Below are 60,948 nucleotides of genomic sequence, written 5' to 3' on the forward strand. Positions count from 1 at the left end.
CTGCCTTCCTAATTCTTTCTTACTACACGCATTGCTTTGCTCACACTGTCTCGCTCACTGTCTGTTCTGGCTCATATACCAACATAAACACACACACAAAGAGTACACAAAGTACACACACACACACAGGCACGCACATGCACAAACAGTACACAAAGTACACACACACACACACACACACACACACACACGCATGCACGCACACACACACACACACACACACACACACATTAGACAAAGAACACACACACACACACACACATACACGCACACACACACTTATACACACACACACACACACACACACATACACACACACACACCACTGATAACCCCGTCCTCGCCCGGCAGGCCCGTAGCCAGGTGGATGTGGGTTCTGTTCATGCGGCTGAGGCCCTGCCGCTGGATGGAGCTCCATGTGTTCAGATAGGTTCCATGGACCGCCTCGCCAGGACAGTCCACAGAACCAGCCAGGACCGGACGCAGCTCCAGATCCACCACCTGATGGCAACACACGCACATGCGCACACGCACACACGCAATGTAATGACAGCATCATCAGAGTTAATATACAGCGCTTTTAATATTCAATTGGGTTTTTGAGTTACAAAAACACTTAACATAAGCATCTTGTGAGCTGAGGGACTGGCAATCTGGCAAGTTATCTAGTTCACTTTCAAAGTGAAGTAGAAAAGGCAGTGTTAAAAAAACAGTTACTATTTTAAAATGCCTTTCTAAGGTTCTGTCGAGATAACTACTGTGACAGTGGCTGTCACACTTTAAAGAGATCCCAGGGCCACTATATGAGGACAATCACATCGGGCTTAGACACAAGTGCCTCTAGGGTCCTTCCACACACAAAGGAACGGCTGAGGACTCGTTACAGAAGACTCATTTGTGAAAAGGTTTATGGATGAGAAGCAGAAACAGGATGCATTGAGGACACGGAAAAAAACTACTTGAATTACTTGAAATGCTACCATGCATTTATTGTTGTTCATCTACAATCAAGCTAAAGCAAAAAGTATGTTCGCAAAGTGTTTTTGCATTTTGCTCCGGTTGGAGGTGAAATTGTACGACAAAGGTATTAACAGTGTGATTTTAATTCCAGATAAATGTACAACAGTCAATTATTTACAGTGATTTTAGCCCTAATGTTAAGACGGATCGCAAACTACTGTATTGAATGGTTGTAATGGGATTTTACTAAACTGGTTGCAGCTGCAACCCTGCACGCACAGGGATATTCCTCTAATAGGCACTGGGCTCGCTCAGGGACACAGTTGGCTTCCCCTGTACAACTTGCTCTCAGCAACTTGTGTATGTCACTACATAAATACACTGCACTACATCTGCATATAATCTTGCTGTATGCACTTCTCTCCTTGATCATTTAATAAAACAATCAAGTAAGACTTTGAGATCATCTCAGAGAATCGAGTATTTTACTCTACAATGGATTTTGTAAAGTAATGATGCGCTACCACTTCAAACTAGTTTATTGAGGAATTATCTGATCCCAATAACTTAAAAACAACTGACTCCGATACCTAATCAGTATTTTTGTCCTCATAAAGTTCATAGCATCAACTCACTGCTTTGCCTATGTTTTTTTTCCCATTGTGCTTTTAAAGGGATGTAATTCTTTTAACTCAATTATTTTATTTGAATACATTGAGGTTCTGTATATTTAACATTAACACATGGGTATGTGTAGGGCATAACTTCTGTAATTTTTCTAAATATACATGAATAACTCAGCAAGTGCGTTTCCAATGTACAGTACATGGGGAATAATACTCCACACCAGCCCCTCCACCTGCCTGTACTGTGTGGCCCTGATTGGCCCGAATTTGCAGACGACCATTCTCTGGGTGGGGCCGAAGCTTGAAACGCTGCTTGTCGTTGGTGGCCACAACCCTCTCTACATCTTCCAGCGAGTAGGAGCGGGACTGCGGGTGAGCCAGGAGGTCATCCACATACAGGAAGCCGTCTGAGACGTGTCACGTCGGATGAGACACAGGACGCAACAACATTTTAACTATTAGTAATCTGTTGGTCTCCCGGCATCTTGCGTGGGAACACGCATACATATGATAAGGCCAACATAAATACTTTCAGTTATCCACAAACAGGGTTCTTAATTGACTTAAAGTGTGTTTTTTTTAACCATCATTCAATTTGATGATGTCTTCATCATAAAATTGTTAAAGCAATTTTGTCTGAGTTCAATACCTGACACCAGTCTCAAAGTTGTGTCCAAATCAGTCACTTCACATCAAATAGGTGCATCTCACCTGTATTCATGTTGAAACCCATCTTGTCTGCTCCATGGCGTAAAGCGTAGGACATGAACTTTGAGAAGCAGACGTCTCTGTCCTGGAGGGGGGTGGAGGGGGATGGAGGGGGATGGTGGGAGGGGGGTTACATCTCTAGAGCCACGCAACCTGTTCTGACTTTACTGGACGTAAGTACGTGAAGTATTCAGTTTACTCCGAGACTTTAGACTTTTATTGTGTTGGTAGCATGCGGCAGCATCTCTACATTATTTCAGGGCTTTTTTTGTTGTTCTTGGTTTCTCATCATAGTTATTGACTTAATTTACTGTCTGGTATAGAATTGTTCAACAGTCACTCATTCCGACCACAGCCACATGGCTGTGACAGCCCCTATACTATTTTATTTTACATTTAAACCAGGCTATGGACGCTCATCTGCGGAAAAAAGGCACAGTGGGCACTTTATTGTATAGGCTGATAGAATAGCCCATATATACATTTAAGAGCTTAAACGTACGCGTACTTATGTACTCAATGTACTTGTTTTTTCCTTGGGTAGAAATGTCAGTGTGTCGCTCCCACTGCGACCAGAGCGGCTTCGCGGTCGTCGATGTTTATTTGCGCTTGTGCGAAAGTTAAATGTCTGAGAGAGTCCTGCGCCACCGCAGGTTACATCCCAGCCACCGCCGTGGAAACCGCAGTCATCCATTCCACTCAACGGTCTCCGAGACCCCTCACCCCTCCTTGGCCGCGGGGCCCCCTCCGCCCGCCGCTCCGCGCCGCTCCGTCGCCGTCCATGGCGAGCGCTCACTTTGTTTTGCTGACGTCACCTGCGACGCTCGACGCGGCGTAAACAGAGGGCACGTGACCCGCCGGTGCTCGCCTGTCAGCAGGTACCGCCGCGTTCCGCTCACACGGAGACTCGGACAGAGGGAAACCCCGAACTCCCGCCTGGGAAAAGTGCAAAGGAATGGCCGTTTAAGTTGAAGCGAATTTCGGGGCCGATCGCCCGGGCAGTAGTTTTACTAGATGTGCGGTTGCCCACATCGTTAACCGTGAATATTTGCCTTTGCATGGGTTTTTTTTTTGTTGTTGTTGTTTTATATTGTTTCATGAAAACCCGTCTAACTTCTATCAAAACCGCACTGTAGTTTTACCTCCCGTGTAGGTGCCTGTGGAATACACGGCAGAAGAAAACCCGAACAAATATGCTCCATGCTCGTTTTCCCGATCGGAGGCGACGGGACGCATATTCCGCTCGAAAGGAGCGCTAACCATGCGGGATGACCGACCCCCGACGCCCCCGGAACGCAGCACCCGCCTCACTTCACTTCCTGTGTTCGTGGTCTTCCCGCCACTGGGCGGCGCTGGGACGAGCTGCGCCGGGACGCCACCTAATCCAAAGGTGGAGGCATTTCTACCCCGCGAACCGTCGCAAACAAGCTGTAATAAATTGGAACAAAACACACGCCGTCGTACAATAGAGACTCAACATGTTAGTGAGGTAAGTGTCCTGGCTGGTTCATAAAGTAAAACCAAGCCAAACTAGCGTTACCTGAACGTGTGTGTGTGTGTGTGTGATGCAGCGAACCTAGCATCGCTCTGTCAGGCAGGCGTGTTGTGCTCTGAATGATGCGTCGTATCATATTCGGCTGTTCTCTGGCTGCCGGCCTCCACCGACCTCATGTCCGACCTCCCTTGTCAATGTTTAGGTCGCAGTTGTTGTAAGTAGCCGTGCTCGGTACGGTTCACCCTGTTCGACATGGACCCGCGGGTGACGACGGCATCCTGATAAGACGGAATCAGCTTCCAGTCCAGTCGGTCTTTGCACCAACCATCCTACTTCGTTTTGGTAAGTTAACGTTCTCCGTTCAGTTCACTAATCCCTGCGTTGTACTGTACGGTACGATGCGCTGGCTCATTCGTCGAATCTCTCGTTATCCCGCTCCCCCCCCCCCCCCCAGGTGATGGAGTTTCCCCTGCACTCCCAGCAGCTGCTGTCGGCGCTTTGCTCCCAGCGCCAGCGAGGCTTCCTGTGCGACTGCACCATCCACGTGGGCTCGTCCCGTTTCCTGGCTCACCGGGCCGTCCTGGCGTCCTGCTCGCCTTTCTTCCACATGTTCTACTCCGACTCCCCGGGCAGCGGCGGGGAGACAGGCCCCGGCAGCTCCGTCACCCTGGACAGCGACATCGTCACGGCCGCCGCCTTCGGCTTGCTGCTGGACTTTGTCTACGAGGGCATCCTGCGGCTGGAGTCGCCTCTGCCGGTGGAGGACATTCTGGCCGCGGCCAGTTTTCTGCATATGAATGAAGTGGTACGAGTGTGTAAGAGGTGTCTGCAGAGACGCGGCCCCATGGCAGAGGCGGACAGCACTCGTTCTGAGGAGAGCACCGGCAGCAGAAATGCGACGGACGCGAGAGAGAGTGGAGGCGACGGCAGTGTGGAGTCTGCACCTGGCACTGCAGCGGGTCACTCAAACGTGGCAAAGACTGAACCGGTGCCACTCCTTTCAGTCCCCATGTTAACTGAGAGGAGTCCGTTGGAAACAGTAAATACAGAGAAGAGGTTGGGTGCCGGGCCGTTGGAGGTGCGGGTACACTCTCCCCAACACTTAAGCCCCGACCTTGCTGATACCACCCAGCCAGGCATGGACACCCCTCCTGTACTCCCAGGGGGGGACGTGGTGCTGCGACTCGCCTCAGGACCACCTGCCTCCGGGGCTCATGCAAGGCTGGGTCCTGGGAGTCAGGGGCTCTGTAGCCCCTGTAGCACCACTGAGACATATAGGTACGCAATCACTGGGAGTTTCTGAATAATTTCTATTGATACGATCGATTATTCATTTAAATGCTGTCGTGAATAATGTTGAGTCTGTGAAAAGCGTATTCTGATTGGAGCAGGACAGTGATCTGAAGCTATGAGCCTAGTCCATCAAAACTGAATTCATGACTTTATTTGGATTTTAAAACCTTAACTTAAAACCTATTTTATTCAATATTCCATTACATTTCCTGCCTGAGTTGATGGTAAATTGTCTGTGTCCACTCTCTTCAGTGTTTCCCCACGTCCAGATCAGGACGAACCCCGACCGCGCCAGCCTGAGGACTCCTTTTCGTCACGGACTGACCACAGGTGTGCACCGGGAAGAGCACAGCAGACACGGACACTTGGACTAGCACCAGCCCTGCAGCCACACGGCCTCCAATCCCAGCAAGCCTCGACCTCCCAGGCGATGCTGGCGTGCCCCCCGCCCCAGCGTACGCACCCACAAATCCGAATCCAAAACCCTGTGTCACTTCAACATCACCGGATTCAAGACTCCGACCTCGCCCATCTGGCCAAAGTTGTAACACTGATGGGACCTGAGGAGGGGGGGGAGAAGGGGGTGTCCCCTGTGGAGGGGTATGAAATGGAGAGAGGGAGGACGGAGGTGGAGACAAGAGAGGATGGTCAGAGGCTGCAAGTAAAGGTAGAGGCCATCGTAATATCCGACGAAGATCTGGAAGAGGAGGAGGAGGAGGAGGAGGAGGAGGAGGAAGAAGAAGAGGTGAGAAAAAGTGCTTTAGTCATGGGGGTCGATGATGACAGCCAGCAAGAGGAGCTGGGCAGCGCACACTACCCCCGGGCGTCCCACCCACACAGCCTGCTTCAGATGGCACCCCGCCCCAACGAACACTTTTCCTTTCCCCTCTCCCTTTCCCCCTCATCCTCATCTTCCCCCGGCACCGGCCCTCCCTCCTTCTCGCTGCCCTCGGCGCCCAAACAGCTCTCCGACCACCCCGCCTTCTTCCGGGACTTCCATGACCCCGCGGAGAGCTTTGTGGAGGACGTGCCCACGTGTAATGTGTGTGGCAAGACGTTCTCGTGCACATACACGTTGAGGCGCCACGCCATCGTGCACACGCGGGAGCGCCCGTACGAGTGCCGCTACTGTTACCGCAGCTACACGCAGTCGGGCGACCTGTACCGACACATTCGCAAAGCTCACGACAGCAGCTTGCCTGCCAAACGCAGCAAGGGCGACCTGGACCTGTCCCTGCCCCTGCCACTCCATGCATCACAACTACAACCACCTCCACCACCTCCACCTCTCAGCTAACACACACAATCACAAACTGTTAGCTTAGCTGGTAGAGATTTTACATACAATGTGATTGAACATATTACCACCCTTGTATATTTATTTTTTTATCTCAAACTTTTCTCTAAAATCAGTTTATATCGACCAAAGTATTTGATTTCCACAATTCTTGAATTCACTCGAAATAATACGCAAGCTGTGTTTTTAATTGAGAGCTTAATATATCCTTTTAAATCATAAAAGAAGCAGAAATGGAATTTACATAATCATTGACAATGTAGATCGGAATGTGGACGTGGTAGCACAGCCATTGGCGAAAATCAAGCACTTCCTGTAGCCATTAATGAGATTCTGACACCCCTCCACTGGCAGTTACTGTAGGCCCGCTCTTTTTTTTTTTTTTTTTTTTTTTGCTAATTGTGCCAGTTCGTTCAGATTTGAGCGGTGCCTTCTCTCACCTATAATTGTCAGAGCTCTTCACAGGTGCTCAAAGGGATTCAGATCTGGACTCATTGCTTGCCACTTCGTAATAGTCCAGAATTTTGTTTCGAACCAATGCTGGGTGCTTTTGTACCCAGGAATACTTTTTCTGAAATACGTTTTGGGTCATTGTCCTGCCGGAAGATCCATAACCTTTAGGCTTTCTGTCATTGTCTTTCAAAATACCTAGGTAAGGGACACCCTGAGGAAGGCAGAATGCTTCACATGTTGGTGTGTATTTTTTTTATATATTAGCCTACTTATTAATGGCTTTTTAGTTTTTCAAACCTACTTGAGTGCCTGGATCTGGATTTGTGATTCTACCTTCACTCTTTGTGGTTATAGTGGTTCCTTTTTCTTTCTAAGTTATATTCCCCCCTCGAAGAGCACCAGAGGTTATGGGGAACACCAGAAGCGCTCCTGCTACCCTTTTCTCCTATACCTTGGTAATCTCCTAATTTCATGATGCCATGCACTGAGTCCAGGGACCCAGTGCCAGAGGCAGCAAAGCAACCCAAAAACATCGCTGAAACTCCTCCGTGTTTGGGACAGTGATATTCTGTTGGAAGGAAGGAGTTTGTCTTGCAAACTCCAGCCGGGCTTTCTCGTGTCTCCTACCATGGAGCCCCCTTTCATTTGTTCATCTGTTGGTGCGAGTTGCAACTGTTGTTCTTCTTTGCCTGAAGGTGGAATCTGTTTTCCAGGTTCTTTCTACACCATTTGAACAATCCTTTGCTGCAACCTTTAAACACCTTTTCTCTCGCGGCCACATCCATCCAGGTGGCTACAGTGCCATGGGCCTTAAACGCATTTGTGGCAGTTTTGCCTATCACGCGGCACCCAAGTGGCGTGTTCAGGGACCTCTGGCACAGAGACGACGGGGGTTGTAGAGAGTGGGCGAGTTGGAATTAGCCCAGGAGCAGATGGACATGTGTCATGACACGGGCTCCTCTCCTGTGTGTGTGTGTCTGTGTGTGTGTGTGTGTGTGTTTTTTTTTACCTGCTGCTTGTTAGACCAACCAACAGTTATGCAGCCGATCCTGGGCTCCAATTACCTAGACCCAGGTCAGGTGTGGCTGCTCAAACCACACCATCCCCACACCACAGTATTGGTAACATAGCACATGGTGGTCACAGTAACATGAACATGAACTTTAGCCTTCTCTGACTCACAAACTTGCCAATTTTTCATTATTCACTTTCTTTGTTCATCAGTGTTTGTATAAAAGAAAATCAATGAAAAAATAAAACAGCGATGAGGATTTTTTTAGTCTAGGAACAAGCTTCAAATGTAATCCTGGATATCTGTCTGTGTGGAGTTTGCATGTTATCCCCGTTTGGGTTTGTTTCCTCTCACCATCAAAGTGATTGGTGTGTATGAGTTAATGTGTAATGTACTGTTCCATTCGCGACACTTCCTTGTCTTACAGCTATAGTCACAGCTACAGGTTGAATGTCAAGGCCAAACAAAATAGTGCAGCAGAAGTTATTGTTCCTTTTATTTATAATACTAATTAACTTTTTCAGCTGTAAGGCCACGGTCATTTTATCATGTTAACTATTCAATTTGTCTCTTTGCTTTGTAGTGACAAGATGTTACTGACTGTAAACAGAGCTGGGTGATAAATATTACTTTGTTCTACAGTGGTATTGTGCCATCGTGAAAATAAATTCACATTATGATACACAGTTGGGTAAATTATCGATGAGATGATATGAGCTTAAAAAATTTTTTGCCATGTTTTGATAAAGAGAACACTAAGATTTACACAAAACTTCATTCTTCTCCGAAAGTAATGAAATTGCAATGATTGTTCTCCAGGTACAGAAAGAACTGAGTACTACAGTATGTAACCGTATAACACTTTATATTCTTACAGTTGAAAAATGACCTAAACAAGTCTGGCTGCCAACACAGTTATGAGTCCTTGAAACGACTATCTGCGCACCTGTCGAGCTGTTCAGCAGGTGCAGTGAAAAAAAAAAAAAAGTATGAAAAGCCTTGCAAAGCACTGCACTTTCTTTAACGTGTGTTAGTGTCTCACTCCCAAATGGGCCTTGTTGGTGAGAATACAAAGGCATCAGAGCAGCTCAGATTCAGAGGGACACCTGACACGAATACAGCATCGAATCATACGACTTTAACGGCAGCGGCGCTTGGAGTTCAGGGATGTCAGGTGACGAAAGTTGATGTGTGAATAAATGCAGGACCATGGGGGATTTAATGATTTTCATAAAACATTGAAAGTAAAACACTGTACAATACATACAAAAATGCAAAATGTTTGAGGTGCTGCAACAATAACAAGCAGAAGTCCATCATTAGAAACACTCCATGATGTCATGTGACCTTGGTTCAGGCCAATGACCAGCACACTTCACACTATTAACATACCAAGTTAAAATCAAGCTGCCTCTATTCTCATAACAAAAGGACAGGATGCAAGGGTTGCGTCTCCCCCCGCCCCAATCTCAATCTTCCACTGGCCCATGAATCTGTGAAGGACAATAACATCAGTGTCTACATCTACACTCTTAACTTAATCTCCCTACAGTTGGCATGTGGTCATTTCTCCCCCACTAACTACGTATTGAACCAATGGATTGCCATTTTTTATAAAGTATGAACTCCTTAATCACAGAAGTTGTCAATTAGATAGTGAGTGCTTGATTAGGAGAGGGGGGATGGTAGCTCAGGCGGTAGAGCTGGTGGTCTAGTGATCTAAAGGTTGCTGGTTGGATCCCAGGCTCCTCCTGCTAGCATGCTGTAGTGTCCTTGAGCAAGACACTTAACCCCTAATTGCTCCTGATGGCTGCGTCCGTCGGTGTTTGAACAATTGTAAGTCGCTTTGGATAAAAGCGTCTGCTAAATGTAATGTAATGTAATGAGAGGTCCACTGTGAACTACATAATGCAGTAATTGACCAACTGGCACTAAAGTCTTTAACTGCCAACCATTTTACTGTGATGGATCACAATATAATGCTGTCTCATTTATCTCCTTAGCACAGTTAGCCTATCACAAGAGTAAATCTGATTTGGCTGCCGCCGCTGGCTTTTTGTATTGTACCCATACTGTATTTTTTTCCATCAATCAGACATCTAAGAGGTACTTACTGCCTCTGCCAGCTCAGGCCAGCCCATTGCCATGACAACAGTGTCATCAGAGTTTGGAGGGGTCTCCAGGTTCCAGTAGGTCAGCTTGTCAAACACAGAGGATACCTTCACGGTCCTGTCCTGAACAACGCACACACAAATACCTTCCAACATGACAAGGAGTACGATGTGACCTTGCCTAATTCATACATTTTCAACCCCAAATGCATTTTAAAGTTGGGATCCGAGATGGTTGCGGACAGTGTTTACCTCCTGGTCTGACCCAGTCTTGTCGACCTCCTTAAGCACCAGTCCGGTGTAACCTGGTGGACAACTGAGCTCCGTCCCTCTCAACCCCCGACCCCTGAAGGACACCGTCTTCTCTGCAGCGGACACCACAAGGCGAGACGACACATGACACTCAAAATCAGACCGGTCAGATTAAGGTGGCAGAGGTATCCTCGGGGGTCCCGACTTTACCGTGTTTGTTGTCTTTGATGGCGGCTGCGAAGTACTGGGAGACGTGGGCCGCCCCGCTGTGTTCGATCTCACAGGGCATGAGGTGGACCGGGGCTCGCTCTGCTTGAGCCAGCGACGACAGCTGCACATGGGTTACGCTGCTGTTACAAGACATCCTGCGGAGGAGGACCCAAAAACACGTGGACGTATGTAATTATAGTGGCATGATTCATCCGTGCATCAGAAGTGAGACTGGCAATGGGGATTTCAGTGGAGTGGTGACTCAAGCGCTTCCGTATCAAGGACTTTGAATTTGATGCACATTAGGCCACAGACCGCGTTTGATACAAATTTGTCTCTCAGACCCCAAGCCAAGAAGATGTTTTCATTATTAATATAAGTTAAGATTTCGTCCAAACTTGTCTGTACTATAGTTAGGGAGATAACAGCGAAGCTACTACCTAAAACAATCAAGAGGTTTCTTTTTCACATACATATACACACTTTCATACATATATGCAGTGAAATGTCTTTGCAACGCACCCGGAGTTTATGCACACTAGTTACCAAACCGAACATAATAAGCTAATAGCTCATTTCCACCTAGCTAACGAACTGAAACTAACTGGTTCCTAAAACGTAATGCAGTTAGTGAATAGCAAAATATAAAATAAAATAAAGTTAAAAAAGACCCAAAACGGCAATTCAGAGTGGGGATACAAAATACAAGTAAAGGGAATAGAGTTATGTATATGGTATAAGCTATTTGTATTTACAGACGTGTGCAGTAAAGTGCATGTGAATAAAGTGTGTGTGGAAATTCATTATTGAACATTCTCGAACAACTTTAAAGCACTGTAAATGAAATAATGCCAGAGAATTATTTTAATAAGGAAAAGTTCAACTATTGATCATTGGAGCTGAGGGACGTGGAACCTCTTGAAGGACCCCACGTTGAGAGTCACTGGGGTAGAGCCTTTGGCATAACAAGTGATTTTATTACTTCTATTCTATTCAACTGGTATTCTATTCAATTCTGAATATGAAGTTATGAATTTAACAGCTCTGCGGGTAATCGGTTGGTTACCCCACATATATATATACACATGCACAGACACGAGAATTTGAAGAATAGCCGCGTGAAGAGCGTCTACCTGCGGAAGCAGCCCCTCCGTGTGCTATAAGTAGCTGGCACCGCCAACCCGCAGGGACCCGGAAGTAGCGCCATCAGAACGGCTTGTGATTGGCTAAACTTCTCTTCTTCTACGCGTAGGGATGTTTTGGCGGCATTTTCCGTCCAGTTGACAACGTTGCCCCCAGGCGTTCAGAGAAGGAATTCTATAGACATTATATTTAATATATATATATATACACATTATATTTAATATATATACATTATATTTAATATATATATACACATTATATTTAATATATATATACACATTATATTTAATATATATATATATACACATTATATTTAATATTTATATACACATTATATTTAATATATATACATTATATTTAATATATATATACACATTATATTTAATATATATATATATACACATTATATTTAATATTTATATACACATTATATTTAATATATATATATATACACATTATATTTAATATATATATACACATTATATTTAATATATATACATTCTATTTAATATATATACATTATATTTATATATATATATATATACACATAATATTTATATATATACATTATATTTATATATATATACACATTATATTTAATATATATACATTATATATATATATAGATTATATTTAATATATATATATACATTATATTTATATATATACACATTATATTTATATATATACACATTATATTGAAGATATATATATACATTATATTTAATATATATATACATTATCTTATATTATTTTATATATATATTATATATAATATATGATATTATATGTTATATATTATTTTATGTATTATCTATTATCACTTATAGGCAGAGCATAGCGCACAACGTTGTCGCAGGGGGATTAGCTCAAATGGTAGAGCGCTCGCTTAGCATGCGAGAGGTAGCGGGATCGATGCCCGCATCCTCCATCACTTTATTTATAACGTCCCCGGATTAAAGATTTGCCAACCTCCTCAGGTGGAGCAGCTTCATGTTATTAACCTTTTTAAATCCCCGTTGGGAAGTTCAGGAAATTAATACACACTCCGCCGGTAAACAGCAACGAGTAAGACTTTGCGATGTTGTATAAACTACATTTCGCAGGCCCACACGCACGAAAGAAAAAAAGCAAAACAAAAACAAAAAAGCAGGAATAACACCGTGCACATCCCAAGCGCCACGCGCAGCCCGTTCCCAAATCCCGACGGGAACACGAGGGGTTTGTTTTTTTGGACGCTCCGAAGACCCGAGCCTGTGCATCGAAATCATTCACTCACATCGAATATTCGCACACGCAGAAAAAAATAAAAATAAAAAACCCACAAATGTGTAATTCCATCTTTGGACAGATATGCTTTTATTTGTACTTTTTTTGGGGGTTTGTTTGTTTTCCGGTGGTTACGACCTCTCACGTTGCTCATCACAAGCCCACACCTGGACTCCACGTGTCACCTCCATATGAAGCCGCCTGGAGGCGCGGGGCCCCGGCGGCCAGTGAAGGGTCCGTGCGGCAGGGACGTCGCACGGCGTAAAACCCTCGGGAGTTACCCACTAACTCGCCAGCGCGACCGGGATCGCCGAACGGAATCGCGGCGAATCGCGCACGCGTCAACTCCCGTGGCACGGTGGTCGAATCGATCGCGTCGCGTCCGTGCGCAGCTCCGCCGTTCGTTTACCGAATCGACCCCCCGGAGGGTTCTCCGCCCGGGTTCTTTTTTTTCCCCCTCTGTTATTGACGATTAACGTTCTTTCAACTGACTCTCTGTTCTCCCCTTCCAGCTGCCGCGCTTGCCCTCCGGTGGGTTTTGTTTTTGTTTTTGTTTTTGTTTTTGTTTTTGTTTTTGTTTTTGTTTTTGTTTTTGAATTGTCCCGCCCCCTTCGCCGTGAGCAACGAGACGCTGCAGCCGCTTCTCCCCGTGGGACGCGCCTCACGCTCGGCCAATTACGGTTCTTCTCTCGCCCCGTCCGATCAGCCCATTGGTCGAGCACCTTATTTAAGAGAAGGTTGCTATTTTAGTTTTATCTTCTTTTTTTTTTTTTGGTTGTTGTTGATGTACTGTGGAGCCGTGAACTCGGGGAGAGCGACAGGCAACGCTTCTCTTCTCAAGGCTCCGACAAAGAGGTGAGTTGTTGTTTATTGATTATTGGTTATTGTTGTGATGTAACAACTGTTTACAGAGACACATTCTGTGCATATTACTGTCATTCAAGATCTTTGCCTGGTGTCTGTGAAGGTCATCATTCGCTTGATGAAGATTCTGTTCTCACCACCGATGCAGGTTGTATGTAGCTTGAGTCCTCATGTGCAATATTATTTGATGATTATTCAATGCCTGAAGTGAGTGGAGACCCCCCCCCTCGGAGGTTGTTCTCTTATCTGACTTTTCACAAAGTCAATGCGGACATTTTGATTTGGGTGTCGAGGTATTGAAGGTTTGAGAGAGCCGTTATTCTTTCCTCCGTCCGAATAACAACAATTTTCAAACGGGGTCATGAAAGAGAAAAATGTGTATTTTATTGATTATTTACCGTCCTGGAAAACCTTGTTAGACGCACAACATTTTCCTAGTGATAGGGATGGGACTATTTGTTCCATAGCCTCTATCACATTGTTCACATTGTACTAACAACTGAATTAACATTGCTTCCCTCAGAGATCAGTCATGTTGGCAGTAGTTGCTCCATATTATCTCTTGTCGAGATGACGATAACAGCGTAGGAGCCATGAATGGATTTATTGTGAATTTAGAACGAATTGTAAATGGATAATGTTGTGATGGTTTATATTTTGGTTGTTTATTTGTTATGGCACAATCACGGTGATTGATGTGAGCAGGACACATGGATATGGGCGGAGACATTAGTAAATATATATACATCACCTGTTCACCTGCACGGCAGAGGTAGGAGGGAGGGAGGGAGCGAGGGAGGGTGGAGTGGGTCGCCATATATATATTTTTTTGTTGATCGCTGTTTTTGTCCGTGATTATTTGAGTATATTTTCTGCACGTTATACTCAATTGTAACTTTAATTATCAAAAGTTACAAAAACGTACATTTTGATCTCTGCGAATCTTTTGTGTTGGTAGGGCGTCAGACAGTCGGCAAACAAGGCCCCGCCTCAGTCTCTCAGCGACCTTTGACTTAGTTTCCAGTCGTGGCTACACAGCTGATGGGTGAAGCTGCTACTTGTGACTGCGATTGGATTCAGTGGTTCCACAGTGATAGCAGCTCTGTGACGCCGGTGCAGGAACAGAAGATTTGGTCCTCGGCGGTAACCTCAAATACCCATCCTGTCTCTTGCTGTCCTGTGAAATGCATCGGGATCATTTTTCGGACTGGGGGACTGGGTTCTCTTCGTGCATTCATTCCATTTGCAGAGCATGTGGAACCTTTGGATCAATGAAATATGGGTCTATGAGCTCTAACTCCGAACACCAGCGCTGCGTTTGAACGTGATCAACTGATGTTTGTTGTCGGTCCTCCAGGTTTCTAATGGATCAAGGCGGTGTGGAGCCGAGGAGATCAGGAGGCGATGGAGAATCGCTGGATATTCCCGGCACCCAGTTGAGCCTCACGGTGCGGTACCTCCAGGACGCCGCCGCCGCTGCGATTCGGCGTACGCGGCTGAGGCTGTTTCAGGGGTCTGTTATGTTATGCACCCTGTACCTGCTCCTCTGGATGGCCACCTTTTTGTATGGAAGCTTCTACTATTCCTTCATGCCAAAGGCAGCCTACTCCACCCCTGTGCATTACTATTACAGGTGACCACAACAGCTCACACCTGAAGCCATTATTTATTTTCAGCTGCGCAATATCCACAGGAGCACCAAAGCATGCAAACTTTTCTCTCTCTCTCTCACACTCACACACACACACACACACACACACACACACACAGAAATACACACACACACACACCATCTTTGACATTTCTCAGCCTCTCCTTCTGCCTTTTGCATGCACACTCGCAGGCAAACACAAAGACTTCCGCAGTGTAAACGTGTTTTTCTTCAGGACAGACTGTGAGCCCGCTGCGCCCCTCCATTGCTCCTATCCTACTGCAAATGTTTCCCTGCTCTCAAATGGAAGGCACCAGGTAGCGTCCGTCTGTCTAGATAGCTACAGAAAATAATTGATCTCAGAGATCGTTGTTTTTTTGTTTTTTTTTCTAAATGGGTTTTTGATATCATGAAAATTGCTTTTTCAGGTGATGACAACAGGCCAGGCGTACCGGATTTCTTTGGACCTGGAGATGCCCGACTCCCCTGCCAATCAGCGGCTGGGGATGTTCATGGTCAGGATGGTCTGTTACTCTAGAGGAGGGAGGGAGGTTGGCTCCTCCACACTCTCTGTGAGTTTGATTTGTTTTGCGGCGTGTTGACATTTGGCATTCAAATCAAAATGGTCTCTGTGTGTGCAATCAATCATAGTCTGCGTCATCTTTGGCTCATGTTTATTTTGCCGTCATCTGGGAGTCACTGCTGCTCTTGCCGTCTCTGTCTCTAGGCCAGACAGCTCTACTCTGCCTCCAGCTCTCGCTTTGTGAGTACCGCACTTATGCACTCTAACCCCCGAAACACACAACCCAATATGTTGTATAGATTTATGACATCTCATGCATTGCATGCACTTATATTGCTGCCTTGAATGAATCGCAAACAGCAAAAATCTTGCTTTACCGTGGCTTTTAAATTGACGACTGACGGACGCACATGCTGGGAGTAAAAGCATGTGCTTGATCTAGTGAACCCAAGAATGGAGGTGAATGACTACCAGTTTGTAAATCTGGTGTTGGAGTCCCTTTGTTAAACCAATATTTGAATTTAACATAGATTTAATTATGTTGAAGATGCCGCCTTGGGGTCACTTATTGTGTTTTGTAATTGCTTTTCATGACAGTTAAGGCATTTTTTTTTTTTTTTTTTTTTCTCAGAAGCAAAGCTGTACTGCTGTTGTTTAATGCTGTGCTGAGTTGACAAATGTTTTATTGCAGTCATAATTGTGCCATACTCGCTTGATATTACAAGAGTCACATTTTTCCAAATTGTTGCCTTTTGTCCCTGTAGATTCACAGTTCCGATGTTTTGTTTTTTTTGGGGGGTTTTTTCACCCATTTTGACAATATGCAAGCGCACCACACATTAAATGATGCCATTAGTCGTGATTCAGAGATCACTAAAGTCTGCTGTGTAGCTTTTCAAGTATAACCAGCTGAACAAGATTGTTTTGCCTTATGGCTTAAAGTTAAGACTGGCAATGTTAATCCAACTGTCGTGTTGCAAAAGGGCATTCTGCGATATAGCTCAGGCTTGTTGAGGACCGTGGCCACGCTGCTGTTCCTTCCGGTATTCCTGACCGGAATGGCGGAGCAGTCACAGAGGCTGGAGATGGAACTTTTTTCAGACTATACTGATGATCCTGTAAGTGACAAGATGTATAATATTCAGTAGGATTGGGTGCGTTGTTGATAGGTTCCCAACATCAGACTTTTCTTCCGTGTGCAGTACGCCCCTTCTGTTGGAGCAGTGGTTGAGATCCTGTCCAGCGAGGTGCAGATCTACTCTTCTCAGCTCTCCATCTACGCTCACTTCACCGGCCTGAGGTCAGCATTAAGTGAACGCCCCCACAGCACATATCTGTGACAGAAACACAAAATACTGCATGCCGTAACATAATTCTATGTTCTACAGAGACACGGGCCACGCACCGCATAGGCCACTGCATGGACACATGCCAATGAACACACAGAATTAGTAAAAATGCTCTTGAGCGCCATCTCTTTTGGCTTGAATCCAATTCAAATAATCATCTTTTCCACACACGATGTCCCAGGCTTCATGAGTGTGCAACATTAACAGTTTCTCCCACCATTCAATCTTTTCTCTCCGTTAGATATATCCTCTTCCATTTCCCTCTGATGTCGGCGCTGGTGGGCGTGTCCAGCAATTTCATCTTCCTCAGTGTGCTCCTCTTCTTCGGCTACGTCAGGCTTCTGCTGGGATCGGCGTTGAGCTCGTCACAGGTGAGGTGGGGAAAGCGGCCAATGATTGAGGTCAGACTCCAGGACGATCGAGGGCTTTTGGTTTAACCTGAATCTCCAACGAGTTTCAGCGACACAATGCCTGAATTTATTTGATTTTACAGTTACAGCAACAAAGTTTACATTCAGACCCATCTGGACCAAACGCAACCAGTGTCTGTCCTATCAGTTGTACAGGAGCTTATACATGACCTGCATACGTTTCTGTTGTTTATTTTTGTGTGAGGTTGAAACCTTGAAGTCTTTATTAAAGCTGTGTACAGATATGCCCGTCGCGAAAGAAAGTCAGAATTAAGGCCGTCTCGCATCCGTGTGTTTTTCCTACCTGGTGTTTTATGGTACACAGCAAATGGAGCGATCCGAGAGAAAGTGAAGATCATGGATGAATTCCAGCCAGCGGAGGCAGTGGGTCCATATACTACAGGTACAATGACAAAGAAAGACACACAGACAATTCATGGTACAGTATATTCCCTGCGCTGACACAGTTGCTCTTTTGTTCTGTCTCACAGCTTCAACAAAGTCTCTGGATGATGTTTTGCCGGATGAGCTTCTTATCCCGTGCTCAAATCCAGACCGGGAGAAAACTCATAATGTGTGCGGGCGGCGGTGAATGGGTCTTTCAGTAATGAGAAGCACAGCGTTTTAATGAAGACTTGGTAAATGAGTTCAGAGTAATATATAAAATGAGTCATGACAGACCCACAGCCCCCTGATGAGGATCTGCCACAATGTCCTGGTCAATGGTGACACTGGGTAAAGTTGGCATGGATATCTATTATCATTATGACTTATTCACTGCAGAAAATATTTGTCTAAATATGCCCCTTAAAGCTTTGGAGCATTCTTCACGCCAAAGCAAGTATTGTATTGTATTTTTTTATTATTATTATTATTATTATTATTATTATTATACAAGTGATGTAATGAAACATTGTGTGGAAATACTGCTGTTTTGAGTGTGTTGCCAAGTTAGAGCAAGGTTTGTATAATAAATGGGGATGCAGACATGGCATTTTTTTTCTTTTGCGTAATATCTGAAGATGGGACTGAAGGCCACATTCTACGTGTCCTTGCTCAAACAACAATTCACTCATATGACTGTCTTCTGTCTATGTGAAACAATGCATTAAAAATGTCAACTATGCAAAAAAAATAATAATAATCTCCTTTGAAGACAGTCAGTGTTCAGGTCTAGATATCACCTGGGCTGGGCTCGCTGTGTAGCTGACAAACATTTAACCCACAGTCCCGGCATGACGTTTTGGAAACCTGGTTGCGTCACGCCATGCAAAGTAGGCAGGGTTAGATAAAAAGGTGAGGGAGAACGGGAAGCTATCTAATCGACTGTAACGTGGGTCAAGAGCACTACATCTCCTGAGAAACGGCTCATATCAGTGACAGGTAAGCACAGTATTTGGGGCTTTTACCAACCATATTTTAGAACAGAAAAAGATTTGGCTGTTTTCTTTGCCGCTTGGTTCTTTTGAGGTTCAATTTGCGACACTGCTGTTGCTCTCCTGAGGGTTTTAATGTAGGTTTTTGATCTATGGATTTGTTTAAACACACACAATATTCCCACATTTAAAATGGATTTTAAAAGCATTTCTCTGTGTGTTGTCTTGAACAAAGCACAACGACTTGGTAAGCTGTAGTGACTGCTTCACTTCAGAGTGGGAGGAAAAAACAAAAAAACAATGGATTGGGTATTTCACCATATCCCCACAATAGACACCAAAGCCGGCACAAATGAAGAGTACACAGAGGGAGATGGAAGAGGAACGACACATGGAGAGGAGAAAGAGGACAACAAGGAAACAGCAGGTCATGGTGTTTCTCCTGATTTGTCAGATGAGACACAAGGCCTGTCCATCACCCCGAGTCCCCGGGTATCCTGCCGAGGGTCCAAAGAGAGGTCCAAACTCAGCTGGACCAAAAGCTTCCCCCCTTACTGCCAGCACATGGGTGGGCTATGGGACGAGAGCGAGAATGAGACGTGGCCGTCCCCGGAAGACGGCGGGCAACATCTAGAACTGCAGACCGCCCACAGAGCCCACGCCAGAGCCCGAGAAAAGAGGAGGACGGGGCACAGGGAGGGGTTCCGGGCCCTGGAGCAAGGCGCCCCCGACGCCAGTCGAAGGGTCGACACGGGGAGGATGGCGAGGCGCACGAGGGATGAGATGAGAGCCAAGTGGAGGAGCACCAGGGCAGTGAGCTTCGACCACACGGAAGGCGTGTGTGACGGCACCGAGATCCGGGGACGGGAGGAGACGGGGAGTCGTGGAGGGGAAACCACACTCGGAGAAAAAGAAGACAACCAGCAGCAGAGCACTAAGGATGGGGACTGCGGTAGATTCAAGGAAGCCCTCTGGCCGACAAGGGAGCGGAGTGCCAGCGGCAATGCTCAGATGGAGGAAGACAGAGGAGAAGATGGAGGAGGAAAAACCACAGAGGTGGAGGAAGGGAGGGATGGGATTGGATGGAGGGCGAGGAGCGAAAAGGACAAAACGAGAGAGGAAGCGCCAAGCGATGAGTGTCAGCCGCATCCTATCCTTTCTAGAATTCTACGCACCTCCTCCGCCTCGTCCACCTCCTCCTCCTTCAACCTCTCCTCGGCCGAGAGCGACGAGGTCTTCAGCGAAGGAGAGGACACGGCTTCAAGGAGGAAGACGCTCAGAAAGGTGAGAGGAGCTGGGTCTCCGGGAAGCACATTCAAATGAGAGAGAAAAACACGCATCGCAGTACAGAATTTGGGTTTTAATTACCATTCGCTGACCTCATTTGTTCAAGGCACATCAGATAGTCTGCCGCATAAAGATGTTCCTGTTTTGGTTTTCCATGAAAGAGGCCTCAAAAGTTCAATTTCAACTGTTCCCTGCCCCTGTGGCCCAGCTGATTTGCATGGAATTGAAAGGAGGCCTTGGCCTTTGATTTGAATAGCCTTTGCATGCAGATATGGAATACTTTTAAATTTGTCTATTCCCTGTCTGGGGTGAATACTGTTACGCTGTGAACCCCCTTGTAAACAACTGCAACCACAGAGAAGGTGCACCTCGTCTGCCACAACATGTGCTCTTCTGTGTCCCAGTGTTGTTCCTGGAAAACCTTCAGGAACATGATGCACTGGTCTCTGAGGCGGCATAGCTCCTGGATCCAGCTCGCTGGACACCAAGGCATGTGTGTCACCACTGAAATACACATATATACAATATAGACAGAAGCACCGAAATGTAATCATTCTGAACTTGATTGTGATATATTGATTGCCACCTCACTTTTTCAACCAGTTTTGGAACGAACCTCTCTCTCTCTTCACCATCCTCCCCCTCTCTGTCCCTCCCGGGTGGGTTGCTGGTCGGTAGGTCACCTGCACCTGAGCGAGGGAGGGGAGGTGCTGAAACTGTTCACTGAGGGGGAGGCCAAGTGCCTGGGCCTCCTCATGCTGGATCCGCTGAGGCCGTTTGTCCCCCAGTACCACGGCCTGCTCACCAGGGGGGAGGAATGCTTCATTCGCCTGGAGGACCTGCTCAGCGGCCTGAGGAAACCGATCATTATGGACTGCAAGATGGGCATCAGGTGGGGCTCCGGGGTGTAGTTTGCGTGGTTCGGAGGGTGGCCAGTGAGTCCCCGGGGAGAGCGTAAGCGTAGGTGTTTGCAAGTGTCGATTACACATACCTCCCGTTTTATCTTCGGATATGTCTGCGCGCTGCTTGTCATGTCGAGTTCTCTTTAAAAAATAAAAGCCCAATCTAAGTATTAGCTGCCAAGCTGTGATACTTGTATGAAAAGGTCACGTGACGCAGTGCCTGCACACTAAGACCCCTCCACGTTCCAGATACACCGTTGTGGATTTTCCTTCTCAGAACGTACCAGGAGGAGGAAGTGGTCAAAGCTCGCACCCAGCCGACCCTGCGGGGGGACATGTACCACAGGATGGTGAAGGCCGACCCGGCGGCGCTGACGGCAGAGGAGCACGAGCAAAAAGGGGTGACCAAGTGGCGCTACCTGCGGTGGCGGGACAGGACCAGCTCCACGTCCACGCTGGGCTTCCGGATTGAGGGTATCCTGGTGGGGCCGGACGCATCTCTAAACTCCACAGCCTTTGACTCTAAATATATTCGTTTGTACACCTCACAATTCGGCGTCAAATATACTTTCATCCTTTCACCGGTGTGCCGTACGGCAGTTGACGTCATCCTTTTGTGGGTTTCTCTCTGGGTCAGACTGAGAATGGCGGTGTCCAGAGGGACTTCAGGAAAATTGCGACCCTAGCCCAAGTCACTGAGGCCCTTCTGTACTTCACCAAAAGTCAACCAAACGTCCTGGTCAGTTATCGCCGAGCTATTTACTAAAACACACCCGCTGATTTAGGAACTCTGGGTTGTATAATGGTTGTCTCAGCAGCATCTAATGTCTCTTGAATGTCTTGTGATACGCCCTTGAGCCATCTTCTTCCCATTAAAACCGCGACGCTTCTAAACCGCCGTCCCTTCTTCCCAATGTCTCTTCCAACATTCTGCTCCTCCCCACAGAAGGCCTACCACTACAGACTCCAGGCCTTATGCGGTGTGCTGAAAAGGTCGCCATTTTTTGGAACTCATGAGGTTAGCGAAAAAAGGAAACGAAGCTTGCATGAAGAAATGCTGGTGGAGTTTTTTTAATCTTTTCAAAATGTTAAACTACTATCAATTTACTATAGAGCCAAACTTTCTCCTCAAACATTTTGATTGATTGGCTTGATTCGTTTTTTGATTATTCATTGCTGAGAGTTTTAATTTGTTGTACTGTGCAATAACAGGTCGGGAATGGACCCCGGTCCACGCAGATGTGTTTGATCAATATACTGTAGATATTTCACTTGTCCGACCAGGTGATTGGCAGCTCGCTCCTCTTTGTCCATGACAACAGTGGTAAGGCCAACGTTTGGATGATTGACTTTGGGAAGACGACCCAAGTGCCCGACACCAGACAGATCCACCATGACGTCCAGTGGGCCGAGGGAAACTGGGAGGACGGGTTCCTCATCGGGATGGCGTCCCTCACCTCCTCACTGGGCCACGCCATCACCCTGGCCTCCCAGCAGCACCAGGACAACTCCAGCCCGGATGGAGACACGAAGCTGGGTTGAAACGGGCGGTTGTGTGCGACGAGGGGCCGGTGCTGGGAGGCACCACATTCACAGGCACCTTAAGCCTCTTATCGCAAGGAGTGATTTTCGCGACAATTCCAACTCCAATTCCAACTCCAATTCCAACCTTCTGTTGGAGGACACTGTATGGGGATTTGATTGTACAGAAACTTCTCCTTGACAGATTCAGGAAAATTTGTGAAATAGTTGGTGGACAATGAGATTCAGACGATGACAAAAGTAATGTTGTTTTTGTGTGTCTTTCTATAATTTACTTGTGATAAGCGACAGTGGGTCTATTTTATCTGTCTGTCTTTCTTGTATATGTGTGGAAAAATTGCTTAAAACTGACATTTGGAAGGAGCAACTTGTTGACAAATATTTAATATAATATATATGATAAATCCCAATCAATTGGGGTCATCTCATCAATATTCATGAGTTATTAAAATTACATTGGTTGAGATGGGAAATAGAAGACCCTGAAGGGCAGCCTGTCGCTAAAGTCCTGTTGGATGAATTGGTTTTATGTAATAGTTAGGGGTGTATGCAGTGGTGAAACAGGGGAAAACCCAAGTTGGGAACTGAACATCTGCAAATACAGTACTAAACCACATACATTTGGGTTGTGGGGGGTTGAGTTAAGAGCCTCTATATATATCACAACAGTTTTAACAGTTCTCAGTAAATTGGATTGTCTACCATTTTCTTATGAACTCCTGTATTTTTTTTTTTTACCCCTTTCTTCAGCTAGCAATACATTTGGAACATCGACGTGTTAATGTGAATAATTTTTTGACGCGCGCGCGCACACGCACACACACACACACACACAGCAGCACCAAACGATCCAGCAGGGGGCGCAATGTACAGCCCTTCTCACCCACGCGTGTCACGGCCACAGGCGCATTATCGCCAGACAACGGCAGCGACACAACACAGAAAACAAATATATTATGTGTACATACGTGTTGTTTTACTGCAGCGCACATTAAAGAGCATGTAAACTACGAGTGGTCGCGGCAAAGGGGGCTGCGTGCTCTCATAACGTGCGGCTGCTTTCCGCTGGAGGGTTTTGGTAATCACGTTCCCTTTTATTTTAAACCTCCGCTCGGCTTCCAAACTCGGTTCAAGGTTCGTAAATGTGAATGCACTAGTTCCACCATGGCTTCCCTCCGAGGTGGGTACCAGAACTTCAGCATTGTCACACGTGTCTCGGATCAAGGTAAGTGGGACGTGCGCTCCCCTAAAAGTTACGAGGTCACCAGAGGCTGCCTGGAGTTGGGCGCCGTATGACGTCACAAATGATTTATAGCCCAACTACACTCATGACGTTTGCCCGTCGAGTGCCCTACGTCAATCGGTTTGGTTTGCAGAGAACGGGCCACGCGGGGGCGCCGTTCAGTCGTCGTCGTGTTGTTTGTTTTGTCTTTTTGTCGTCACGGCTTCTTGTGTCTCCGCGGCGTGGGGTTGCGCTGCGTTCAGGTGACGTCGGAACCCTCGACACTCCGACGCCCCGCCTGGGAAAACGTGCACGGGAACGGGCGCTTTTTTATTTTATTTTATTTTTTTATTATTATTATTATTGTTTTTTTGAGTCGGGAGTTCCCGAGATAACGCGGCTGACGTCACAGGCCATGGCGGCCGCGCGCGTCGTCCGCGGTGGAGAAGGCTCCGTTTGCAAATGCAGCACGTGTCGTCTGTGTCGAGCATCCAAAGCCAAACACAAACAAAAACTTTTGTTGTTGTTTATGGTTTGTTTTTTTAGTTGTTTTTTTTAAATTTACCCAACGTGACCCGGAAGTAGTTCCGCGTCGCCCGGAAGCAGTCCCGCGTCGAACGTGCCCCAGTAACCCGAGGCAGCGCGCCGTGTTTTCCCTCCCCGGGGAGCCCTTGCCGTTACCTAGCTGCGGTGAAACAATGTCGCCGTGTTAAACGGAGTCCTTTCACTGTTCGCGGGGCCCCGAGCGCATAGTCTGGCTTCGCGTGTTTGGTAAACGGCGCGTTTGGCCCCCTGACCGGTGCAAGACGTCGGCGTGGTTCTCGTGAACATGGCGGAGGGCGGACACTACTACAATGGTGGGTTGATCGCGGCTGGCGATAGTCGCAAGGGCGGTCACTGAATCCCTCTTCTCTTTAGATGCGGGACGGCTCGCAGTGAGGAGGGAGGTCAGCAGTGCTGGTTTCGTGGCCGGAGGAGGTAACGTGTCCGCGGTGCGGTGCCACGGAGGATTATTTTGAACACTGTTTGCTCTATCCTTTATTGGCTGGTGACTGAATTCTTAATTATCTGTTTGACTTGCCTAGCACCTTTTTTATAGTTTACTAGATTGAGCTGTATAAAACACGATAGGAGATAAGATTTATTGGCAAAACCAAATTTCCTATTCAATTGACATGGAGAATTTGTGATACAGAGGTTTATTGTTCAATTCTATATTGCTTTTGTATTTATTTTATTTCTCATTACTATGTTATTGTTGCCTATCTATGAGTTTCGGAGACAAATATAAATGATGGCCGGCTAGGTGTGAAGATGGTGTGTCGTGGGTTTACTATAGCAACACCGATGCTGTAAAGGCTGACTTCATTTTTAATCTCTATTCTCAGAGCACGATGACAGAACTGGTCCACAGTTTCGCAATCGCAAAGGCCGTGGTTCCCACAGGGGCAGGGCGTATGGCGATGGGCCTCGCAGAGACCGGCAGCGGGGTGGCCAAACTGGGGGCTTTGGGGGTCCTGGGCCACGATCCAGGCTTGACGACAATGATGGAGATGTAACCATGAGTGAAGGCTCCCAGGACAACACCTCGCAACGAAGATTGTATGTATTTATGTTCTTTTAATAGAGCAGTGATATTGATTGTTGTCGTATTGGTCTATCCATGTGTGCGAATGCTCTTGAACTACAGAAAATCAATTGGCACCCCGCGACCCAGCTATGTTAACAAGTAGGGATGCACAAATACCGCTATCAGGTCTGATACTGCTCATCTATTGCTCTGATGTTACGTATCTACAGCTTGTTCCCATTTTTTGTGGGAATTCTGTCACTCTTTCATTTTATATCTGATATTTTTTAAACAAAGCAGTGAGTAGGCCTACATCAATGACTATAACAAAACACTCTGCGTCTTAAAAATCTGAGATTTTGCTACAATTGTGAGTGAGATTTTCAGTTTTGTATCAGTACTCTGTATAAGCACTTACAGACAAAATACAATTTATAGAATTGTTGAATCCCTCTATACAGGAATGTATTTTTTTCAGTAGGACTGGCCAAGCTATAGACTATAGTAATATAGCTATTGTAAAATAAAGCCCAACAACACATACTGTATATGCACTAGTTGATTCCAGACACTTGAAAAGTGACTTTTAGTCTTCAAATATTCCACTACAACCATTTTATACCTTTTTTGAAGAAATGACCTCTTTGAATATTGAGTGAGTTTAAACTGGAAAAATCTGTCTACCAATCTGTCTACCCCCCCCCCCCCCAGCAACCCCTATGGGAGGCCATATCGTCGAGGAGATGGACGTTTTGATAGAGACAGGCGTGGTGCCAAAGGTGGTGGAGGTGGGAGAGGGGGAGGTGGCGCTTATAAAGGAGACAGGGGCGGAGGAAGTGGCGGCGGTGGAGGAGGGAAGAGTCGATCCGGCTGGTTTAAAATCACGGTTGGTGTTAAACGGATGCTGTCAGTATCTGGCTGCACAGTGCTTCTATACGTTTACATTAGAGTGCAGCGGTGATGGGACAATGTTCCTGTGTTTGTTGTCCGCGCGACAGGTTCCGCACGGAAGGAAATATGACAGGAAATGGTTAATGACGGCTCTTCAGAACATCTGCACTGTTCCTTTCAATCCTGTACACGTGAGTGCCTGCACTTTAATATTAATTTCCATTCAACTTCTGAACATTCTTATTAGAGCAAAAAAACGGTTAGGCTAAATGACTCAAGCCGTGCACAATACACTACGCTATCTTCACATTAATGTCTGTTGATCAGGATCACAAGGTGTAGAGAGAAAAAAAAAAGACGTGTCTGTGATGCCACCCGTTGATCTCTAAAGAGAGAATTTATCTTGGGTTTATGCTCGCTAAATTTGGGCAGTGAGTCTTAGTGTTACTGGAATGCAAATGAGAAATGTATTGAATGTCTATTTTAAGTGAGGAGTTTCTTAGTTTTTCATCAACTTAACATGGAGTCTGAGGTTTTCCAGCATGGAGCGACCATTAACCAAACTGTTTAAGGCACTTCTGCACTGGCTTTTGCTCTGCGTCATGGCCAATGGTTGCCAATGTCTTATTTCTTTATTCCTTACTTTCTCTTTCTTTGCCCCACTCTCTGGTCTCATCATTTTTTTACAGTATCATGTTGAGGGTAACAGAGCCCATTTCTATCTGGACGATGCCCCTGCGGCCAATGCTGTCCACAAATGTTCTCACAAGATCACAGACACAGATGGTTATAAGGTATGTTCGAGTGAGGCAAAAGTATAGATTGGCAATACCATGCCTGGTTGCTCAATCTCGGAGAGCAGCTACTGCTGTAACTTTTTTCTATTTCATAGAGGTCTAGCATGGCATCCTATATGTAGTCACTATGTAATAATTAACAAAAGTGACATCCCAGGCAAAAATGGTTGTTGATTTCCTAATGAATTGTTGTAGCAGTATTTTTGGTATTGACATATATATATTTTTATATATATATATTTATTTTGCTTGATGGTTGCTTCATTGCAGATTTTTGTGTTTTTATAAACAGCTAGCTTTCGCTCCAAGTGGGATTGCCAGCGCTCAGACTGTCTATGCTCTTTCATGGTCCATGTGTCTCCTTTAGGTGGAGGTTCATATGAACTTCAGCGCCCCTCCTCCATTTCTCCTCATGGATCTGAAGCCAGAAAACATGGAGCACTTAAAGGTGAGCTAGATGGTGGAGTCAGCAGGTAGAGGTGCTTCTGGGTGCTACTGCATTTCTGTAATTGCCCTTTTACCCTTTCCTCCAGCAATGCATGGCAAAGCGATTTGATGGCTCCCTCCAAGCGCTTGATCTGAACAACATCCGAACTGATCCAGGTACTGTTAACGCTGTAAAACCATGCAGCCAAATCACGGTATTGTTTTTTTGCCACAATGCTTCACAAAACCAAATTTCTGCTTTATTCCTAATAATTGTTTCAACATTTTGTTATTCAGATCTGGTGTCCCAGAATATTGAAGTTATCTTAAACAGAAAGACGAGTATGGAAGCTGTCATCAAGATTATCGAAGAGAACATTCCCGAGGTGAGGCCTGTATAATAAACCTTTTTATGTATGTATGTATGTATATATATATATATATATATATATATATATATATATATATATATATATATATATATATATAGGAAAGCGTTCTTGACTTGACTTCACATGCCTTTTTTCTCCTTCACTGTTTGCCTTTTAGCTGGAGTGCTTAAACTTGAGCAACAATCGTATCCACAAGCTGGATGACTTGTCCGGTTTGGTCAACAAAGTGCCTAACTTGAAGACCCTCAACCTCTCCAACAACGAGGTGGGATTAACTGTCAAAAATGTTGATGGGTGGTAGGGGTTTCACGACTACTGATCTTTACTACTTGCCACGTTTTCATAAGATTAGTCGGCTAGTCGTCTTTTACTTATTATTTAAGAAAGATGCAGATGGGGAGTTCTAGGCAATCTTGGAACCCATCAACTTTTGGTCTGCTGACGAGTTAGCCTTTTATTCGCTTTTTTAAAATGTACTACTTGTGAAACAATCAGGTCATATACAACGTCTCTCAACTCCAACTACATTCTCGCATCTCAAGTTGTTAAACGGACTGTATACAATGATGAGCGCACGGAAGAATTGTGAATTAGTGAATTACTTTTCACTGCATATATGTATGAAAGTATGTATATGTATGTGACAAATAAAAAATCTTGAAGAGGCTTGGCCCGGACATCTGCCGGCTACACTAGAACCCCAAAAATATTAGCAATTGTCTTTTGTAAATGAAATTAATTGGGAGAAAATAGCTGAATTAAGATATTAATGTAAATACAAATTTGAATAAATTATTTTAATAACAGAATAATTATTGTAAATCTGGTGACATTGACAAATATGTTGTTGGTGACTAGACTACTGCCAACAGTGCCGACTGGTGGTTATAGTAGTCGACTAGTTGGTGAAACCCCGAATGGATGGACTGACAAGTTAAAGGAAAACTCTGGTATTTATTAATTTAATTATCTCATCCTTCCAAAAAAATAAGGTTTAAGTTTGTCTCTCCTTTTTTTGGTCTTTTTTTTTTTTTTCGTCCAGCTCAAGACCGACCGAGAGCTGGATAAAATCAAGGGCCTGAAGCTGGTTGAGCTGTGGCTCGAAAGGAACCCTTTGAGTGACTTCTTCAAAGACCAGGCGTCCTACATCAGGTCAGTCAGCGACCGTGGCGGAGGGTCGTCTAAATGGGTTTGGTTAAGACCTGTTCTGTCTGTGAAGTGCGACAAGTGACTTTAAACAACACACATTGTCATGTTGTCATCAGCAATGTTTGCATTCACGCAAGTCTCACCCAAACCCTGACTTCTGCGGCATCTCTTCAGGAGCCAAGGTTGGCCCAAGTGAACCAGTGGGTGTTCACTAAACGTTTTTCTTATCTTCAGCAGAGTTTGTATCTTGGATGCGTACAGTTTAGGCCTCACTTTGCTGCTAACCTTTTCAGTTTCACTGCAGCTTAACATTCTTTTTAAGGTTTGCTTAATATGACAGCCGTTTTGTGGTGCAGATCCAGATTCTTCTTTTTCACTCAATCTCCCCATAGGTTGAGTGGCCGTCTTCTCCCCTACTGCAGTTTGTTTTCTCCCTCCTTGCTACTTTAAAGTCTGATGTGGTGTTGTTCCCAGCACTCCCTCCGCCCAAGTTCCTGCTAGTCTTCCCAATGAACCTCACAAAAGACAAACATCACTGCAATGTATTATCTGGCAATAAGGCATAACACATTCCAAGGGGCTACACGCATGCAGTGTAGCACAAAGGACTAAAATGCAAACTGCCTGTACAAGCTTAATCTCAAACTGCCGCTAGTAGAGTCCTCTTAAAATAAAAAGTGGGTTGGTTACTGGAGAGAAGGCTACACCCAACATTGTGCCTTAAGAATTTACAGTTTGGACCATTCAAAGTAAAAACAACCCCACTGGTGACGAGACCACTGATTGATTCCCCTCCCCTCGAGTCATTTTCACCCAGTTGGCATCCTGCAGCTGGCCGGTATGGAAGGCTGGTTAGCCTATGACGGGTAAGATCCCACCTTGAAACCCTGGGACAACCTAAGGCAGGCACAGTCACGATTACTTGGCCATGAAGTCACTGTGAGCGCAGACTCTATGGAAACAAGTGACGACACGGAGAAGATATGAAGACATGGGGGAAAAAGCCGCTTGGTTGAGAGGTGGAGGAGGGGAAAACATGTCCATATCAAACCAAATAAAATCAACGATGAGCCCAAAAGAGAAGGAATCATGGCTTTTTCACCTGATCTGTCAGTCGGTGCTCTTTGGCCTAAAGGAAGTGTCACTGCTGCTCAAGGAGAGACTGTCAGGGGCAGATATCTCTTACTTATGAAAGAAGATCAAATGTTCCGTAACAGAAAACAATGCCGTTTTCTCTGAAATACGTTCAAATGAACAAAATATGGAAATGGTGCCTCTCCCCATTTGATGTCTGTGACCAATAAAAACCCAGCCCAGTCTGATACTGTTTCACATCATTTTAGAGAACAGGGTAGGGAACAATCACTTGAATACCTCAAGATTACCCCCTTTAGTCATCAGAGGTTTGGGGCCAAAAGTAAGCTCTGCCACAAGTGGCCAACCGGTGCAGTTGGCGCCAGACTAGAACCTCTCCTGTTCAAATGAAGCAGGATGTGTTAGTTACAAAGTTCCACCCCACACACTGTGTGGCTTTAGCGAGGGGGGGTTGTAGCTTGCAGGAAGAGCTATGGGATTGCTGGGACCGACTCACCTCCACTGTTGCTATCCTTCTTGATTTGCTTTGCTCTCCGGAGCAGCCCCTTTGCTGCTTGCCGTAGGATTAAACGAGATGGATGAATCACAAGCCTTTCTTTTTCGCTCAGGGGACCCCAGGCCGCCATTGGCTCCCCTCCTAAATGGCTAACAATTTTTAGATGTTTATAAGACCCCCATCTTTGGTTTGCAGTGATCCAGACTCCACCCCCTCCCCAATGTCGTGGCCAGACAGTTGTCACTGCTAACCGCCAGCTTAGACCTGTATGTAGTTGGTCTGTGTTTGTGTAATTGTATGTATATATGTGCCTACCTGCCTGGTTTGCTGCTTGGTGTTTTTAAATCTGCGTGTTGGGGAGAAAGGTGAGTATATCTGCCTGGTAAGTACACTACGGGGCGATGCTGAAGTCATAGTTGACACACAAAACAGGAGGGAGTCATTTGACTGAGTGCTTGTTTGTATAGTAGTAGATCTCCTTGTGTTAGTCTTGATGCACTTTTTTTTCAGTTAAACTTTTGAAATTGGCATAAACCATTAAAGCATTTATTTTTTCCCCCCATTTATTGGAAAATGTTGGCAAAATGGAGCAGGCATACAATTGTATTATATAATTATTAAACAGTATGGCATCAGTTAAGTCTGATCAGTAGCTGATCATCTGTTTAGGTGATATGGATGCTAAAAATGGATGAATAATTTGATGAATTGCCATTTTGAGTGATTTTGCACATCATACTAAAGAAAACAACTAATGGACAGCTACTGGCCTCATGTTGCTCTCTTAATTGGCTGTACACATGAACTTTGCCTGACACCCTGCTGTTGGTGCTTCTGTAAACCTGACCTGTTGCAGGAGAGTAATTTTCATTTCAAGAGGAATATATTGAATTCAAGTCTCTAGTCTTTTCAGTCTCTAAGCCTGCCAATGCCAAAAGATTTAAGTTTGTCAGGCGGCGTCAACTGGACTGGAAACCAATGGGTGCCCTCAAATATTAAGTAATACTGCTGACAAAATCCAATTCCTCACTGACATTTAGTTGAGAGGAAAAAAAGTGTTGTTCACCAGTTGCTTGTAAACGTGCCCAACAATTGATTATGGGCATTTATATAGGTGACTATACTGTCCTCTCAGTTTGCAATAATTCTGCTTTCCCTGTGTTTGTTCCCACACAAGTGCTGTGCGGCAGAGATTCCCCCGGCTCCTCAAGTTGGTACGTCCGGACATTTTGACCCTGCATGTCACTTTTTCCCATGCTATTCTGCTTTGAAGCATCATTTCTTCCACATTTGCAAAGGAAAGGAACAACACAAACAATCAATGCATGTTGTTTGAAAAATTGTCCCTTCCTATCCTCAAGAGGAGCCACATTATTCTGTCTGCTTTCCTTTACCATTTGTGTTTCTTATGTTTTTGCTTGGTTTTTAGGATGGCCACGATCTCCCCACCCCCATCGGTTTTGATGTAGAAGCACCCACTGCGATCCCCCCCTGCAAGGTAACCCCTCATTGTGATTTGTGTTGATTTCTCTTTTGAGGGCCTTGCTTGGTCAAGGAAGCCTATTTCCTAACAGGGAATTTGATGTTCTTGTGTTTGACGTACATGGGCCAGACGTGACCGTCAAGCAGACCGGGCGGGTCTGGCACAGTGTAGTTCCTTGAGCACCTCCTCTTTTTGTATTCTTCATATGGGATGAAAATAAAATAGCGTTGGTTCAGTACTTCGATCAAAGGTCCGTGGGTGTAAAGCAGAAAGCCCTCCACGATGAGGAACTGGGTCCAATATGGTTCTCGTGGCGTTTTGTTGTGCTACCCTTCCACTGCACACAAGTCTGGTGGTGCGTACAGTCTTTGGGAAAACCTTTTTGTTTTCCAATCATTTTACAGGGCAGCTGTTTTGCCTCTGACGAAATCAAGGCTATCATCCTACGCTTCCTGCAACAGTGAGTTTCTGTATTTATGCAATTTTTTAAGATTGTAAAGCGCATACTGGTTTCTTGGCTTCCATGTTACTGGGTTAGCAGTGTCTTTACCTCTTAGCCTGTGCACACCAAATCTGGAGCCAACACATGTGAAAGTTTTCCTACTAGGAATCATCCATTGTAGTGTCCACAACAGCACATTGATATTTACAATAAAGTAGGTTAATTTGATTTGTAGTCACCAGACATAATGTCAGCAGTTGAGGTCACAAACTGCATGTCACATTGTACATGGCTGTGTTTCAGATATTACAGCATATATGACTCGGGGGACAGGCAGCCTCTCCTTGATGCCTACCACGATGGAGCGTCGTTATCCATCATGACGCCCTATTCTACCCAGAATCCCTCCAGGTTAAAACACATTTCATTCACATTCGTAGAAATGAGTTCCCTTCCCTGTTTTCACAGTTTATTTCCAAGATGTGCTGTCTTTTTTATTTTTATTTTTATTTTATTTTTTTAATTCCTTTACAACCATATTAAAGTGTCAGAGGTGTTGACAGTGACTCCACTCTTTCACCCTCGCAGGAGCAGTCTTGGAGAGTATCACAAAGACAGTCGCAACTTGAAACGGGTTAAAGATTCCAGTGAGTTTTCCCATTTATTCTGCTGTCCTCTTTCTCCTCTTTGAGTTCATGGTACTGTGTCATGTATTGCGCGTACCATTTTATTTTTGTATTATCTGTTTATCGCCTCTCATTTAACCCCTCACCCCACAGCAATTCGTTTCCGCCTACTGAAGCACACGAGGTTGAACGTGGTGGCTTTTCTTAACGAGCTCCCGAAAACGCAACACGACACGGCCTCCTTGACTATTGACGTGAACACCTACACAGTGAGTTTACCTCTTAAATCCTACATGCAGGTACGGGTACGACTTCCACCAAATAATTTCCTTGTGTTCATCCTAAATGTTGTTTTCCTTCCCCAGAACACGTTACTGTCATTCACGGTTAGTGGAGTGTTCAAAGAAGGTAAACAAACGACAAGTTATATTTTATCAGCGACAACCAAAGTTCAATTTAAGTCTGCCAAAAAAAAAGTCTGAATTCCAGGGTTTAATAAATAAATAAATAAATAAATAAATAAATAAATAAAAATGCCTCTGCAGGTTCTGGTTTACGACTTGACACCAGGGGTGGAACAAGAGAATAAGGGTTCCAAACAAGACACAGACAGGAGATATGACAATTTAAATTAAATGGCATTTAGATAGCAAAATTACATCTTTATTTTTGTCCTCCAGTAGTAAACGTAATGACAGGACATGATATGACTTTTTTTTTTTTTTTTTTTTAATGTATGGTATTCTAGTCCCTGATTTGATAGAAATAAAACCAAATGGCCATTGGCTTTTTTTGTTAATTACCCTTTTGTGTCATTTAAAAAAAAATCACTTTATGAATCACATCTTTCCTTCGACAATGTGAATACAATTTATTTATTTATTTCCCCCCCCCCCGTGAAAAAATAAAACAAATCATCAAATCTGTTTTTTGTGTGTCTCCTTGCAGTGGATGGGAAATCACGGGACTCGACAATGGCCTTCTCCCGAGTCTTTATCACAGTCCCCGCTGGAAATTCTGGGTAAATCAGTCAGCCCCCAATGGCATGTAATGACTTCACTCCCTGAAAACGTATTGAAATAACCAAATGAAATGACTAATACAAATTATAGGTTATTTGATTGTAAATTATCATGTGTGGGTTTTATATTGATAGGAATCCCTTGGACTAGGGCAGTCTATATTGACAAGCTAATTTCATTTTTTCATATCATTTTTGATCTGTAACTAACGTTTTGAAGTCAGAGTACTTACAATACAAACAATACAAATAAAATTCTGAATTTGCTTGAATACTCTGCATTACAGTCTTGTAACAGTGCATAACAGTGCATCCATTCTCCCTCTTTTCTTGCTACTGAAGTCTGTGCGTAGTGAACGATCAGATGTTCATCCGGATGGCTACAACGGAGGAGATCCGCAGAGCGTTCGTTGCCCCAGCTCCCACTCCCTCATCCAGCCCCGTGCCCACCCTCACCGCCTCACACCAGGAGATCCTCACTGCGTTCTCCCAGAAGTCGGGGATGAACCTCGAGTGGTCCCAGAAGTACGGGTTATTTTGTGTTTGCGTGTCTATTAGCGCAGTACCGAAAAACTGTTTTGAAACTTGCGCTGAACTTGTTGACTTCATTCTAATTGTATAAGTCTCTGCCGCAGGTGTTTACAGGACAACGAGTGGGACTTCACCAGAGCTGCTCAAATCTTTTCTCAGTTAAAGGTGATGAGAAATTCTTATCTGTGCAATGGGTTTATGATGAGATATACACTCATATTCCAATAACAATTTGACAGTGTTGACACTGAACCGACTTAACCGTCTGTGTGCTCTTCTCTCTGCAGACGGATGGCAAGATCCCCGATATTGCATTTTTAAAGTGAATTTCTATGATGATGACGATTTGTGGGCCAAAGGAATGGCAAGGCGTCTAATTAGAATAGGGATCCTCTAAATTAGAGAATAAAATGTGATGCTAGGTGTGAAATGGGGATTTCAAGTGAAGACATTTTATTTTACCTACATTTTGTTGTATTTCCACCATTTTATGCCTTTTATTTTATTGGAGTTGGATATATTCAGTTCAAGTGAGGAAAAACTTTGTTCAGGTAACCAATGTCACAATTTGGGAGATATATATATATATATATATATATATATATATATATATATATATATATATATATATATATATATATATATATATATATATATATATATATATATATATATATATATATATATAGATATGCTTGTTATTGTAACAGTAGGGTTTTTTTTTTTTTTTTGGGGGGGGGGGTTTGTATAGTATTCTAGTCCCTGATTTCATAGAAATAAAATGATAATGGCCAGTGGCTTTACTTGTCAATTACCCTTTCTTGTGTCATTACATTGAAAGCAAGTAATATATAGAATGTTTTTACAGAATAATCTTATTGTACTGTTCTCAAAATCCCGCTCTTAAAGTTTGATATTACATATATTGAGAGACATACCAACCAGCTAAACTGAAGTAAATATTGACTCAATGAAGCCGTCGTGAAATTAAATTGGAACTGACTAAGATACATTGTGTTTAAGCAACCGAATCTAAGCCAAACTGTCCGGACTGACATTTGGCATGCACTGTGCTGCTCCACCCTGATTATTTTGTCTGTGGTATGATTAGGTAATACTTTAATTCCCGGAGGAAATTCAGGTGAAGATGTCACAGTGGGGATGGTACTTGGCTACAAATTGGCCAGACACCATTGTTGACAGTGTTCTGCAGACGATTGGAGTGTGTCCTTGATGGTGGTAGTGTCACCACAAGGCTTTATAATGGCTACTTTAGCGGTCATCTGAGTAAAGTGTAAATACTAGTGAGAGCATTGAACCCTGTCAATAACCCAGTTATGGGCCTGATGATGCTGCAGTGAAGTCTCCAGGAAACTGCAGAACTCCTAGGAGCCAGGACAATGGAAGCACAGCCTCTACCTGAAGCACCCTGACTATGCACACATATGACCTATAAAACTGTTGCTTTGGTAATTGATGATTCAAGATTCAAGATTTTTATTCGTCACATATACATACTTTCATACATATATGCAGTGAAATGTAATGCAACGCACCCGGTGATAACACACAATATGTCCTAGGAAAAATTTCTAATAGCCCAACTAACTGACTCCTAAAACGTAATACAGTAAGTCGAATACTTATAATATAAAAATATATAAAATACAATAAAAATGGAATACAGAATATGCTCATGTATATGAAATAGGCAATTATGTATATACAGATATGTGATTCTTCTAGTTCAGTCAAATTGAATACAATCAGCAGCTGTTGACCAAAGCAACAAACAGTGTATCCAACTCTAAACAAAAAATATACTTTATTCATAATAATAATAATAAATGTAACTCTAGGGTCAAGATGCTGCCCCATGCTGGGGCAAGCCTGCACAAGAACAACAAAAGTCCCTGCTTTTTTGTTCGTGCAAAACACAATTACCATGATGCAAATTCTTATTCTTCGAACTTTTCTTCTTATTCTAAGATACGTTATTATAACAGTCCCCAGGGGGAATATATACTTTTTTTTTTTCCTTAAGCATGTTTAAATAACTCTGATCTCCAAAGAACTCTAAACGAAATAACTTGCGAACCTTTGACTTTGCGTATATGACGACACCACACAGCTCCTGTGAGTCAGAGCGGTGCGCCGGGGGGGGGGCGCTCGGACCTCACAAAGATGGCGTCGCTCTCGCCCCTTCGGGGACGCGCCGTCGCGATGACGTCACGACGCACCGCGGCGCACCGTACCACCAGCTCGCGTCGCGTACGACAACAATAAACAACCCCGAGAAGCAGAGGTGCGCGCAGGGACCCGCCGCTCGTTGCACCGCGACGGGGGGAATAAAAAAAACCATGAACCGCTAGGACGAAGGACATCGGGCCGCTGCGTTTCACGAAGAGGCGCTGGACCCCCCCGTCGGCGCCGACGCAAAGAATCCAGGAGTTTTTGGTGACAAGAGAGGACCGGAGCGACGGTCTCTCCCCCCCCCCCACCCTCCGCCCTCCTCCCAGCTCGCCGCGCCGCCTCGTTTCTTTCCTCCGACACTTTCTGTTTGTTCTGTTATGCGGTTTCCACAGGACCGCTCGCCCACTGGTTCTCCCGCGCCGCCTCTTCGCCCCCTCGCCCCGCCGGCCCCATGTCTCGCTGGCTCTTCCCCTGGTCGGGCTCCATCAAGAAGCGGGCCTGTCGGTACCTCTTCCAGCACTACCTCGGCCACTTCCTGCAGGAGCGGCTGAGTCTGGACCAGCTGGGCTTGGACCTGTACGACGGCAGCGGCGTCATCCGGGAGATCAACCTCGACGTGCGGGTGAGTTTGCGTTCGAAGCGGGTTGTCAAGTGCCCACAACACCTCCCCTCCCCTCCCCTCCCCGTGTTTTTCTGTTGAGCTCGCCCCCCCCCCCTGGATGTTTCGCAATTGGGGGAGTCGAGTTCAACAACAATCTTCACCGTCATGCCTCCAGCCTGGCTCGCCTTTCTCCGCGTTGCACGTTCGATGGACACTGTCAAGCGGGGCTGTGACGATTCGTCACAGCAGATGATCGCGAACGATAATCCTACTTTCGATCTTTCTTCGTGGTTTCATGTGGCATAAAATAGCGCTTGTACTAATACATGTCCGCCTGTCGCAAACCAGCCATGTGTTGGCATTGAAGAGTGAAAAATAGAAGCTGCAGGTAGAGTGTTAATTTACCTCTACTGAACTGATGAAAACCTACTTCGCGTTTCGTTTGTGGTAACATTTCTAACATTGGCTTAAAGAATGTCCTTCAATTTGGATGGAAACACAAAATAATCGTGATCGGGAGACTATATATAATAATTGTGACAGCTCAACTGCTGAGAGGAAGCCTGAGACCGGTCATCGATTGTGTCCCTCCTGTCATTCACGTGTTGGAACTTGCCAAATAAAGAATCACATGTTTCCCTAATGCTGGTTATATCTCGTGTCCAATAACATTCACCAACACCTGCTGATGCAGATATAGTGTCTTCATGAGTCATGCTGTTTTTACTCCTCTCCCAGGCGGTCAATGAGCTTCTGCAGTCTCTTGGGGCACCTCTGGAGATTGTGGATGGCTTTGTGAGCAGCATAGCAGTGACCATCCCCTGGCAAGCCCTTGTGACTGACCACTGCACTTTAGAAGTATCGGGACTGCAGATAACATGCCGACCCAAGTACCGGACCAGTAAGTTGGCCAAAAGCGGACATGCATGCATGCATACATAGATGTCATCCCCAAGGGGTACGTGCACTTACTGAACACTTTATTAGGAAACCTATACCAATACTGGGAAGGGCCTCCCCTTGCACTCAGAACAGCCTCAGTTGTTCTTGGCATGGATTCCATAAGATGTTGGGGAAAGATTCCTTTGAGATTGTGGTCCACGTTGACATGATTGCATGACGCAATTCCTGCAGATTTGTCAGCTGCACATTCATGCTGCGAACCTCCCAATTTTATCACATCCCAAAGGGGTTCTGTTGGATATCCGGTGACTGGGAAGGCCACTGAAGAACATTGAACCCCTAGAACATGGGTAAATTGTGGCCATGAAGGGATGCACGTGGTTAGCAACAATACTCAAATAGGCTGTGGCCTTCAAGCCACTCAAGCCATTCAAGATGATTGATACCAGGTATTAACAGGCCCAAGGTCTGCCAAGAAAATAATTTCCCACACCATAACACCACCGCCACCGGCCTCGACTTTTGACACAAGGCAGGTTGGGTCCATGGATTCACTTTAAATCGCCAAATCTTGACCCTGCCATCTGTGTGCCTCAGCAGAATTTGAGATCCGTCAGACAAGGCAACATTTATCCGGTCTTCAACTGTACAGTTTTGGTGAGCCTGTGCCCACTGCAGCCCCAGCTTTCAGTTCTTGGCTGACTGAAGTGGAACCCCACATGGTCTTTCTGCTGGCCCAACCGCCACAGTGTTCGAGGTGTTGTGCAGTCTGCGATGTTTTTCTGCTCACCACAATTGCACAGAGTGGTTATCTGAGTTACTGTAGCCTTTCTGTCACCTGGAACCAGTCTGGCCATTCTCAATTGACCTCTCCCATAAACAAGGCCTTTCCGTCCGCAGAACTGTCGCTCACTGAGTGTTCTTTTGTTTTGCGCACCAATTTGAGTCGACTCTGGAGACTGTTGTGTTTTAATGCATTTAATTTTGCAATTGTATCCATTGCACTGCTGCTGCTGATTATATAAATCCATGAATAAGGTGTACAGGTCTCTTCCTAATAAAGTGCTTAGTGAGTGTACATACTGTAAATACATACATCCATCATTTGAGTGTATATTGTGTGTACTTGTATATTGAGATGTTATAGAGATAAAGATGTTGAGAGATTTTAGCAGTGAACACAAGATATATGCTGACAATTGGGAACGTACAACTTAAACATACTTGACATATTTATGTCAAATCTTTTCGACAAAGGCTGGCCAAAGCAGAGAGAGAAGATATATTTATCACAGCTCACCAGGCTCAGCAAGGAGAATGACAACCATAAATGTGTCGGTCACTCGTGATTATGCGCCATTTATCTTCACTTCCCTAGATGCCAGTCGCTGAATGCCATTTGTGTTTGTTTATGTTCAGGTGGGGGATGGGACTCCCAAGGCTGGTCATCCAGCATGACCTCCAGCATGCAGCTGGCTCAGGAGTGCCTGAAGGATCCTCCGGAGGCGTCAGAGGAACCCCCTGCACCGCTGGAAGGGCTGGAGATGTTTGCACAAACCATTGAGACGGGTGGGTTGTTTGTTGTGTTGTTTGTTTGTATGTGTTTTAGTGTGTGTGTGCTTAACATAATGTAAATCAGGGCTGCAGGGAGTAAAGCTCAACTCTTAAAGGGGAACTATTGTGAAAAACTCACCTTTTCAGTGCTTGTGCACATACATTTGGGTCTCTGATGGGCCGGCTAAAGTGTTTCCCATACATTGATTTATTTGTGGCGGCACGCCACAATATAAACATTGGCTGCCACACTGGATTTCCTATTTTTTCACTATTTAAAATTGGTGAAATCTTAGTTTGTAGAGTTATGCTGCACTGGCGTGCTTATCCCCTCCTTGTCTGTCTGTCTGTCTGTCTGTCTGTCTGTCTGTCTGTCTGTCTGTCTGTCTGTCTGTCTGTCTGTCTGTCCTACATATTAACAACAGACCCGTCTGTGAATAGCCCCTTGCCCCTTCTCTCCGTTCAGATACAAAACATGATCATCCTGCCCGCGGTTGGGTACCGAAACCCAGTACCACTATGGAATCTGTTCCTATACTAACGATATCTCACCGACTGAATCGCGACGCAGATTTTACCTGGAAGCCATGCTCACTCGACAATGGCTCAAAGAACTTGGAACTTGTGCTCAAAATCCATTTGTTCACGGAACTCTGGCCCCTCCCACAAAAAAACAGCCATTTTGGAGCAGGATGGTATAGAGGTATATTAGAATTGCCAGAATACATAATCTGAGTGGTATTTTCAACAAAAAACTTCAAAACACGTTGGAGGATCATGGGGACCTCAGAGACCTATATAGGTTGTGTGAAAAGGAGCATAATAGGCCCCTTTTAATGTTCATATACAAATGAGTGGACACCAGTCCTTAAACAACCCATATGAGCAAATTAACAACAATAAAGTTTAAGAGACTGTCTTCAATGAAGCTGTCCAATTTGACTTTGTTCCTCTTTCCATCAACAGCCATGGTTGATAGTTTTGTCCACAGAGAGCTCTGTCATGCAAAGCTATATGCTGCCTTTGAAATCAGTCTGATTGGTTAGACGAGGGTCACATGGCTAGATATTTGAAATGTTTACAATCGAAGGACCATGTCAGAATGTGACCAAAATTCGATTTGGTTATTAGTTTGTTTTCAAGTTAACAAAAAAAAAGGATCTCATCATAAGAGAGCATTTGCCTCTTTACAGTTTGTTTCATTGTCGTAATTCATTAAGTGTTCCCCCATTTCATATCGTCACAGATTTAAGTGACAATGATAACATCCAGAACTCTTATATAGACTTAATTTAAATCCCCAAATATTTCCTTGTATACATATAGTGTCAATATTACAAATGCGAATTGTACTGCTAAGCATGTGTATTGGTTGTATTATCCTTTGGCTTGAACTTTGACATGTCTTCTCCTGTATTTATGTATGCAGTCCTTCGTCGTATTAAAGTCACCTTCGTGGACACCATCGTCCGCATCGAGCATCAGCCGCTGGATTTGGAAACCGGTGTTGCCTTAGAGGTGCACATCAAACGGTAAGTTTCTCCACACCTCAGAGATTCACAAAGAGGGGAAAAAAAACACTTTCTGCTGAGGAAGCGACTGACTCGCACTCGATCTAACTTATCAAATCTAAATTTGTGTAAGTTAGATGTTGTGGGCTTCTCTGCCCACTGGTCGGGGTCTAGGGAGGGAGACAGGGTCTTTCTTTCCGTGGTTTGCCACATGGCGAGAGTTTTTATTATACGGAATGACAAAAAGGCTGGCTGGCCACAAGTATAAATAATAGATGATGATGATAATAATAATGAAGATGATGATTTTGGGAGCAGGAGAAATGACGTTCCCATCTTGCTCCTGGTCAGCTGACCAGCCTGTGGGTGCTGAATAGGCCGATTCGAGGCAGCTTGGCGACCGTGGGAAAGGCAACCGCGCTGTCGTCTGCAGCCGGTGCTTGACCACGCCCCTTGGTTCGCCACAGATGTTAAACAACTCACATAATATATCTAAGATGCCAGGTTTAGGTTTGGGCAGTTGAAGGCTAAAATGATCGCCTCCAGTCCGAATCTTTTCTGTTGACGTTTTTTTGAAATTGACTTCAAGTTTCCTCAGCTGAAGACTAGTATAACATCCCGTCTCGACTACTGCAACGCCCTCTTAACAGGCTTGCCGGCCTGTGCGGTGAAGCCACTACAGATGATACAGAATGCGGCGGCGCGACTGGTGTTCAACCAGCCAAAGAGGGAACATGTCACTCCGCTGCTCATCGAGCTCCACTGGTTACCTGTAGCCGCTCGCATCAAGTTCAAGTCTATTATGCTGGCCTACAGAGTGATTGCTGGGAATGCTCCCGCCTACTTAAATGCTCTTGTAAGAGCACATGTTGCCCCCCGGATGCTGCGCTCGTCAAATGAGCGCGCCTGGCTCTGCCGGCCATACAGCCACGGCAATCCAGGCTATTCTCATTTGTAGTTCCACGTTGGTGGAACGAGCTGCCAAAAATGACCAGAGCAGGGACCTCCCTCTCTGTCTTTAAGAAGCACTTGAAGACCCAGCTCTTCAGTGAGTACCTGTTGTCCTAACCTACAATTACTTAGCATTACCTAGCAGTATTTATTGTTACACTAATGTTGTTGTTACACTAATCTCTGTCGCAATGTAGCTTGAATGTTATTCTCCCTTGTAAGTCGCTTTGGATAAAAGCGTCTGCTAAATGTAAATGTAAATGTAGTATTTATCAGTCCCAACAAACAAAAGCGCTGACAACGGTATTTATTTTATTTTGTACGTATTTAGATAATAACGTTCCTCCAATTAAAAGTAGAATAATGCAATTTTTGTTGTTTTAATTCGGAAAGAAATCTCAAAGGGACCAGTTGTGTTACATCCTCCGACCAGATGGGTGTCCACAAGCCTCAATATTTGATCAATTTGTAGCATGTCCAACAGCCACGAATGCTATGGATGACTTGTGAGTTCCATGGGAAATACTGTGACAATAAAAAAATTAGGATCTTAAATATCTTGTGCTGTAAAATGGCGTGAAGTGCTCCTCTCGCCTCTCTTGCCTCCGGTCTCCCTTTTCAATATGCTAATTGTTTGAAACGCCCACATGCTCCATACCTCACAGTGGCGTTGCCAACCCTTCCTCCCTGAGGTCTATTGACAGAACATGAAGAGTCGCCGGCTTTTTTTAGTGGGTGGGGTCAGTGACCAGAAGGTCTTATCGTCTGTGCACCCTGATTCTGAGCAGACAAGGAAAAGTGTCTGTCATCTTTTGTAACTCGCGCTTTATTACTTTATCGTTCACACATTGGTCCGGACCCCCTCTGCCTTGTCGGCACACATCAGGATCGCCATGACAGCTCTAGGACATTTATTTCTTTCCCCCAAAACACCTCATGCAGCTATACAAGTTCTTCAAAATTTACATTCCAAATCATTGAAAACAAATGTTAGCTAATGTTGCCGTGTGAAAAGACTCATGTGATCACTCTGTCATTATACAATGGAATGGGAAAGTACATCTATTGAAGATATGAGGGCGGATAGTGAGCCGCTTGAAAGGGCCAAATATAATTTGGATTGTTGGATACACAGTAATGATTCTTAACTGAAGGGAGGCCTTGCCGTTAACAGAATGATCTTTTTTTTTTTTTTTTTTTTTTGCTTCTCTGTGCTCTTCAGTATTTTGTATGTGCTACAGCACCAAACTGTTATGGATGACATCAAATGTTGTCTCTTATAAGAAAAAGGTGTGACTGATTCATTTGATGGGAATTTTCCCACATGTTCCCAATGTACTTTTTACCCTTCTCGGTTCAACGTGATCGAGTGGATGGTGATGCACCAAGTATTGAACTCTGTATTGCTCAATAGGCGTAAGGAGTGGAGTTAAGGAGCAACATGTCATTCTTGAGTGGGCATTTAAAGTAGTAACAACGAACGTCACATTGCCCTGTACAGTGGAAAATGTTTATGTAAATATTATTCTTTCCTCTTGTCATGGGGAATGATTAATGGGATGAGCTTGTTTGCGATGTATGTCCCAGTCCTTGTATCAGTGCCCTGCTTGCAACATTGATTTTTTTCATTTTTAGTAATTATGTAATCAAAGGAAGGCAACAATTGTAGATACACACAACAGAGATGGGGTAGAAGTTGTGCTCGCCTCACATGCCGCCCCTTGTCTCCAGGCTGGAGTATTTTGACGAGGCCGTGCGGGACCCAGCCAGCCAGACAACCGTGCCTGTGGACATCCACCAGCCCCCCGCCTTCCTGCACAAGATCCTCCAGCTCAGCGCCGTGCACCTGTACTACGAGAGCACCGGCATGGTACAGCTGAATCTAAATTTCCCCGAGAGGGATAAAGGCCACATTATATTATTGTACTGTGTCTAAGTAGAGAGAAGTATATCGAAAGGATTCTTATAAGCAACAGTTAAACACTAAACACGGCGGACCAGGAGTAGAATACTGGCAGCCTGGGTGACTCGCAAAGTCCCAATTTTTTCTCTGCTCAGGAAATGAATCTAGGCTGGATGGATGGATGGATGGGTGGGTGGGTGAGAATTGAAGTGCTCTATCGTTCCTGTCCTACAGGGTCTCTCTGCGGCAGACTTCCCAAGTTCTGCTGCGGCCAGCGAAGGGGAGGAGGATGAAGACGAGAGTGACGACGATGCGGAGGACAGAGAAGAAGCAAACGAGCCCCACACAGCCCCCTCCTGCCCCCCCCAGCAGCCACTGCTCATAGGGAGCTGCTCTGGTTTCATAGAGACCACGGTGAAGATCAAACAGAATGACATGCTACCTGGACCAAAGGTGTGTTCTGTGTGTGTGTGTTTTTGTTTTTTTAATTGTCATGTTGGTGTGCACAGAGGTGTAGATAAAAAAAACCTGGCTCTATGTATGTGTATAAAATACTACAAAACGCAAGAAAGCTCCACTGAGCCTTCCCATAGTCGCCTGTCATTGCATTGCTGAGTTTAATATTTGTCTTTCTGTCTGTCTGTCTGTCTGTCTGTCTGTCTGTCTGTCTGTCCCCTCTTTCTCTGCATATCTGACTATCAGTTGGAGTTGGATGGGAAGGTGGGCTGTGTCCACCTGCTGCTGTCTCCAGATCAAATAACCCATCTGACCGATTTACTGGCTGCCCTCTGCATAGATACAGGTACACCAGCACCATCCTGTTTGAGTTTATATATTTTTTCTCTTTTTTATCTTTTATGTTTTTCTGTAATGTAATATATTAATTATTTGCACCAACATGAAAATGTAAGAAGCTGTCGCTTTTAAGTGATCGTAAGTGAAATCAAAGCCTTGAAAGATTTAGGAGACACAAAACGCTGCCATCTTGTTAGCGAGCCCTCGATGTTTTGAAATTGGCACTTGTGACACATTCATAAGAAATGATACTCTCACAGCTATTTGACAGGGGTGATGCAGCGCCAACAGGGGGTGCTGCAGCACTCCTAGTTTACGCGGGCATGCAGTGAGCGCTGCAGAAGTGCCAAATAGTGGAAAACAGTCTGTTTCCCACAGTCCGGTGAGGGGAAGGCTATTATCTATCCAGAGAGTTGGCCTGTGCATCCCCTCACGCATGTCTCTAGTTTTTCGCTCCTACACCAACAAACAAACACACAACACACAGACCGAGCCCTGTGCTCTCTCTTTCCCCCCAGAGCCAGACACAAAGGGTGTTGGGGTTCACAGTCGCCCTCTGGACCCAGAGGACCTGCGTCTGATAGAGGAGGATCTTAGCAAGCAGCTGGACTCTGGCCCCAGCGACAGGGAGTGGGATGAGGAGGCCGAACTGGACCCCTATTTCTGTGGCCTGGAGAACGGCGGTGAGGGGGGCGTCCATACAGGAACTTAAGAAACAACACAGCCTTATAACCTTCAATTTGAGGATATCATTAGATTTCCGTTTGTGTGTATGTTTGTTTTTCTTGTTGACCCACGTGTTCATGTGTGCACCGTGTTGCTGCAGAGATGTTCTACTCCATGGGTCCTGGTGTGATGAGCAGCAGCGTGACGTCTGCACGCTCTGGCAGCGAGCTGTCCGACAGCGACATGGAGTCCTCAACACACAGCCTGTCCAGCCTCTCCCAGCCTGCACAGGTACAGCCTGTCTGGCTGCCTGTCTGTTTTCCTATTTGTCTGTTTGCTGTAGGTCGATGGGTCTCTCTGTCTTCCTCAAAGTAAGGCTGTATAATAGTTGTTAAAATTTGGCTTTTAGAAAACATGATAAACATGATTGAGGATAAAATACATTTTTGCACAATTTGTCAGTATTGTGAGAATTGTGGGCAAAACTAATGTTTTTGTATGTGTACATGCTCGTGTGTAACCTAAGACATAACTGTTTAAAAAATAAAAATTAAAAGAAAGGAAGAAGACTTAAGGAAGGAGAGTACGCAGATTTTTAAAATGTCCTTCTTAAGCTACAACGGACAAAATCTAGTAAAAATGTCTCATAAACTAATAAAGTAGATACCTTGGTTCGTTCCCTTCCTTTCCCCCAGGGTGTGGTGCACTGTCCCAGGCGGTACCCTGTGGCGGGGTCCCTCACCAGTCTGCCCCCAGCCAGAGGTAACACTGCACTGTACTCAGCTCAGGGTCTACATGCCTGTTTGATGCCTCCAAAATCTTCATTCCTACCTCTGCTTGTGTCACTGTTGTCAATTTTAATCACCGTACTTCATTCTGCTGTTTTCCACATTTTATGATGATCCAATATTGCAGTATTCCATATAGAGATTAATCCAGAAATGTTCAGAAACCCTCTGTGGGGGTGATTGACAGCCAACAAAGAAAGCAGTTTTGTTTCATATTTCATTTGTGAGAGAGTTTAGAGAATTATTTTGTTTTTAAGTGTGATTTAAAAAAAAAAACAAAAAAACCCCAAAACACAAATACATGTTTTGTTGCCATCCAGGGCGCTGCCACAGCAATCAGTCAGAGCCGCTGAAGCCTGAGGCGTTACTGAAACTTACACTGGGCGGGCTCACCCTGACCCTGCTGCAGGAGGACCTGCCATCGGGGCCTGACAGAGCCTCCTTCTTGGCCAAGGTCTCCCAGGTGTTTTTTCGAGAGCTGGCCTTCTTTAAGGACAGCATGTTCAGCGAGAGGGACTTCCACCATCTTAGAGCCAGCTTCGCCAGGGCCTGCCCACTCTCCAACCTCAGGCAAGCACGCACATGCGCATATTTACACTGACACTGAAAAAAACATGTATACAATTTTTTGATTGCAATACAAAGAAATGAAATGATCACTGTTGACGATGCAGAATTCTTGTACCTCACTGAAAAATCAGCAGCCGTACATTTTGATATTATCTGTAGTTTATGTCTCATGAGTTGCCCGTCTCTCTCCTCTCATGTCTTTCTACGTTCTGCTCCCAGACTGACGGGGGCGGCGGTGCAGGTGGCTTGCGAGACACGAAGTGGAAGCCGCCACAATCGGGCCGTGACTTCCGACCTGTGTTTCAGCAGACTGGAGCTGCTGGAGTGTCTCTGGGAGGACAGCAAGCCTCAGTACAGCGAGGTACGAGTCCATGTCATCTTTCTTATGTGTCTCGGCTGTCTCTTTTGGCGCTCTCACTATCTCTCTCACCAAAGTTAGAGTTTTGCGGTGGCGCCTAATTAAGGCTGGGCGACATATCGATATGATATTGATATTGTGATCTCAGACTAGATATCGTCTGGGATTTGGGTTATTATAATAGGGTGGTATAGTAAAAGGTTTTCTTTAAAGATTCAATTTCTTTGATTGTTTCCATTCAAACAGGAGGTCATTGTAAATTAGTATTTAAACTGAGGGCAGAAATATGCCCCTCAGTAAATAATCTGTAAGATTAGAGTACTGCATGTCACCTTTTTCTCTTTTGTGTGCAGTTGCTTCAGTTCCAGAAAGCTGGTCTGTTCACATTAGGAACAGCTGCCAAACCCTGTGCTCAGCTGCACTATGGCCTCAGCGAGAAACACCTACGCAAGGTAAGGACTCCCTACACACAAGCTCAAACATAAGAGCTTACTTATACTCATACTTTTAGGGCATAATCATTCATTTAGTTTGGGGAAAACTGTACAGCACAGTATGCCTATGCCTTCATTTTGTGACTATGATTCCACTGAAACACTGGCTGTACAATATTATAGCGGTTGCAAAATCTTGGCTTCTAAGCTCTCTTTTGCAGATTCAAAATACACATACGTTGGCTGTGTTGCAACAACCGTGTTTTTATACAACCAATGCTGCTTGTCCACAGGGTATGCAGCTGGTGGTTCGCAGAGACAGCGTGGTGAAGGTGGAGCTGGCGGAGCTGAGCACAGAGCTTGACCTGGACATCCTCAGTCGTCTGGGGAGCCTGAGCAAGGCTTTCAGCCACTGTCCTACTCAGACAGCTGGACCTATGCACGCCCAAGTGAGGCTACATTATGTACACACACACGCATATAATGCACACATAAAATTGGGAATTTGTGCCATGTTTGACTGCAATCATCTGTATTGCATTCCACTGCGTGGGGCTGAGAAAATCGGACAAAAATAAAAACCTTAGCAAATTATGTACTTTATATTTATTTCCCCATTTACAGATTGATACAAAGCACTTATTTCTCTCCCCCTTCACTATCCTAACCCCCATCCCCAGACCCAGAGCAGTGAGCTGTACTCTTCCTTCTCCCTCCTCTCACCACACGCTGTCCTACGCCTCCGCTTCCCCGTGCCGGACTTGCGGCCCCCGCCAGTGCGACGGCCCCCGAACCAGAGGGTGGTGCGGCCAGAGACGCTTGTGTTGGAGCTGACGGAGTTGGAGCTGAGGCACCAGGAGGCGCCAGACCTCCAGGGGGAGCAAGCACAGTCCCCGGGACAACCCCCGGGTCCCTGCCTCACCCAGCTGCTGGAGGCCTCCTTCAGCAACCTGCACGGTGAGTGTAGCAAGGACACGCACAGCGCATTCTTACTCGAACAAATGACGTCTTTGCATTATGTGATGTTTTATGTTTCCTCTGCCCAGGGTCATATGAGGGCTGGGAAGGAGGATCCTTTCCCTGTATCAGGGTCAAGAAGAACCATGACTCCCTTCCAAGGTAAGCAATGGGTGCAATGTGCATTATGCGACAGAAATTGACATTTCACAATGTGGCGATCCGATTGAATGAGTTCAGTTGCCGGACAGAGATTTCTTCTTTTAGTTCTAGATTTAGCTATCTAACGCATGCTCTCCTCCGCCCCCCATTGCCCCCGCCAGGATATCCGTGCGTGTGAGTGGGGGAGAGACCCAGGGTCCCGGGGGCGGTCTGGGTGCATTGGGCCTGGGTCTGGCCCGGGACCTGGCAGCCATGTCATTCGAGAGTCCCTGTGAGCTCCGCGACAAAACCAGCTCGCCCTTCTCCTCCAACCGCACCATGTTCGAGACTGAGGAGGTCAGCTGGCGCACACACACACACACACACACACACTCACACACACACACACACACACACACACACACTTATTGTCCTACCGCCCCCCAACCTTTTAATAAAATCCTGCTCCCATCAGATGGTAATCCCAGCGGACCCAGAGGAGATGCGTCAGTTCCAGGCCCACTGTGTGGCCAACTGCCAGTGTGCCATGGACATCAGCTTCCCGTTGGCCTACATCCTCCTGCCCAGCAAGCAGGCCTTTCAGAGCATCTACAACAGGTACACCATCAGCTCCATCCACCATTATGCAGTGGGCTTCAAAAAATCTTATCCATATTTATCCACATATTTATTTTTATCAAAATGACTCGTTCCTATGCATCAGAGTCAACATTTCTGATGTTATGAAACCCTGAACCGAATACTTACTTTCACAAAATTGTTGTACTTACCTTTCCGGAGTTCTGTGGAAAAATAACAGTTAATTGAAGCTTAGTTTATCGCCCATCATATGTCGACATAATGCAAAGATCGGTCTTAAATTTCATTAAAATGTGTCTTTTCAAGGTCTTTAAAAGTAGTAAATGTAACTCTGATACTTGCAGACACCCTACTATTTATGACCTACTTTACACACTTCACGTTACAGATTAGTCATTTTTTTCTACCTTCTCTTTCTTTCTCTCTCCCTTCATCCCCCACTTGTAGGATCAACAATGACCTGCTGATGTGGGAGCCTCCTCCTCCCGCTGCCTCCGACCACAGCCCCTCCAACCCCTCCAGTTACCGCCACCACCACCACGACAAATTCCGGCTCTGCAAGTCAGCCTTCAGGCTGGGTGAGTGTAACTGCAGCTCCTGACCGACAGATTTTGCAAACTGTCACTTTGCGATCGCGTGGAGGAGCCAGAAAATGTCACAATGAAATGACATAGAAAGTCATTTTCTGATGCATTTCCCCGTCTCGTTGAGTGTAATTGACTGAGTTTGCCGGACTAATGATAGGAAATTAAAACATAAACCAGAGCTGAAGCTCATATCCGGCTGTGATATATCAGCAAGAAAATGAAGTGACGTTTTACACATTGATGAGAGAACAGAACTCCATCTAGTGATGGACAGCAACATAAGAAAAACCAAAAACCTACAATATATCGCAAGGCCACAGTCAGTTGGGGCCCAATATGAATTTGAATATAACTGATTCTGTTAACAAATCTTAGCCAAATTCAAAAAAATAATACCAGCCACTTATAGAAATTCATATCTTATTTTGTAAAGCTCACATTATCCTGAAAATGTCATTTCAAAAAACCTTTGTATTTTTTAATCCAAAACAAACATTACAATTAAACGATTACATTACAATTAAAATCTGTGGCAGACTCTGATTCGGAAGAGGAGGAGCCCCACTTCTTCTCTGCCAATGAATCAGTTGGAGCCAGAGCATCGGAGCTCCGCCCGAACCACAAGTTCAGCCTCCTCTGTCTCACGGTCCTCATCGGCAAGGGACGCATCCAAGCCATGACGGACAGGAAGGTGAGCCATCGAAGGACTATCACCGTAATGTGTTCCAGCAGGGGTGTAAAGATGATCATTCTATGGATTCAACCTGAAAGGAAAATTATTGTTATTTTATCCTACCGATCGAATTTCCAGCCAGTCACAAAAGATGTGTGCTGCGTTCATGTCCATTTTCACCCCTTATGTCCAAGGATCAGAATTAGGAGATGATTGCACTACAAATTTGTTTTTCAATGTTTCCACTGGCGGGAGATTTTGACCACAAAACTATTAATTTGAACGTTGTCTTCGGCCTTTCATTTAACCAGGGTCGCTTTCAAAGTCCAGATGGTTGTCTTTGTTGTTCCCACAAATTAAAATTATAACTAAATTGTACATTTTTCTTGCGCATTTTGCTCCATTTAGGAGGTCCAAAATCACGGGGAGATCGTGCTGGATGTCGAAGGGGGGAAGATATTCAGTGTAGCACAGCACCAGAACAACCCCAATCTCAACTTCCTCTGTCTGGAGAGCAGACGAGTAGAGCTCTATCATCGAGGTGCGCAGCATCAGGTTTTATGTGAAACTCTTTGCAAAACGGACAGTATTATTTTTCCATTAGATAACGATGTTTAATCGGCAGTTTTCTCAGCAAGACCTTGTACTCCCGCTCTGCGCTGAATTAATGCTTTGAGCTGTAGTCAGTAGGTTGTTTTTATTTTTTTTTTCCCTTCTCTCCCTGACAGCCATGGTGAAAGATTCCCCCATCCCAGAGCGGTTGGAAATGCCCAACTTCAAGCCTCTGAAAAATCTGGACCCTACCATCTACCCAACGGAGGTGGGTGTGAGCAGTGTGAGTGGCAGGGAGAGTGGGCTCCAGATGCTGTCCACGGCTATCAAAATTACCCTGGACCCCCAGAGGAACGTCAAGGTGCGTCCTCACTCAACAAATGATGGTTAATTTTCAGAAAATATAGTTAATTTTCACACATAATGTATGACCAATAGTTGATTTTTATATTTATTTATTTATTTATTTATTTATTTATTTTCCCCTTGTCCCTTTTGTAGGAGTTCTTGGTCGCCCTCCGTCTCCAAGGTGCCACCATGCGACATTACATGACACAAACCGATCAAAGTTGGCATGAGCAGGTAGGCCAACAAAGCTGTGATTTTATCTTGAAACACCTCCAACTGCAGCCTGTGGCTGTCATGGCGACATATCACAACATCCCACAAAGTCACAACGTTATGCAGTTGTTAGGTTCGATTAAATCAAAGTCAATCACCTGCTACACTCACGCTTCACCTACGACAGCAAATCTCTACTTGAATTGGACTCCCATTACTTTTAAAGGGCAATATTCTGATCTTGCATATTTAAATCTATTCGATTGCCTCATGAGAATAAACAGATAAGCCTGAAATACTAAATAATAATAATTACCTAACTTTAGAACTGGATGCCTGTCTTGCCTACTCGGTCTGTGTTTCTTTTGTTGTAAGTTGGTTGACTTTCTGGACGTCACTGACGACCCCATCTTGGGATACACACCACCTGTCGTCATCACCGTTCTCCACACACACCTAGCGACCTGTGCCGTGGACTACAGGTAAATGCACGCCTGGCCATGTAGCGCTGCTCCTTAGAAACATTCACACATGATAATAAATGGTTCCCTCAATCCCTCCCTGCTCTGGCAGGCCGCTGTACCTGCCCCTGCGAGTCCTCTTCACTGCAGAATCCTTCTCTCTGTCCAGCAACATCATCGTCGACACCGCCACCTTCCACCTCAGGTAGCGAGCTGGAAACAGCAGCAGATAATCTGTCCCACATTTGAAAGCAATGCTCTTCACAAAACTGTTCTGCCTGAGCAGAAAACCAAAATAGGGGCCCTTTAACTTTGCTTCTAAAATTGTTGTCAATTAATGGTGAGAAACTGATTAAAAGGCTTTGAACTAAACCTTTTTTTTTTAATTGGGGAGGCCATGTTGGGGAGGTCATGTTAATATTTGATCGTCAATAAAAATGTTAAAAAATTGATTGAGCCATAGAGAATGGTAGTTAGTTTTTTTGTTTTTTTTTACAATTTCAGCCATATAAAATAAAAAATGTAAACAGTAGATTTAGTTTTGCGCTAGGTTTCATTCACCAAATGGTTTCAACCAGTTGTTCCAGACTTCTGATCATTTCATCGTTAATTTGTTTCATAATTTGCGGTTTATGGTTTTATTTGTCGATCTATCTATTTGTCGACTTGAATCCAAGAATTTAATTTCGTTTAGATTCATCTTGGACGACTCCGCCCTCTACCTCTCTGACAAGTGCGAGTCTGACACCGTGGACCTGAGGAGAGGTGGGACGCATACGCAGTGCATGCCATGTATTGTCGTCAACGTGACAGTCATCGCTGATGTTTGCTTACGTGTCAATGCTGTACGCATGTCATTGTCTGCACTTTCACACAATTAGTATCATGTGTGTATGTTGACATCATCTGCCCCTCTTTCATTTCCCAGACTATGTGTGTATCCTGGACATTGACCTGCTGGAGCTGGCCATCACCACCTGGAAAGGCAAAAACACCGGGAAGCTGGTGAGTGGACTGCCATCTTGAGTGTTATTCCTTGTTTCATGTAGTGCCAGCAGACAGGAAATACTTTGTCAGAACATTGCAAGCATTTCCTTTCAGCAGCGTCACACACACATAGGCACTGCTTGGAAACACAGGCTTAAAGATTAGCATTACATTGAAATATTTACCCATCTCAATTCTCCATTAATGCTTAATTTCTCCCTCTCAGAGTCAGCCCCTGTTCGAGGTGCGTTGTTCCAACAACGTGGTCCACCTGCACACCTGTGCAGACTCGTGCGCTGCCTTGGTCAACCTGCTGCAGTACCTGGTTTCGCAGGGTGACCTGCACCCGCCCCCGCGCCACGCCTCTCCCACTGAGATCGCCGGCCAGAAGTTGCCGGTAAAGTTGTTGGCGCCGGGCATGGGTGAAATCCCCCCAGTTTTGGCGGCGTGTGGTTGGAACGGTTGTAATACTGACCGTTCACTCTCTGTTTTGTTTTCCCAGCTGTCAGAGAGCCCCGCCTGCCCTCTCCCCTGCCCCCCCGCAGAGACAGCAGAGATCAACCAGTACGACCTGGCCGACGCCCTGATCGATACAGAGAAGAGCCAAAGGGAGGAAGCCTCGGACTCGGGTACGGCAGGGTTACAAAAGAACAACATATTACGTATGACAAAATGATTATTATAAGAGTCATGTGGGAGTTCTGCATTTATTTATTAACAGATCTGGATGCTAGTTTAGTTTGTTTTTACGTCACAATTTGGCTTCATTCAGTCAGGTGGAGCTCTGAGAACAAATAGAGTTTTACACATTCAGATGCAGCTGTGACCCTCCACCCAGGTTCCCCCACGGTGCCGCGGGGCTCACCCGTTTCCGTCTACCTGTTCCCCGGCGAGGCCCCCAAGCACAGGCCCTCCGTCTTGCAGGTGGGGGAGGAGCCCGAGGTCGACGACCTGGTGGCCACTGCGAGCGAGGCGCAGCCGGACATGATGTCCGAGGAGGGCTCCGAGGGCTCCACCGACAACGACGACTTCTGCATCCTGGAGGCTCCCGGCATGGGCATACCTGTTAGTATCTGGTGTTTCTTTCTTTCTTTCTTTCTATCCCGTCTTCTTTTTTCCTTCCTTTGTTTTTTTTGCTTTTTACCGCCCTTTAATCAGTTCTTTGTCTCCTTTTCTCCAGCCTCGTCATGTCCACGTCATGTAATCTTATTGTACAAACTTGTCAGCGCACCGTTTTAACGTTTACCGTTTATACCGTCGCTGAGTTCTGATGGACCTCACTGACCTCTCCCCACCCTGCTGCTCCAGCCCAGGGACGGGGAGCCCGTGGTGACCGTGCTGGCACAGGGGCCCGTCAAGGTGAAGGACGACCACTTCTACAGGCCGCGGGGCAGCTCGGACCTTCTGAGGGCACCTAGCCATTTCCCTGTGCCCCACAGCCGGGTGGTGCTGCGGGAGGTGTCGGTGGTGTGGCACCTCTATGGGGGCAAGGACTTTGGGGGCAAGCCCCTTTCAATACACGCCCAGAATGCAAATAGGTAATCCACTTACACACACACTCACACTCTCTCTCTCTCTCTCTCTCTCTCTCTCTCTCTCTCGACAAAAGCAGAACAAGATTCTGACAGAGTAACTATGTCCTTTGCTCTCACTTCTCTGCGTCCTCTGTTGTGTTCCCTCCAGGGGGCGCTCCATCCCAGCCGGCGTGCGCTGCTCCCCGTCTCGCTCTGCCGCTTCCTCCCGACCCCAGAACTCCTGGCGTTCGGTCGGTGGCAGCAGCCGCCAGCACAGTCTGCTCATGGAGATCCAGCTGACCAAGGTGACGGGCCGAGCACCAACCACCAGTTTATGGAGTTAAAACATGGACAATCACAAACATTTTCTTTTTGTTCCCGTCCTGGTTCTTCCTGCAGGTATCCTTCCAGCACGAGTCCTATCCTGTGACAGGGGCTGGGGCAGAGGGAGAGGGGCTCGGCCCAGGGACCGGTGTGGGTGTGAGCCCCGGTGCAGAGCAGCCCCTCTCCAGGCAGGTGTTTATCGTACAGGAGCTGGAGGTGCGGGACCGGCTCGCCTCCTCAGAGATCAACAAGTTCCTCTACCTCTACACCAGCGAGAGCATGCCCCGCCGAGCCCACTCCAACATGGTGAGAGAGCAGGGAGGTGGAGGACGGATGGAGGTCCTACCGAGACACCCGATGGTGTTTTAATCAGTATATTTTACTCTGATTGGAAACATTATGCTGAGAGAATAATAAAGGATAAATCTACCATCTAATGGAATCATTAAGAAGTGCGGGGGAAAGTGTGATGATTCCTGACTCAACCGACAAGACCAATTTCCAGGAAGATGTCTTCCTCACCAGTATGTCTTTGTCTTCAGTTGACCGTGAAGGCCATTCAGGTGTGTCCAGAGTCTGGCCTGGGGGGTCCAGAGTGCTGCCTGCGAGTTAGTTTGCTGCCTCTCCGACTCAACATAGACCAGGTGAGCGCAACACATTGTTCAACACTGGATAAGTATGATTTATCCCAAACCTTATTATTATTATTATTTTTTGATTATTATTTTTTTTTTAATTAAATGACTTCACTCTGTTGAATGCAGTAATCAACTGCAGAAAAGTCAAGAAATCTAGGGGGTATATTTTTTATTCCTTACAACCTATATCTTTACACGACCAGCCTTAACCCAACCTGTCTCCCTTTTCCTCTCCTCCCCTCTAGGATGCACTGTTCTTCCTCAAGGACTTTTTCAGTAATTTGGCTTCCTCAGTTAACCCTTACTTGCCTATGGACCTTGCTGCTGAGGGTGAGCTGCACTCACAAGAATTTTGTTCTAAATGTGTTGTGTTTTTATCCCATATGAGATTGAGATACGAGATACACATTCTATGGCAAATAGCCATACAAACTTTGCTTGATGTTACAGTAGCTGTTACTTTCGTCCTGCTGCATCATTCATCCCATCCCATCTGTATTCCCCCAGTGAAGGCAGACTCCTCCCAGAGGTCTGAGGAGGCAGAGTCAGCTATGGGCCTGGGACCCGACCTCACCGCCTCCATAGAAACCACCTATAGCGAGCAGAGCTCCTCGTCTGCCGGCTCCAACTCCTCCTCTGACCAGCCAATCTACTTCCGGTATGTAAGCTCATTTCTCCATGGTGTTGAGAAACCAAAGGCAATGTGGCTTAAAAGCTAGTGCCACAGCATCCATGTAAAATTATTCATATGCTATTCCATTTGACTGACTGATTGAGAGGCCAGGGCCCTCTTTAGACCCAAGGGTTGAATACGTGAGGTAGTGTCTGTGATGTCACTCTTTGGTTTCTGAAAAGACTATTTGAAGTCTTGACTTTGGGTTTACGCTCGCTACAATCTTGTCAGGATATGGAGCCAGAGCTTTATAGTTTGGTCAGTGCATTGGAGTCTTTGTGTGTTGAGGCAGAGTGAAACCGAGACAGATATTCACTCACTCAAGCAAAAAAGCCATTTTCAAATGTTTTTTTTTTTTTTTTTTTTAATCTTTGGCCCTTTTTTAGGGAGTTCCGTTTCACCTCTGAAGTGCCTATCTTGCTGGACTATCATGGCAAACACGTGGTCATCGAACAGGTGAGGCGGTCTTGCTCAGTAGGCCTTTCTGGATTACATCACAATATTTCCTGGTTGCGTAGGAAGTCCGATCGTGACCTTTGACCCGCTCTGCTTCCTCAGGGAACGTTTGCAGGGATTCTGATTGGCCTGGCCCAGTTGAACTGCTCAGAGCTGAAGCTGAAGAGGCTGTGCTGCAGACACGGGTACGAGCAGCCAGCGCTCTGCAACGCTCCACACGTTTGCTGTTCACACCCAGACACATGTTTCTTGTACTACTGAACATGGTGCCAGGCTAAGCTATATTTCCATTCAAACGACAATTGCAGCTGATCTTATGTGATGTGGTCATACGGTCTTATGGCATTTCCAGTTTGCTGGGTGTGGACAAGGTGATCCAGTACGCCGTCACCGAGTGGCTGACGGACATCAGGAAGAACCAGCTGCCGGGCATCCTGGGAGGCGTGGGCCCCATGCACTCTGTCGTCCAGCTTTGTGAGTTGATGCGTCTGACGCATAAATCCGAATGCCCCTTTTTCCTCCTCTTTCCGCCCTGTATTGTTTCATTGTTTTTTATTTTTCGCCCTCTCTAGTCCACGGTGTGAGGGACCTGTTCTGGATGCCCATAGAGCAGTACAGGAAAGACGGACGCATTATTCGTGGTCTCCAGAGGGGGGCAGCGTCCTTCGGTACCTCCACAGCCTCTGCTGCTCTGGAGCTCAGCAACAGGCTGGTGCAAGCCATACAGGTACTGGCAGGACACCACAGAGAAGTGGAGAGGGCTTTTTTGGATTTTATTCATCCATTATTTATTTGGTTATACATATTTGGGTGAGCATTTGGAAGCTGAAGACAGGGTGTCTGCAGGTCCTTAAAAGGTCTTAAAATGTCTTTAATTCCGTTTTTTACGAAATAATTACAGTTCATAAAATGATCCAAGATCAGATCAACTTATTAATCCCCATGTGCAAAATCCTTGAGGAAAATCTAGATTTAACCTTCCCTATTTCTACCTAATACTTAAATCTGTACCATATATATAGAACTTACTAAAAACATGCACAAGAAACATCGTCTGACCAGCGATGGCGGTTGAAGTTGGTCCCCGGGCGCTGTAAGCTGCCCACCACTCCTGGCCCCACCCCCCGGGAGGGAGACATTTCACGGCCTCCACCGGCATGTGTGTGTTGGCCGTAACTGCACCTAATGCATGCGTTTTGGTGTGTGTGTGATAATAAAAGACGAGCTAAGGCTTGTCCAGCTTAACCTTTTAATCTTAAAATGGGTCAATATGTTCTAAATGTTCAAAAATATGTGAAAATCCCTTCTAATTACTGGATGTGGCTTTTCCACTAACACCCACTGCAGACAGTTGTATAAAATCACGCACGCAGCCTTATGATCTCTATGTACGAAAGTTGGCAGAAGAATGGGACATACCGTTCTTGGCTGGGACGTTCTGCCTTGGTAGATCTGCCCCCGGTCAGTGCTCTAACTGCTGTTGTTGTGAATATCTGGAAGCAACAGTAGCCCAGTCACGAAGTGGCGGGCCACACAAAATCACAGAACATCAGGCAGCGTGTGAAAAGCTTCTGCCCTTGGTCGCAACACTCACTGCAAAGATTAAAACGAAGTAGAAGCTTTCTCGGTTTATTGATTTAACGTTTCTGTGGATAAAAGGTTAGATGTTCAAGAGATTATTAGTCACTTACATACACATACGGTCGTACACATATATACGCGGTGCTCGCGCAGGCAGCCGCAAGGGGTGGCGCCACAATCGCGATTCTGGGTTCTATAATTATATAATAGAATTAATTGTCTGTGTTGTATTAAATATACATCTAAATCCTCCTAAATGAAACTTTACCCTAACTTACCTCCAGTACTTACCTCACAGAGTAGAAATCCTCCAAGCATTCACAGATATTCATTGTGTTTTTATTTGAAACAACACGGTCCATACAAGTGGTTTAATTTAACATCATTTAGGAACTGTTTTCAAGTACAAACCGTGAACAAACGTTTCAGTCGTTCCCGTAGGGTTGTGCTGTATTCAGTATATAGTAATGCATTTGGGATTGGTCTCCCTCCACTCCTGTTGCAGGCTACAGCAGAGACTGTGTACGACATTTTGTCTCCTACGCCCCCACTGACCCGCCACGCCATCATAGAGGGACGGGCCCCCACCGGCCGACCGCGCCGAGCCCCCCAGCCCGCGGACCTCCGCGAGGGCATGGCCAAGGCCTACGACACCGTCCGGGAGGTGAGTCCCCGTCTCTGTCAAGTCAAGGTTACATATCTGTATGTGTCATTAACGTATGGGGAGGGGGGGGGGGGGGGGGTTAAACGAGAAGACAGAAGTCAGAACGATGGAATAGCAACAGAATAAAATAACGGGAAAATGGCAGAAATGGAAAACTACGAAAAAATTAAATTCACGGCAGCTGCTTCCATGTACCATTTTTTGTATTCTTGCCGGGAAAGGTGGACCCTGCCACCAACAATGGACACAGCTTATAGCGGAGGCCCATGCAAATAGATTTAATGGATATTTCTTATAAAATAATACAAAAAGTATTACAAGTATCCGATATGGCATTTTTTTTAAGGAATTCATCTGACAGATTGCCACCTTAAAGGGATTAGAGCTGCTTATTTGAGCTATAGAGGTAAGAGGGCAGCATTGAGGCCCATGTAACCCTCTCAATTTACCTTTTTATTCACTCACCTGTCCCTCTGTTCCCCAGGGAGTGATCGACACAGCCCAGACCCTGTGTGACGTAGCGTCCCGTGGCCACGAGCAGAAGGGTCTCCCCGGCGCCGTCGGCGGGGTCCTGCGGCAGATCCCGCCCACCGTGGTCCGTCCCCTAATTGTGGCCTCCGAGGCCACCTCCGACCTGCTGGGCGGCATGCGCAACCAGATCAAACCGGATGCCCGAAAAGAGGACTTCCTGAAATGGCGAACGGAGGACGGCCAAGAGTGATCACCCTGTGTACGAGAGCATGTGTGACAATGTTCGAGGGGAGAGTCGATGAAGGGAGCGAATCAAGTGTCCGTTTGCAGCTGTGAGTGTATGTATGCCTCTGTGTCTGAATGAGAAATTTACAGTTTGTCCTGATGCAAAAAAAAAAGACTAACTACTACTGTAGTGACGTGTGCCCAGTATTTGACACATGGATACGTAACATGAACATTCATTTCACGCTCATTTTCTCCTTCTGATATAATCAGCAAGAGCCCAGCTCGTCCCCTTCCCCCAAGAGTACACTAGTACTCTAGTAAAGGTATGCCGATACCTTTTTAGTTTTTTTTTAGTATACGAACATATCACCGCCACGCCCTGTCCGTACCCGATTTCCGCTCTTGAGGTTTTCTACCTTGTTCATGTGAAAACACACAGTGGAACACACCGTACATACACCGTATGAAACAAGGGCCAGTGTGTAACCTCATTCACCCAGTGCTAGATACAGGATGGAAAACACCACATGAAAGGATTTTGTCATTTAATTTAAATATCACGTTACCTTTTTGTTTTGTGTTTTTTTTTTTTTTTTTTTTTTTTTTTTTTTTTTTTTTAATGGGTGAATGAAGTGATTTACAACGTGAAGGGGCCGTAACCTTGTTCCGTATGGTTCAGCTGCTGACGTGTGATCTTTGCTGAAGGATCCTGATTTAGGGGAGACGGGGGGGAGACTATTCTAATGAAGTGTCCTTCAATAAGATCCCTCCGCAGAAGT

The 60,948-nt window shown here is 45.4% G+C and overlaps 6 protein-coding genes across 8 annotated transcripts in view; 4 read left to right on the plus strand and 2 right to left on the minus strand.

Moving 5' to 3' along the window:
* trpt1 (tRNA phosphotransferase 1) overlaps positions 1–3,101 on the minus strand; it is a 5,700-nt gene extending 2,599 nt beyond the window's left edge. The window contains exons 1-4 of one of the 2 annotated variants that reach the window (XM_080007781.1): positions 3,018–3,101; positions 2,298–2,379; positions 1,824–1,993; positions 324–501 (exon numbers count right to left, since the gene is read on the minus strand). In XM_080007781.1, coding sequence (XP_079863907.1) covers positions 324–501; positions 1,824–1,993; positions 2,298–2,379; positions 3,018–3,077 — 490 coding nt within the window. In that variant the 5' untranslated portion in view covers positions 3,078–3,101. Of the gene's footprint in view, positions 1–323; positions 502–1,823; positions 1,994–2,297; positions 2,380–2,802; positions 2,980–3,017 lie in introns of those variants that run through there. The other variant, XM_080007782.1, reaches the window with a different exon arrangement.
* Positions 3,102–4,246: 1,145 nt separating this feature from the next.
* zbtb3 (zinc finger and BTB domain containing 3) lies at positions 4,247–6,444 on the plus strand (the record flags this gene model as incomplete). The annotated part of the gene is made up of 3 exons (XM_080008252.1): positions 4,247–5,024; positions 5,352–5,412; positions 5,869–6,444. 3 exons carry the CDS (start codon positions 4,247–4,249, stop codon positions 6,377–6,379), a joined length of 1,350 nt encoding a protein of 449 aa, XP_079864378.1. The 3' UTR covers positions 6,380–6,444.
* Positions 6,445–9,044: 2,600 nt separating this feature from the next.
* On the minus strand, positions 9,045–11,595 carry rnaseh2c (ribonuclease H2, subunit C). Its single transcript, XM_080007878.1, has 5 exons — positions 11,551–11,595; positions 10,418–10,572; positions 10,208–10,320; positions 9,959–10,078; positions 9,045–9,337 (listed from the first exon to the last, which is right to left on the minus strand). The coding sequence occupies exons 2-5, from the start codon at positions 10,569–10,571 to the stop codon at positions 9,314–9,316; spliced, it is 411 nt and encodes a 136-aa protein (XP_079864004.1). The 5' UTR covers position 10,572; positions 11,551–11,595; the 3' UTR covers positions 9,045–9,313.
* Positions 11,596–13,614: 2,019 nt separating this feature from the next.
* LOC307236282 (seipin-like) lies at positions 13,615–18,615 on the plus strand. Its single transcript, XM_080008650.1, has 10 exons — positions 13,615–13,684; positions 15,051–15,326; positions 15,580–15,661; positions 15,773–15,916; positions 16,072–16,107; positions 16,851–16,985; positions 17,070–17,167; positions 17,458–17,587; positions 17,952–18,029; positions 18,118–18,615. Exons 2-9 carry the CDS (start codon positions 15,058–15,060, stop codon positions 17,976–17,978), a joined length of 921 nt encoding a protein of 306 aa, XP_079864776.1. The 5' UTR covers positions 13,615–13,684; positions 15,051–15,057; the 3' UTR covers positions 17,979–18,029; positions 18,118–18,615.
* Positions 18,616–24,616: 6,001 nt separating this feature from the next.
* Positions 24,617–35,443, plus strand: nxf1a (nuclear RNA export factor 1a). Of its 2 annotated transcripts, none has more exons than XM_080007611.1 (21): positions 24,617–24,812; positions 25,344–25,557; positions 26,237–26,411; positions 26,524–26,607; positions 27,106–27,210; positions 27,581–27,661; positions 27,747–27,816; positions 27,937–28,025; positions 28,189–28,296; positions 29,074–29,183; positions 31,949–31,985; positions 32,201–32,269; positions 32,659–32,714; positions 33,000–33,107; positions 33,285–33,343; positions 33,476–33,591; positions 33,688–33,730; positions 34,271–34,343; positions 34,686–34,868; positions 34,979–35,039; positions 35,162–35,443. In XM_080007611.1, exons 1-21 carry the CDS (start codon positions 24,785–24,787, stop codon positions 35,198–35,200), a joined length of 1,908 nt encoding a protein of 635 aa, XP_079863737.1. In that variant the 5' UTR covers positions 24,617–24,784; the 3' UTR covers positions 35,201–35,443. The 2 variants fall into 2 exon arrangements, with proteins under 2 accessions (XP_079863737.1, XP_079863738.1); XM_080007612.1 differs by having other exon boundaries at positions 33,291–33,343.
* Positions 35,444–37,097: 1,654 nt separating this feature from the next.
* Positions 37,098–60,684, plus strand: atg2a (autophagy related 2A; the record flags this gene model as incomplete). Its single annotated transcript, XM_080008253.1, has 43 exons — positions 37,098–37,125; positions 37,460–37,689; positions 38,407–38,569; positions 39,991–40,140; positions 41,555–41,657; positions 44,319–44,457; positions 44,725–44,943; positions 45,193–45,292; positions 45,804–45,968; positions 46,112–46,242; positions 46,647–46,713; positions 47,060–47,309; positions 47,529–47,670; positions 48,021–48,119; positions 48,395–48,550; positions 48,782–49,058; positions 49,148–49,220; positions 49,382–49,556; positions 49,675–49,817; positions 50,247–50,377; positions 50,923–51,077; positions 51,468–51,600; positions 51,788–51,972; positions 52,113–52,193; positions 52,548–52,654; positions 52,746–52,838; positions 53,328–53,398; positions 53,562–53,638; positions 53,847–54,017; positions 54,123–54,249; positions 54,459–54,685; positions 54,929–55,158; positions 55,304–55,439; positions 55,534–55,764; positions 56,001–56,102; positions 56,342–56,426; positions 56,604–56,754; positions 57,156–57,225; positions 57,328–57,410; positions 57,578–57,699; positions 57,798–57,952; positions 59,312–59,470; positions 59,955–60,684. The coding sequence occupies 43 exons, from the start codon at positions 37,098–37,100 to the stop codon at positions 60,189–60,191; spliced, it is 6,129 nt and encodes a 2,042-aa protein (XP_079864379.1). The 3' UTR covers positions 60,192–60,684.
* Between the last annotated feature and the right edge of the window lie 264 nt (positions 60,685–60,948).

Source organism: Zeus faber (assembly GCF_960531495.2).
Source record: "Zeus faber genome assembly, chromosome: 10".
NCBI lineage: Eukaryota > Metazoa > Chordata > Actinopteri > Zeiformes > Zeidae > Zeus > Zeus faber.

Coding starts and splice junctions, on each gene's coding strand:
- nxf1a (XM_080007611.1), top strand. CDS start 24,785: ATGGCGGAGGGCGGACACTACTACAATG. Junction 26,412..26,523: donor CCGGCTGGTTTAAAATCACG/GTTGGTGTTAAA, acceptor TCCGCGCGACAG/GTTCCGCACGGAAGGAAATA. Junction 27,817..27,936: donor CAACATCCGAACTGATCCAG/GTACTGTTAACG, acceptor TTTGTTATTCAG/ATCTGGTGTCCCAGAATATT.
- rnaseh2c (XM_080007878.1), bottom strand. CDS start 10,571: ATGTCTTGTAACAGCAGCGTAACCCATGTGCAGCTGTCGTCGCTGGCT. Junction 10,321..10,417: donor CATCAAAGACAACAAACACG/GTAAAGTCGGGA, acceptor TGTCCGCTGCAG/AGAAGACGGTGTCCTTCAGG. Junction 9,338..9,958: donor GGCCTGAGCTGGCAGAGGCA/GTAAGTACCTCT, acceptor TGTCCTTCACAG/ATTCATGGGCCAGTGGAAGA.
- LOC307236282 (XM_080008650.1), top strand. CDS start 15,058: ATGGATCAAGGCGGTGTGGAGCCGAGGAGATCAGGAGGCGATGGAGAA. Junction 15,662..15,772: donor TCTCAAATGGAAGGCACCAG/GTAGCGTCCGTC, acceptor TTGCTTTTTCAG/GTGATGACAACAGGCCAGGC. Junction 15,917..16,071: donor TTGGCTCCTCCACACTCTCT/GTGAGTTTGATT, acceptor CTCTGTCTCTAG/GCCAGACAGCTCTACTCTGC.